General features: G+C 39.0%; 3 protein-coding genes across 3 annotated transcripts in view; 2 read left to right on the top strand and 1 right to left on the bottom strand.

Annotated features, from left to right (window-relative positions):
* and1 (actinodin1) overlaps positions 1-1,361 on the top strand; it is a 7,544-nt gene extending 6,183 nt beyond the window's left edge. The window contains exon 5 of the mRNA XM_041264870.1: positions 1-1,361. This exon is cut by the window's left edge and continues 428 nt beyond it. Within this exon, the coding sequence (XP_041120804.1) occupies positions 1-895 (895 nt within the window). The 3' untranslated portion in view covers positions 896-1,361.
* Positions 1,362-16,746: 15,385 nt separating this feature from the next.
* On the bottom strand, positions 16,747-20,962 carry LOC121323713 (adiponectin-like). Its single transcript, XM_041264927.1, has 3 exons — positions 20,868-20,962; positions 19,308-19,606; positions 16,747-18,343 (listed from the first exon to the last, which is right to left on the bottom strand). The coding sequence occupies exons 2-3, from the start codon at positions 19,579-19,581 to the stop codon at positions 17,805-17,807; spliced, it is 813 nt and encodes a 270-aa protein (XP_041120861.1). The 5' UTR covers positions 19,582-19,606; positions 20,868-20,962; the 3' UTR covers positions 16,747-17,804.
* Positions 20,963-37,504: 16,542 nt separating this feature from the next.
* On the top strand, positions 37,505-64,194 carry LOC121322737 (beta-galactoside alpha-2,6-sialyltransferase 1-like). Its single transcript, XM_041262990.1, has 6 exons — positions 37,505-38,158; positions 52,295-52,944; positions 55,804-55,901; positions 56,291-56,392; positions 57,152-57,326; positions 63,230-64,194. Exons 2-6 carry the CDS (start codon positions 52,341-52,343, stop codon positions 63,490-63,492), a joined length of 1,242 nt encoding a protein of 413 aa, XP_041118924.1. The 5' UTR covers positions 37,505-38,158; positions 52,295-52,340; the 3' UTR covers positions 63,493-64,194.
* The last annotated feature ends 7,895 nt before the right edge of the window (positions 64,195-72,089 follow it).

The raw sequence follows: 72,089 nt of genomic DNA, 5'->3' as shown, positions 1-72,089 counted from the left end.
TCCATCATATGCTTACCTAGGGTATGATCCTAACAAATCAGTGAAGAGGGAAGTCTACCACCGCTACCCAAATTGTGACCCAAAATACGACCCTTACTGTGTCCCAGAACCCTCCCAGAACCTAATGGCCGCCTCACCAAGCCGCTGTAACCCACTTTATGATAATAACTGCAACCCTCTTACCGCCTCTATGTTTTCCAGTCCCCCGAAACCCGAGTGCGACCCTTACTATGACCCCAGTTGCAGACAGGAATACAGGCCCAAGGATGAGCCAGCGTTAGACTCAGGCTGCGATCCTCGTTATGACCCCTACTGCCGCAGTCCTGGCCCTGCTTATGGTGAATCTAGAGCGGAGCCTGAGCGCTATCCCATGACCCGGGGTAAGACAAAGGAAGGCTATGACTGCTATGTGCATTATGATGAGGAGTGCTACCCTGTCCGAAGTTTAAACCCTTCCCATCAGAGCGCTGCAAGCACCTTGCAGGACTGTGACCCTTATGACCCAAGTTGCCCCCTCTATTACAGCGCTAACAACCCCATGAGGTCACCTCAGCCACAGAGCCCCTACCACAGTGCTAGTTCCCCTGAGGCTTACCACCCCCACGCTAACCCTGGTGGCTTCAGAGAGGGCATAATCGAGCCTGACTCTGACTGCGACCCAGAGTATGACCCCAACTGTCGTCTCCGCAGGTACGAGTCCAAACCCAACCCCCCTGCCCCAGAATCCCACCACGAGGAGCCCCAAGCCAGTCATGACAACAGGGGGGACGAGAGCCCCAACCATGACCAGCCCGACCAAGACCCCTACAGTAACTACGCAGGGTACGAGCAGCAGCAGGAACTGAGAGACGAGAAACCAGATCATAGATATGATGAGGACTATCAGAAAAAATAAAAACGTCACTATAAGCATGTGTTAAGCGACTATTAATGCTTCAGCAGTACAGGGTATTGATTTGGAAAGTACATTTGAGTAAGACCTTGTACTCACATAAGTGCGTTAAGATACGGTGAGGGAAAGGTGACACAGAAAATGAACAATTTAACATTTAAAGTTTTTATGCAAGTGTCCATGTGAAATTAGTTTGTAAAACGTCCATGCGCAAGTTAGCATATGGTTTCTGTAGTAAAAACCTGTGTAATCTGTGATTCTAGTGTACTTGAATATGGGTTACTGGCATAGCTAGACTGCAGTGTATTTGCTATTTGTCGATTTCCTATCAATTGTGACACTGTGTCTCTCAAAGAATATTTAAGAACATGTTTTCATAGTTTTGCTTAAATATGCATTCATGAACATCAAAACTGTTACGGTGTTAAGATTTTTTTTTAGAATGTTCCAATAAAAGCTTTGAATGAAACTCTAATTGCAATCTATTTCTTCCACTAAATAATTACCCCATTTAATTTGACATAGTGAGAGAAATTACAATGTGTGAGGCTTTCCATACAGTATGTACACAATATTATAAAAGGATTGTTTTGGGTTTTTTTTTTTTCTCAGGGAGGTACACTTAAAAGAAAAATGCAAACTCATAAAGGACACTTTTCCACTATAACCAGTGATAACGACATTACAAATAACAATTCAAACAGCATGCTGTAAATAAGGTCTACTTTCACACTCCACTATCCTCCACCTCTTGTCTGAAAGAGCAGAAGAGATGTCCAATTTAATGTCTAACCCACTAAACCTCTGATGAAATGATACACTCACAGTTTACAGCAAACTGTTTCTAACCTACTCATACTGCATATCCTCAATGGACTGCTTTTGTTCCTAATATTTCACATTACATGTGAAATATTGCATCCCTACACGGATGTGATTCCAAGCATACACACTTAGGTTGGCTATGATGTTTTGTGGTCATGACAGAATATAATTTGTGGCAGCAGCACCTTGTCCATTTTCGACAAGAATGTGAGGAATACAAAGAGGCTATTCAGTCAATGAAGACTCATACCTTCAGTGCACCATCTCCTCTGGGTAGGAGTTGGTAAAGTTTTTGCTTGTTGAATGGCCCCATTCTTTTAACCTAAATAGCTGTACCTCACCATAAAGACTATTTTACACATTTAATATTATAGGAAAATGTGACTGATGCCAGACTATTGAAGCTATAGTGGAATATAGAAACACTGACATGTATTGCTTATTAAGAGAAGTAAGCAATTAGTCTCTGTCTTATTATTTTGGTTCTGCAAATTAAAGGTCAAGAGTTCACAACACAGATTACAAGTAGACATAATACAGGAAGAGATATCTGAGCTTTAATTCATGTGTTTCAACCCTGCTCAGTATAACACCCCTGCCATTGTGTGTTGAGCTTCTGAAGAAATGACTTCTATAGAAACAGAAAACAAGGAAGCTAGACTGTGTAATTGGTTTGATTGTAACGATAACACTATGCATGCTTGAGGTACAAAATTATTTAGTGCTACAAAATCCACAGCGTGCCTATCCACGAATGGCTCATTGGGTCTTGCACAATCCTTTGATTACCTGCCTGTATCTTAAAACGCAATCTAATCTTTAAATATAATTGCCACTGAAATGCATTGACAATATCTCAGACACATTCACAGCCTTAATGGACAAGCTGTGTGTGGAAGTAAGCATTTTCTTCTGCGGTAACACTATAAGAAACTGTGTTGAACACACAGACACTTTGGCTGGTGTATTGACTTGCTGAATTGTTTATCTACCGGTACTTAGATTCTTGTAGTTTCACTTTACAATTCTGACTGAGCGTTTTGAAGTTCTGGATGATTTACATTAAGCCTTATCTTGTGCTAACGTTGGCTTTTAATCCTCACTGCTGATTACCAGGCTAACAGAGGGACCTGAAGTTCCAGACAGAATGGACTCCACAAGGAGCAAGACCTGCAACTATTTCAGATGCCACACACACACACACACACACACACACACACACACACACACACACACACACACACACTCCAGTCAGCAAATCCCAGCAAGTTATTTTAGCACAGAAGCAGGGCACTGTTTTATTCATCCACTACCTCAGATACAGATGTTACAGTTTCATTTAGTTCTGGTAAATGGCACAAAGAAATGTACAAGGTCAACGGGTGCTATAAATCAGATATCACTTTCAACCAGAACAGCTTTTCAAAAATTTAAGCAAGTTTTATTGAATCGCTCAAGGTGGTTTTCCTGCGTTTGCCCAAGCTGTTGTTTATTGGCTAATGTAAAAGGCACAGCTGTTTTTTTTTTTTTCGTATTTATTCTTGCACTGTATGTGTACAGCTATGCCCAAAAGTTTTGCATCACTTTATAAAATTAACTCATTTTGCTTCATAAAGTCCAATGAAACCTGTTAAATAATGTTACGTAAACATATTGAATTACCTTTCCATATACTTGACAAAAATGTTAAAATGTCACATTTCAAAATCTAACATGAAATGCTGTACTACTATTATGGCTTCCAGTAGACTTTTGCGATATCATTTTGTTCATATAGTTTTTTTTTTTTTAATTATGTGTCAATCCTAAAATTCAAAGTGATGCAAAACTTGTAGCTGTAATTGTATTGTATGTTCTACAGTATTTTTATTTCACCTCATTGATTTTTGTCAAAACTATTTAGTTTTCACTTTAATCACATATTTGACTGCACTGACCAGTCTATTTATTATTATTATTTTTTTTTTAATTCCTGGTACTGGTACAAAGTATACAGTGTCCATTTATCCCATGGACAGTGTTGAGAAGTTAGATTTAAAAAGCAATCTGTTTCAGTTGCAAGATAAGTAAACACAACTGTAACTAGCTACAGTTACAAATATTGACTCCCCAGGCACAGTTTACATTTTACAGAGATTCGTTTTTTTTGGTCAGGCTGCAGTCTTCATATACTTTGAAGAACCAGTTATCAAACCCCCTTGTTCCCTCCCCTGACATCAGTTTCTAGCAAGATGATATGAAAAGTGCCTTCATAAGACATATAAGGCTTGACCTGCTCTGCTGAAGTGCTTTATCATCTCCATGTTATGCATTACCTACAGTCCTTTGTTTTTTTTTTTTTTTTTTTTTTTTTTTTTATGTAACTAAAAGTAATTGCCGGTACTTTCTAGCTGACATGTTTCAGTCAGGTGATCATTACTGTTAGAAACTGTAAGAGTGTCCCATCCAAAACTGGTCACAGGAGTGCTAACCTGTTTACTCCAGCTCTATAAGCTGATTCATACTTTAGCCTTCACTGGACGACTTGTGTAACACAATCATTTAGAGTTGAGAAAAATTCAACCAGTCTCCCCTGAACCAGAGAGAGAGACTAGAAATCAACATCAGCACGACTGATGTAGGAACCTGACTTTTTTGTTTACCACTCATAAAACTGCCATATAAAAATATAGCAATGCATAATAAAGCATAATGAAAGCCAGGTGGTAAAGCACAGGTAAGCATTGTAAAACCCAGAGATGCATTGTAAACCATATTACAAAACATGACAAGTCACGGTAAACATGTATAGAATAACCAGGAAGTAACAGTAACATTACTTTTATAGGAGACAAATGTACCAGGCTGCATCCCTTGATCTACAGCATTGTAATACAATATGAGCACACCCTGAATTAACATGAAAAACAAACAAACACAAGAATATAAAACGGTGACCATTAATAATGCAAATAAAGTGGTTAGCCTTCCTTTAATTATGCAACATATCGTACTTGCAATGCTAATTAACTGGATAACCCTTAACATACACTGCTGCGCAAAAGTCTTAGACATGTTGCACTTTTCTACTCTGATGCATTATGAGTGTCAACAATTTCCTCAAAGCCTCCACTAGTGTTTTCTACTATTATAAAAACCTTGACTTGCAAAAAGAAGGAAAATCATTGTGTTAAATAACTCACATCACTCGATTTTCAAGGTGTGATATCCAAAGCATAATCAACAAGTACAGAAAAAACATCATCTGTAACTTACAAACCCTGGACTGGAAGACCCAAAAAAGCTGTCTAACAAGGATGAGAAATACTTGAAGATAATATCCTTAAGGAATAGAAAGAAAACAAGCGTTGAATTGACAGCAGAACTGACAGAAGGCACAGGTGTTGTTGTCCATCCATCAAAAGTCCAAAGCACCTTTGACCATTGTCCAATTTTTGTGTTCTTGTACATATTTTAGCCTTTTAGTCTTATTCCCCTTTCTTAACAGAGGTATTCTTACTGCAACACATCCTTTAAGTCCTGATTGCAAGAGTGACCTTCGTACTGTTGATTTGATGGAGAACGACACCTGTGCCTTCTGCCAGTTTTGTGCTTCATGCAAGTCAAGGTTGTTATAATAGTAGAAAACACTAGTGGAGGCTTTGAGTAAATTGTTGATGCTCATAATGCATCAGAGTAGAAAAACGCAACATGTCTAAGACTTTTGCACAGCAGTGTAAATAAAAGGACAAAACCCATTCTGTTATTCTGTTTTTGTCTATGCCTTCACATGATGGCAGTGGTTCTCCATTCCCAAACACTTTTATTTAAATGAATCCTATGTTCACTGCTCACTATGAGCTTCCCTTGACCATAAATTATTCCACTTGAATACGTCTTAAACATTTACAATGTAGTTGCAGCTGTCCCAACTATGTTTCTGTCAGCACCTGAAGCACTGTTACCAGCAAGGTGAGCTGTACCTGGAGTAGGTCAGGTGGGCAAATTATGGAGTATGAAATAGCCATATGCCTAGAGTCATAACGACTACCTTTACTGCATCAGAATCTTTGTACACATGTCAAAGCTTATGGGACTGTTTGGAAATTATAGGTAACATGACATCTTGCAGAGGAGCACATTCTTACAAGAAACATGATTTACACCTTTTGTGCTAATTCGTTTTATGTAAAATAATCTACAGTTCTTCATTTCCTACTTCATTGACTGAGATCTAACTTGTGACTTATTTAAGCTGTTCTGATCAATTAAATAAAAACATAATACAGATTAACTGTGTTGGTTTCTTCTCTGCATCTCCTCTTTTAGTTTCTTTTTTTTTAAATTTCACCTCACTACTTTATTGTGTTTATCATACTAGGGGTTCTGACTTCGCCTGGCTTCAAGCTTGTCTTAATTATTCTAAATGATGTGACTAAAGAGCCTTCTTCAATCCTGTCAAACTATGCAGTGACCATTCAACCCAGTCCCATCTACTAACAGTCTAAAGCGAGGTCAGGTAAAGGCAGCTGTTAAGAAAATATAATATAGTTGCAAGTACATGAATACTGAAGGGTACAGCTTGCCACTGCTCCCCATTGGATAGTCTGAGTGATATTCCAAACACATGTTTGCATATATCTAAAGAGCCACTTATCTAATTGTGATGAAACTTGGTTAGGACATTCTTTAGCACATGCCTCAGACTCTGGATATGGACATACATTTACGTATGCGTGTCACATTTGATTTTTACATCCAGAGATCTACGTTGTATGACAGTAATAGCTCCCATTTTGAATTTACAGCAATGGTAGGAGATGCATGTCAGTAACTTGTTTTGGTGATTTTTATGTTTATCTGATGTGGAGGTATAGAAAAAAAATACCAACATGGCTTTAATTTATTTATTCAGTTTAGGGTTATCTGATTAGTTAGTAGAATTTTCAGAATAATTCCACCATATAAATTAAATGTGTACGGAAGGTGTTGTGGTACAGATTCTGCTTTTAAGTTAAGTGAACGGGACCTTTAGTCAATGAATCCTTCCAGACCTACACTATAATTGGCCGTGAGACTGGGAGCCTGTAATCTTCTGGCTGGTAATCTCAAAATGCTATTTCAAGATGGGAAGAACACACATGCCAATATCGTGTTTACTGGACTGTAACCTCCAGGGGTCTTGGATTCAATCAAAACAAACATGGATTAGAATACAGTGGAGAACTATTCATTTGGAATTCAATAGGAAATATTATTTCTTGATGTCTTTCCATATGCATGCTCACAATAGATGAAAAGCAATGTATGTAGCAATGCAGGGGTGGACAACCCTTGTCCTGGGGAGCCGCAGGTTCTTTTGGCTTTCGTTCCACTTAATTAGTTAATTAAACCAATTATTTTCTTAATTGGTCAATACTAAAACATGTTCCATGTCTTTAGCCATTGGTGATTTAAAGATACCCAGAAAGCCTGCAGGATTGTGGCTCTCCAGGAGAAATTTGTAACCTCAGCTGTCTGCATCTTTTTTTATGGATGCTCAAAATGTAGTATGTAAGCTTTGAGTGCCCTCTGCTGAATAGAAAAAGAAGTACATGATGATTGTGAGTTTTTTACACGACTGCCTCCTAATTTTGCTATCTGACCTACTATACACATAACAAAAACTGCATTGGTGGAAGTTCATTATAGTGCATTTACAATTTACTGACAACATGGTGATAGTAACAGAATTTGTAAATGACTGAATCATGAAAAAACAAGGTAACATTACATTTTATTTAACATCTTCTATTTTTGTATAACACCTGACATATTGTACACAATTAAGTTTCCCTATAATATGTGGCACGTAAGATTTAAGCAACGTATCATATATTTAAGTAATGGTTGTTTTTGCACATAAATTTCTTTTTTTTAATTTTTTAAAACCTACTTAAAGGTTTTAATACTGTTAACTGATGTAATCTATCACTAAGTGCTGAAGCGTGTTTATCACTAATTGCTAATGTTATTGATTGTCTTAATTAATCTCGACTGGGGAAGGCTGGCTGAGTGATTAACCAGGTGGGTTATATACTGTAAAGAGGGACATGTTTGACTGTGGGGAGGTTGGTTCTGTCACAGACGGTTCTGGCACATCCCTTTAGTGCTAAAGGTCATTAGATCGTTTTGCATGGAAGGCTTCTGTTGCAAGGGTGTGCTGTTCTTTGATGGACCCAGATTCGGTTAAAATGTTTTTTCCCACTGACAATGGGAATGAGAATGCAGAGATGGGAGCCCTGCTAACAAGATTTAAGTTTTTGCAGGTATCAGGCTTTTAAAGACTGTCACCCACACCTGTGAGCAGAAACTGTCCCAGGCCTGTCACAGCTACGGGAAACAGGCTGATCTTTGGGATACAAGTTGCATATTTGTGAAACTGTAATAAATATTTTAACAACTGTAATGTGTTTTAGAAAATATTTTTAGCAGATCTGCACAAGCCTGTCGTGGTGTTCACAGAACCAGTCCAAGCTGAGCCTGGCGCAGAGTTCCGATCCTGCTGGGAACGTGCTGAGTTATTAAGACATGAATTGGATGAATTAAACTAGCCTGTACTGATTAAAATAATATGATATACTCTTTGTCAATAATTATAGTAATACTGGATATACTCATTTCAAATAGATCTGTTAAACCAGTAGAAAATATTATTAGCAGTCTATGAAAGCACCTGCTGGAAGGAGTCCAACTTGGCAGGCTCATATCGTAAGGTTAGTATATTCCAGTTTGATGAGAAAAAGCAGCCAGTTTCTTTCGTTACTTTACATTGATTATTTTCAGATAACAGAAGGTAGGAGTATCAGAAAATGCTTACTGTAGTGTCTCATACTAATCAATACCAAAAATAAATTGGCAAAAGGCCCAGATGTCTTAAAACCTACTTTAAATGGATTTTGTATGAACAGAGAAATTAATCAGACTTAATTCAGTAAAATAATATTACCATTTCTGTTATACTGAAGTAACTTAATTAGAAATATATATATAATATATATATATATATATATATATATATATATATATATATATATATATAATATATAAATTAAACTGTTATACAAATAACATTATTATTGTTCAAAGAACATATTATAGTTAAAAACGAAAGAAGTTCAGTACTAACTGACACTGTTAGAATATTGTAATAATTGTCCTGTGTTTTAAAGAATATAAAACCAGCATACATAATACTGCAGCAAATTATGAACAGGTTACAATGATTTGAACTAAGAAAACGGAACAGGAAAAAAAGCTTGTCTATGTGCCTTTGTTATTCATGCACACACACTCTTGGAAGCCAGTGAGACTATTGAGCGTGGAAGCCTGTAACCCTGAAAGCAGCAGGCATTGGGGGGAACTAAACACGGAGGCTAGGTATTGCAAATTAACAAAAACACAAGGGTAACCCTTTTTAGACAGAACAATATTTGAAACTAAAAATACCTATTTGATTGTGTTGTTACTAAGCAGGTTTCAAATAAAAAAAAAGTATTCTGATCTAATAAGAATTATATATTTAGAACTAAATATATAATAATCATATTTGCGTTACTTATTGAAGTACTAATGCTGTTAAACCTGTAAAGCACTGGATCACCCAGACTGCTTTTTACTTGGGATTTACGGTGGTCTGCGCAACCAACCAATCTCATTTTTAAAGCATTTAATAACCTGAGAAGAGCACTGCTACTGCTCTGACTCGAGACTAAAACTTCAAATTAAATGAGTCTGTGTGATTTTCTTGAATATTAAAAAGTTGTAGCCTGCCCAGTGCACGAACAAACCCACTTACAGGAGTTTTGAACATCTCTGTCCTGCTTAAACGTCTCCAAGTGTGTCTGGTTTTACTATTTATAGGTATGTGTTTGGGTAAAATGAATATTTTTGTTTTATTCTATAAACTACTGACAACATTTCTCCCAAATTCCAAATAAAAATATTGTCATTTAGAGCATTTATTTGCAGAAAATGACAACTGGTCAAAATAACAAAAAAGATGCAGTGTTGTCAGACCTCGAATAACGCAAAGAAAATAAGTTCAGATTCATTTTTAAACAACACAATACTAATGTTTTAACTTGGGAAGAGTTCAGAAATCAATATTTGGTGGAATAACCCTGATTTTCAAGCACAGCTTTCATGCGTCTTGGCATGCTCTCCACCAGTCTTTCATATTGATGTTGGGTGACTTTATGCCACTCCTGGCGCAAAAATTAAAGCAGCTAGGCTTTGTTTGATGGCTTGTGACCATCCGTCTTCCTCTTGATCACATTCCAGAGGTTTTCAATGGGGTTCAGGTCTGGAGATTGGACTGGCCATGACAGGGTCTTGATCTGGTGGTCCTCCATCCACACCTTGATTGACCTAGCTGTGTGGCACGGAGCATTGTCCTGCTGGAAAAACCAATCCTCGGAGTTGGGGAACATTATCAGAGCAGAAGGAAGCAAGCTTTCTTCCAGGACAACCTTGTATTTGGCTTGATTCATGCATCCTTCACAAAGATAAATCTACCCGATTCCAGCCTTGCTGAAGCACCCCCAGATCATCACCGATCGTCTACCACATTTCACAGTGGATGCGAGACACTGTGGCTTGTAGGCCTCTCCAGGTCTCCGTCTAACCATTAGACAACCAGGTGTTGGGCAAAGCTGAAAATTGGACTCATCTAGGGGTGCTTCAGCAAGGCTGGAATCGGGCAGATTTGTCTTTGTGAAGGGCGCATGAATCAAGCCAAGTCAAAAAAAATGCAATACCGCCAACTTGCTTTCCATTCCTGTTTAATGATGCTAAACTCTTTTGACATTGCAGGACAAGGAAATAACAGCACAATAAAATGCAAACAATCTTATCTACAAATATGTAAATCAATGTAATATAAGACACTGAAAAGCTTTACAGGTTTATTGGACTATATTAGAGCCAGTACCAGTGAATCCACCTGGATTACATCAACCACTTAGATTTAATAATGATCCTGAGACAGTCACAGACAGATAGCTTATGCAATCCAGTGGAATTCCCCAGTGCTGTAAAAAGAAAATTAGATTACATTATAGTCTATTTATTAACTCACTTAAATGTGAAGTGCCCCATTTACTTCAGAAATTAATTTTCTATATGTAAAAGTATATAGGGTTCAAAAATGGGTTTATTATCTTAACTACCTGTCATTTATTTGATTACCAATTTTGGCCTTTTTAATGTTTCGTATCCTCCTTAAAACGTACAAAGTAGTCTCACCGAGATTCTTAGCACTGTGGTTCACTATACATGAGAACAGACATTTAAGAAGTTTATTTTTTACCTCTTAATCACACATGGAAATGATCAGCTCTAAAGGTGCTACCTGTAAAATGTAATGAGAACAAAGACAGCATTGATAATACATGTTAATATTGCTGCTGTTTTCCAGACCTACATGTAAAACTGTAAGTGAAGACGACAAACATTTCAGCTAAGGCCTTTACCCCTGTTCTAGTTCCTGCTGCATTTAGTAACATGAGCATTCCTGTTTACTAGAGAGGCAGGAAGTGGTTCAAAGACACAGAACATAAAATGACAACAATATCATTTAATAATAAAATACTGCTTTAATATGTAATTCTGGTAATTAAGAAGCATTTGGGAAATTTTTAACATTTTAAATATACATTTGGATAAGTGAATATTTTAAGACGCACAAAACTGATTTCAACTCTCTCTTCTGGGAGTGGTGTTTGTTAGTGGCTGTAAGCAGACAGCATCAAACTGCATGGACATCCCTGGTGACCTCTGTGATTTGAAGAAAAATACCTTTTAAAAATGTGAGAAGTTCAACAACTGGTAACATGCAGTGCTGCCAGCTGGCTATCAAGTTAAGTAGTGAAGCTGTATTAAACCCGAGTGGATAGTGGACACAATTACATTTCTGTTCCAAATAAACCCATGGGCCATTGGAGCTCTGGATAATAACCCTCTGTTGCTCTCTCACAACATGCAAGTCTAGTGAACTGACTTCAGTCAAAGCAACAAGGCCACTTTGAGTGGATGGGCTGACAGGATGTCTATTGGTATACTACAGTGGCTTGCGAAAGTATTGACCCCTCTTGGCATTTTTCCTATTTTGTTGCCTTACAACCTGGAATTAAATTTATTTTTTTTTATTTGGATTTCATGTAATGGACACACACAAAATAGTCTAAATTGGTGAAGTGAAATGAAAAAAATAACTTGTTTAAAAAAATTCTAAAAAATAAATAATGGAAAAGTGGTGCGTGCATATGTATTCACCCCCTTTGCTATTAAGCCTCTAAATAAGATCTGGTGCAACCAGAAGTCACATAATTAGTTAAATAAAGTCCAACTGTGTGCAATCTAAGTGTCACATGATCTGTCGCATGATCTCAGTATATATACACCTGTTCTGAAAGGCTCCAGAGTCTGCAACACCACTAAGCAAGGGGCACCACCAAGCAAGCGGCACCATGAAGACCAAGGAGCTCTCCAAACAGGTCAGGGACAAGGTTGTGGAGAAGTACAGATCAGGGTTGGGTTATAAAATAATATCCGAAACTTTGAACATCTCACGGAGCACCATTAAAGCCATTATTAAAAAATGGAAAGAATATGGCACCACAACAAACCTGGCAAGAGAGGGCTGCCCACCAAAACTCACGGACCAGGCAAGGAGGGCATTAATCAGAGAGGCAACAAAGAGACCAAAGATAGCCCTGAAGGAGCTGCAAAGCTCCACAGCGGAGATTGGAGTATCTGTCCATAGGACCACTTTAAGCCGTACACTCCACAGAGCTGGGCTTTACGGAAGAGTGGCCAGAAAAAAAGCCATTGCTTAAAGAAAGAAATAAGCAAACACATTTGGTGTTCGCCAAAAGGCATGTGGGAGACTCCCCAAACATATGGAAGAAGGTACTCTGGTCAGATGAGACTAAAATTGAGCTTTTTGGCCATCAAGGAAAACGTTATGTCTGGCACAAACCCAACACCTCTCATCACCCCGAGAACACCAACCCCACAGTGAAGCATGGTGGTGGCAGCATCATGCTGTGGGGATGTTTTTCATCGGCAGGGACTGGGAAACTGGTCAGAATTGAAGGAATGATGGATGGTGCTAAATACAGGGAAATTCTTGAGGGAAACCTGTTTCAGTCTTCCAGAGATTTGAGACTGGGATGGAGGTTCACCTTCCAGCAGGACAATGACCCTAAGCATACTGCTAAAGCAACACTCGAGTGGTTTAAGGGGAAACATTTAAATGTCTTGGAATGGCCTAGTCAAAGCCCAGACCTCAATTCAATTGAGAATCTGTGGTATGACTTAAAGATTGCTGTACACCAGCGGAACCCATCCAACTTGAAGGAGCTAGAGCAGTTTTGCCTTGAAGAATGGGCAAAAATCCCAGTGGCTAGATGTGCCAAGCTTATAGATACATACCCCAAGAGACTTGCAGCTGTAATTGCTGCAAAAGGTGGCTCTACAAAGTATTGACTTTGGGGGGGTGAATACTTATGCACGTCAAGTTTTCTGTTTTTTTGTCTTATTTCTTGTTTGTTTCACCATAAAAAATATTTTGCATCTTCAAAGTGGTAGGCATGTTGTGCAAATCAAATGATACAAACCCCCCAAAAATCCATTTTAATTCCAGGTTGTAAGGAAACAAAATAGGAAAAATGCCAAGGGGGGTCAGTACTTTCGCAAGCCACTGTATACTGGGGGCAACTAGTAATTTATACTATTTGTACAGTATACTTCCTTTAAGGAAAAGGGCAACCATGACAGCTGGACTTTACTGTTGACAACAGTGTCATGAAGGTACTGGCCTTAAAGTTTATTGTAATGGGTGTGCAATGTGATTTATTATTTTTCCTTTTAAACATTGATAATGTGGTACTGCTCCTTTAAACCTCAAGAAAACTTTTGGGTTTCCATAGCAACTGCAGTGCTAACTCCTAATTGGGATTAGGTGTATAAAAACACTAGACTAATGTTGGACATCACCATGCACCTGCGCACTGCGACCACCCTGTCACAGCTCTTACTACAAGTAACATTCTATAAAGAGGTCAATGTGAAGCACCTGATGTTATCCTGAGCTTTTGTTACTACTGCTGAGGTTTGACATACAGGAAGGTAAAATCAGAAATCTGCATATCCTTCCACTGTAGTAACATGCTGTCACAAAGCTAGCTGTAGTGGATGACGTCAGACCAGAGACAGAGACCAACACAGGCAGAGACGTGGAGTTTTGTGAAGCCGAGTGCTTGGTTGAGCTTAGCATTTAATAATTAAACAGAACAGAAAATAAAAGGTTTGAAAGACAAACAAAACACAGGACACAGCACTGGTAGCCAAAATAAATAGACAAACAAATAAAACGTACTAACAGACTACATAAGTGGACGAACCCAACCAAGTATTGTGCAAGCCCTCCCGCACGAGTAGCATTTGTTTTTAAATCTCTCCTCTCCTCACCCGTTCTCCACTTGCATACACACAACCCTGAGTGTTGAAAACATGCTGCTTTTATGCAGCTGTACCAAGACTTGATTGCTAATCAATCATTCAGTTGGAGTCTCTGTACAACTGCATGTTAATTAATCTAGTGCAATTTCCTGTGCTCACATATTATTACATTTTACCTGCACGTGAAGTGCAATCCTCATGCCTAATTATAAATACACATTTTAAACACTCGTGCGCATAACCCATATTATATCCCGTGTACCAATTACAGTACACCAACATTAACACACAACATACAACACAGAAATACTCACAGGGGCGGGGCAACATTGCACACACATGCCAATAAACATTAAACCTTTAATTGTCTATGAGAAACAAAAAAGCTATATAACCTGTTGATAATTCACATAACAAAACTATAAAAAAATAAAATAAACTATAAATAACAAGAAATACATTTTTTGCCAAATAAAACAATTAAACCCTGGTTGAACAAACAGACAAAGGTTGAAAAGCATTCGTCAAGAATGTTTATTAACATGTTTATTATCGCTGTTCTGCTCCATGTCAAGCACGCCAGGATCTGTAAGAACTTGTATTTAAAATATTTGAACTCAAAGTTTGTGTTGAAAGAGTCATATTTCTAACACTAAAACAGTAAGGAGAAACACATACAAGCCTACTGCAATCTTGTTCCTGAGTCTTCCAATGAATGCTACAATGCGGCGTGTATTTTACTTGTCACTTTCATATGTGATCGTATTTTTCAAGTAATACAAAAACACAAACAGGATTATTTTACATCTCTATTGATAACAAATTTAATTTCCAATCAATACTCTGCAAACATAGTAAACCAGATGTTATGTATTTTGGTTCCGGTAATAAGTGAGCCCAGACAAGCATAACTGTACAAAATGAAACATAATTAATTCAGGCAGTTACACACAGAACACCCAACACAGAACCCCAAGAACCCCCTTTTATGCCCTCCTAACACGCTGCCCTACATGTGTTGAGATGCATTCAGCAAACAGGCAGCCTTACACATGCTGATATACACTGTAACAATTTCTCACGTGCTGTGCACGTGAACAACCCTCTGCACCTGCAGAGTAATATATAAAACCATATATATATATATATATATATATATATATATATATATATATATATATATATATATATATATATATATATATATTTTTTTTTAATGTATAGCTAGGAAAAAAATGTTTTAGCTCGTTTGCCAGATATCCATTATGTAATTAAGAAATAGAGATGGTTTAACAATACTAATTACAGCTTTAAAGGAAGTAGAGGAAAGCAATAAATGTCGAAAAACTTTTATATAGCTTACTAAAGTAGGTTATTTTGAAAAAAAAATTGCAGTTTCATTTCATACAAAACTGCACGCACGTATCTAAATATACGGATTACCACAGGCTTGTTTCTTAACAGTAAAACAAACGCGGTTATGCAAACCCCTACATGCTACTTTCTCTCTCTCACTGTTTAAATCTGAATCGACTAGTATTTGCTTCTCACCATAATGTAAATTCCAAACTAAATACTGTACAGGGTCAGTGAAAGCGATTGCCCAGACTGACCTGTGTTTTTCTTTGAGATTTGGGTTTTTTAATATTTATTTTGCTCTGTGAGCACTGGCTTTTTTGTTAAAATATTTTATTTATTTTTGTTTTTACAAATAAAAAAGGCACATCCCGCACCTTTTGCACGTAGTATTTTTCTTTTGTTTTTCTTCCTGCATCTGGCCTGACGTCACCACACAGCTACCCTGTCACATGTGCCCTTTTGATTTCCTTTCCCATAGCCATAGAAAGTGAGGTCTAATTTAAGTTAACCACCGTTTAAGAAAAAAAAAAACACACACACACAACACAACAGCGCCACGACGCTACACTGAGGACATAAAAACAAAACAAAACAAAATAGCAGCTTTATTTTTTCAGAATAAAAGTAAGGGGGCCAAACTATATACTCCCCCCCCCCGTCGGAAAAGTGCAGAGGTCATGGCCCCCCTGGTGGCAGTGCCCCTGATAGTAATAGACATTCCCTTGTGTATTGGCGTGTTTTACATTTGCAGAACTAGTGTTTTCTTTATTATTACTTAGTGTACTTATTGTCTATCCACCATATGTTTATTTGTATATGGTACATCAAACTCGGATTTTAGCAAAATGTACACTGATTAAATGGTGTCTACTGGAGTGCTTACAATTAAGCATTCAAAAGCTGTTATTCAAAAGCATATAAAGCTTTATTCGTCTTTGAATTGTGAAATTCACTCTTTTTGGTCTTCTTGCCTGTGGCTTTGGGATCTCCTTGGTTACCCTCTTTGAGGGTGGGGCGCTACCTTATTACAAGCTGACAGTGCAGATATGAATTCTTAGTGGGTCTTCACAGCATTTTAGGATTTCTAACCCTAATGGAGCACCTGGGCGGGGCACTCGTTCTTTTAGAGCAGAGTGGGATCAGTCAGGCAGAATACCAGAAGGAAATAAACTAAGACCATAACAATATGCAGGGCAATAAACATTGTTTTATTACAAACAGGTGGTTAACTATGTATTTGTCAAATAGGACAAATTTAGAATACACAGTGGGAGGCACAGTGGCCTGGTGGTTAGCGCTGCTGCCTCACAGCGCCAGGGTCCTTAGGCTCCAGCTCACCATGACCCTGTAAAGGATTAAGCAGATAATGGATGGATGGATATAATACACGGTCATGGCATGGGGTGTGCACTATTCAATAAATAGTTAATTACAGAACAAAGTGCAGTTCTGCTCAATACAATCGCGGAGACAAGGCTAACAAAAACTACAATAAAACCAATACTTTAAAGCTCCCCATCTCCAGCACTCCTGCAAACTCCCCAAAACCTTTTAAAAAATACTAAATCTAAAATGGTTAAAAACATACACACACGCAGAGGGAGACAGGAAGCACAGCCCAAAACAAACAAGTCTAATTCCTTCTCTGCTCTTGCTGGCTGTGCATCCAACCTCCATGCCAGACAAACCCGGGTTCACATCAACGACAAAATCCAATCTCTCAAATGGATGAAAGGTGTTCAGCTTCTTCAAATGATCCAATTGACACTTATGGGGGCTGAGAACAGGAGAGCATCAACGTGCCAGTGGGATATGGGCTTAAACTACAGAAGCAATGTGCAATACAAAATAAACGTGCTTTAAAACAAGGTGATAAAATCAAAACAAACTAACATTAAATCAAAGGTAATAAATCAAAACATGATTACTGTCATTTAAAATATTAATAAATAGTGCCTAAATAAAATGACGTGGGTCATCCTGTTACACTAATAACCCCCATGCATACATCCAAAAGCATCAACTAAGGCCAGAAAGACATTTTGGGAGCCCTAAAAACACTTGGAACACACACCTAATTAATGAAATCATTAAAACAACCAGCTTGTTGTGATGCTCTCTCTGTTGTTGTCCAAAGTGGGCATTTGATAGAACTTTAAGTATTGCAAACCTTAAAAGAATGATGTGATTGTAATAAGTATACACTGATAATGCCTTCAACGGCCCCTCCTGCACCAACATCCCTTTAGCGAGCTCCATTGGGTGTTTTCATATCAGGGTAGAGAAGGAATCCAGAAAATGTGGAATCATTGATGTTATCGGCATAGATTCCCGCATAGGCCTCTTCTCCGTACACCTGAAGCCAGACCTCCTCCCCTGTGTCCAGGTGCAGGATGATGGATCCGGAAGCCTGGTCGACGTTGTTTTCCTGGAACTGGTCGAAAGTGAACATGATGGTCTTGTCACTCTTGTACAGGCTGACCTTGACGTCTTTCAGGTAGACGGTGAGGTGGTAGGTGAAGTAGTACACTCCGGGGATGGAGCAGCGGAACTTGCCTGTGCTGTCATCGTAGTGCCTCTGGCCGTTGTAGAAGATCTTGTTGAACTTGATGGGCACATTGGGCATGGGGGTGCGGTCTGCCAGTCCCACACTGAAGGCAGAGCGGTAGAGGAGGGCACTCTCTCCTAGGTCGCCTTTCAGGCCTGGGGTGCCAGGGAAGCCACGGGGTCCCTCTGGACCAGTAAGTCCAGGCTCTCCAGTGTCACCCTTTTCTCCAGGTGCACCTGAGTTCAACAAAAGGGCATTTAAGTTCAAGAGAATTTTTACTTGGGGGTCATTCGCATTTATTATTTGAATGAAATCAAATTTTCTAGAGAGGGAAATATTTACTAGTAACAAGTACACACTCTCTAAACAATGCAGCCATCCCAGGATCTTGCATTATGGTATCTCTAGGCTACAGTGAAATTGCTAGAGAAGCTTTATTTTAAGTGATCTACTGAGTCTGTTTAAAAACAGAATATCTATTCCTTAAAAGTTTAAGAGTTAATAGAATGTTGAAGCAGTTTTTTTTTCCTCTGGCAGGATTGATAAAGACCTGTGTTTGGAAGCTTTATTATAATAGTGCAACAGAACAAGGGAGTGCCACTTTACACCCAGGAGCTCAGCAGAGTATACTGGCAAGGTAACAACTCCTGGAGGACAAGGGCCTGCCCTGAAGATGTCCACTTTGAGCTCACTGGGGTCAGCTGTAGCGTGGTGAGGATAAACAGACCCTAACGATTTTAAGCTGCGGAAGCACCAGAGCCAATGCAACATGCCCTGCTGAGTCAGCAAAGATTGGCAACTTCACACAGAACGGACCAAAACTTGAGCTCCCCTGACTGTATGACTCACCCTGCACACAACAAGGATGTGCATTTAACTTAGCCACTCAAGGAACCCGTATTCAGCTAAATCATTTTATGGGTTACTCATTACTAGGGTAAAAACATGTATGACCTTGGGGGTACCTCAGTGATCAATGGCATTCTAAGATTAATAATTAGTGTTACGTTGAAACTGAATAAAGTTGATTTTGTACCACCAATAGCTTCCAAAGTCTCACACATAAAAATGTTCTGTTTTGAGAAAATTGGAAACTAAAATAATCAGTAAAACTTGTAATAACACAGGCTGCCATGAGAAATGAGGAGACAATCATTAATTTGCATTTTAAAAAAGAAGCATTATCGTTTCTGTTTTTACCTGGTTCTCCTGTCTCTCCCTTTGCTCCATCTCGCCCGTCTCTGCCGTCTCTCCCTGAGGCTCCATTGTGTCCAGGGGTTCCTGGCACACCTCCCATCCAGCTGGCACATGGTTTCCTCTCGTCCACTACCACGCTGGGAGTGTCTGCCTCACCGCGTGGGCCTACTGCATGCTCTTGGAGGGCCTCTGCCTCCACCACTTCACCCTCATCCTGAGAGCAGGACAGCTTCACCACCAACACCAAGCAAAGGAGAAGGGTCCAAACCAGCTTCATTATGACAGGAGTCTGTCCTCAACTTCTGCAAGTTGGACAACATTTTAACATTATGGAAAGCAGCTACTGAGAAACATTTCAGTGATATAAAAAATACCAAAACACTCTGCAGTTTCAAGGAATGCTTTCTCAGCTGCAAAAACCTGCAAAAACCACATTGATCTTGCCACATTTTGAAATGTGGCCAGGTTATTACAGATCCAGCAAATATATAGTTTGCTATATCTTGCTAAAAAATGCAACCCTGAATTTGACTGAATATAGATGTATGACTTGTTATATTATATTCTGAAAGTATGTGCATAATCACAAAAATATTCCTACAGAACCATTATCCCTTATGAAGGTTTACCATGGTATTTTTGCAAAGTATTTTATGCAATTTTACCATGCTTTTCCCATGGTTGTATACTATGTATTGACCATACTGTACCCTAGTTTGGCATGTTTATTAACATGCTTTCCATACCTTGTTATTCTTTACAATGCTTACAGTAGTTACGCTTTAGAATGCTTTATTAAACTTTACTATGCTTTTACTATGGGAAACTTTCATAAAGGATTACCCATTCGGAAGCGTCATTTTAACCAAAGCATGGGCCACCTGTGACATTTCTAAAATAGTGTGACATGCAGAATAGCCTTTCCTAGGCAAGATCAAAAGCCTGTGCTGCCCCTTTAACACAACAAGAAGTTATTTTTAAACCAAGGACTGCTGCTGTCAGCTTGTGCATTGGATATTGAGCTCATGGGGTAAAAGTAGATGGTTAGTAAATGCCTTCACTGGATTGACTGATAACTCTGTCAGACGCTATATTTTGACATTTATCACAGAAAGATAATATGCTGACAGTCCACACATTTTTGTTATTGAAATAATAATATTATTTTGTGAAAAACTATCTTTCTATATATTTATACCTAAGTTCAGGTGATATTTGAATTGTTTTAGCAAAATCAATATGCTTTCAAGATATTACAGGAAACATTTTGCAAACTAAATGTAACAGTGAATAATGATTAACAAAGACAAGTAACTACTCATTAACCTGCAAAGTAAGACAGTCGAGTTTCAATACAGTACCAATAGTAACACAGGTAGTGTTTGGACTAGATTTCTGAAATCTGTACCACGTTCAAATGACCAATGACTGAGGGAATCTATTGTCATCCTCTCAATACAAAAACTAAAGCTGCACCAACAAACTGAGATTCCAAAACTCAAAACAAGGTACCAGACTGAAAACATATGCCAATTGTTAAAATGAATGGAAATTAACACTTACCAGCTGCTAGGTATTGACTGCCTGTTCACTGGGAGTGGCAGTGGAGAGAAGGGGTGAAGTCTTTGGTTCTCAATGTCATCGGGGTCCCAGTAACTGGCAGCAATGACTATCACCCTATATTTATCTCTGACAAAACGTATTTAAAGCATGCAGATTTAAAGGGACATGCTCCCCTTTCCTTGGCCGCCTTCATTCTCAGCCTATTACTAAATTGAAATTGTACTTTTTTTTACCATGATGCAATTGTGCTTTTGTGATCCACACTCTGAGGTTGGTTTATAATGATCTTAACAGTGTCTCTTAATACCGCAATCCAAAACTTTCCTAAACCTGCTCTTTTATAGAACTATTTTCTTTGTATCTTTGATCTATGTGGTAATGGGGAGAAAATACAAATCAGGATTAAGAGTCAAAGATGTAGAGCCAAATAAAATAGACCACACACACAAAAAAAAAAAAAAGGTGTTGGCATGGTTTATCATAGCGTTACCATGCTATGCACATATTTCCTTGTTTTGTACCTTACACTATTACCGCAGTAAGGTGAATCTAGCTCCGAAGAGATCATGGCGGCATTAAATTCCAATTATGTGCAGCTGATTATCAGTGTCACTTTGAGACCTTACGGAAGTGACCATATTAAAAGAAATGTGTCTAAAATATAAAATAAATTCTATAATATTTCAAATATAATACAATGCCAGTTTTACTTCCTTCACAAAAGGCCAGTGTCTTACACAGCATCCTACGTGTATATTATTGCTAAATAAGAATTCAACAATAACTTAATGTGACAGGAGTCAGAAAGTTGATCTGATAATGCCTCACACGCGGCCAACCTTAATTTCATGCACAAGCAGACACAAGACTGATGATTACAAACTACTGATGTACACCAGCTATGTACAGCTTAATTTTAAGAGTTTATTAAACCTGGGTTAATTCAGAGATTACATTAAATACATGAAAATCACACGATGTTTACAGTTTCAGTGATTTCTCACTGCTTTTACCATTTAAAAGGGAAACATAAGCAACGGGCTGTATAATGAAAAGGAACAAAAGTTGATGAAACAATAAAAGCTTGTGCAATATAACTGGAAAAACATAGTGTACACTGCCCTGCACAAAGTGTTTGTTTATCAAAAAAAAGCCTACGTGCTCCAATAATGTCATAAAACAAATGCACCATGATCCCCTATTCATATATTTGTCACTAGTAATTTGCTTAGGTAAAAGAAGTTCAGATATATTTAAAGTGTCTGCGTGAAGAGGTTTGTCAGTGTCTTCTACCAAAATACAAAGGGCAAAGTGTAATGCAATGCCCAAAGAAAAATATTTTGCCCTGGACTGGATTGCCAGACAATCCAGGGTTAGACGGTAGAAGGTCATCTAGAAAGGGAGCGCAGCTACGATACACTAAATCATCGAAAGGGAAATGACGTGGCAGCCTCAGATTGGAGGAGTGGTTGCACTAATTAACCAAGGGGTCATGATTGACGGTACAAAAGGGGCATAACTAAGTGATCTGTTCATTTTTTAGGTTAATAGCGAAGCCGGAAGTAGACCTGTATTGTAATCGTGAGTGTTTTGTTTGTTTGTCGTGTCTGAAAACTGTTTGTTTATTGTTATTTAGATGGCTAACACAATCTGGAGCTGTCACTAAAGGCCAGTACTAAACCCGGACAACACTGCACCTTGTTCACATATAACTGTACTTACACCACGAGCACTGACTTAATCACTGTGGACTTGTGTTTGTGTTTTGTGTTACATCTGGGTGTTTAGGAACAGGACTGTTATTATTTCGGGACCAACCTGTGAATTAAAAGAGCTCAATACACGTAGCTGTATTGCCTGTTAGCATTGTTATTGTTTCCTGTACTTGAGTCATCAGACCATTGGATTTACAAATAAAATATAATTTCACCTGGATTATCTGTGTCTGTTCATTGATCACTACTGCATTCCTGCACCTGCACACTGTTAACCACTTTGCCACAGACATTCACTGACAAGGCAGCACAGGAACAATCAGAAGCTTCTTTTTGTGGACTTTCTGGAACTGTAAAGAACAAAACCAAAAAAATAAACATATTTAAAGTTGATACCTAAAGTTTGTTTTAAAATGGTAAACGTGAATAATCTACCGCAGGTTATCATCTACTGAAAGAGGCTTCAGGAAAATCAACCTCTAGTTACTGCTGTATCTACACACAGCTTTACATTATTATTATTATTATTATTATTATTATTATTATTATTATTATTATTATTATTTCTTAGCAGACCCCCTTATCCAGGGCGACATACAATTGTTACAAAATATCACAATACAAAAAATCTAATTATAAATTATAACATTACAGATAAGAGTAGTTTTAGAGTACAATAAAATCAGTAGCAAATAAGATCAAATTCAAATAAAAGCAAACTAAAGAATTGTGGCAAAGTGGTTTGCAGTGAGCAGGTGTAGAGGTGATGCATTGCTCAAACAACGACAGCAGTGTCCACGGTCCAAACAGTTTCTTTCATTTGTTTTCACGGTTTGGCCCCATTAAATAATAGTGCTGGCAACTACACAGCAATGTGTAATTGCACAGCCAAACAATACAGGGTTTCAGTACCAAAATAATAACACACAGAAGCAATGTCCAGTCAAGGTTCTGCGTCCTTTCGCGGTGCTGTGGTGCTAGTGATGAATACACAGTTAAGAGTGACTGACGCAGTGTTTGTAATCCGGGTTGGATGCGGTGCTCCTGTGCTGGCGGTGAATACACAGTTAAGAGTGACTGACGCAGTGTTTGTAATCCGGGTTGGATGCGGTGCTCCTGTGCTGGCGGTGAATACACAGTTAAAAGTGACTGACGCAGTGTTTGTAATCCGGGTTGGATGCGGTGCTCCTGTGCTGGTGATGAATACACAGTTAAGAGTGACTGACGCAGTGTTTGTAATCCGGGTTGGATGCGGTGCTCCTGTGCTGGCGGTGAACACTATTTTTATGGACCTCTGACAGAAAATATGAATATGAAGCCCAAAGACCTTAAAACTAGCCTCAAAAAATATCATCACCCGCACAATACAATTTTTACCGGCACAGATGATAAAAAAAAAAAAAAATAATAAAAAAAACAACAACTAGCCCAATTGAGTGGGAACCAGCTCAATCTGGCAACACTGCGTTACTCTCGATTTTAGGGGACTTTGTTTGTGTATTGCTTCGATTTTCTGACAAGTGCTAAAACAAAATTTGTTCTGTAAAATATTTACCACAACTGAAATACCGACATTTTTTTGTATAAAAAAACACTATGCCGACTTCTTGAGACAGCCAATGTTGACTGTGACACAATTCAGTTTATATTATTACCCATAGTTTATTCCTTAAAAAAAAAAACACAAGGCAACTTCTTTGAATAATTTATTACACATACTAGTATTTTCTTGAAATTCATTGGCTCTTATTTATTTTCTATGGTAACCATGGTAATAACTCTCATCGCAGAATCGTCAAGGTGTAGTTTTGAAGTTTATTTTAGCCATGGGTTTCAACTCTACACAAAACTCTTACAGAAAAAAATACAACGCCAATCTTTATATTTCTTATCAACTGGACAGAATTTATTTCGACTAATTAATATCTACGTAGGATACTGAAACTGCACTGTAATATCTACTATTGACTGCACAAGAAAGAAGATTTAAAATACAATTTAAAAAACTTGGGTTGAAGTCGAAAGAAATGCTGTCCAGTACCGTGAAGAAAAAAAAAAAAAAGAATTACAGGAAATAAAGATCAAAACAATAATAAAAAACTTTGTATTTTTTTCTTCGTAAGTTTTGTGTAAAATAATAAAAATAAAAAAAACACGACTAGCTAAAATAAACTTAAAAACTGAATCTTTACCCTTCTTGCAGAGTCACACGCAAACGACACCCGTGTGTTTGAAACCCCCTTTGTTGTCGAGGTGAATAATGTTCCTGCTTCTCTTCTAATGGAATTTATTATTCCCTTTCAATTCGAATGACAACCTTTACCGAATGGGAAGAGCCTCTCTGACTGTCAAAATCTGAGCAAATATACAAAGGCTGCCCTATCAGGGCCCTGCTGTGAGGGGAAGTCCCGCCCACCTCCTGCTGAAGAGGGACGTCATCACAGTAGCACATTGCCATTTTCACGTTCATCTCTCTGAGACAGGTCATACATTGCTTTTGCATTTACCTACTGAATTTGTTGGATTTATCCGCAAATTAAATATTAATGCATGGTAAAATCGTGCTCAAGCGTATCTAAAAGAGTACCTTTGCTTTATTCTCGCATCAGTTTTCTGAATAGAGCTGGTTTCGACCCATCTGAAGAGATTAGTGATAGGCCATTGCTCTTTTCACTATGCATGACATTGTGTAGTTGTTAAGCCATGTGAGAGCTGTTGTGGTGCTGTAAGGAGACCCAGCGGGCTCGCGCGTCGTCCTCTACGGCGATTTAATCAGCCACAGCGACCAACCCGGTCCCGATTGACTCGGCACCGGTATAAACATCTTTGGTCAACAACCTTCCTACCGACTCGTCGTGGACTGTCTCGGCATCGACAGCACTTTCCTCGGCGCCGATCCCAGTACCAACTGATTCGACATCGGTGAATCGTATGTCGGCCCGAGCAGCAAATGCCATGGCCATACTGGTGCTCTTCCAGGATCAATTGGCAGAGAGACTGCAGGTGAGAGCTACACAGACAGACACAGGGGAGCTCCAGGCGGTGGCTAAGGCGATGACTGACCTAATAGGGGAGTTAGGTCAGGCATCAGGGAGGTCGCCGGCAGCGCTGATGGCCGCCCGCCGGAATTTGTGGGTGACAAAAGCAAAGGTCGAGAAGGTGGCGCTACTGGACTCCCCCATTACAGCGGGGCAGATTTTTGGGGCGATTTTGATGTGAGCCTTGAGAAGTCCCACAAGGCCATGGAGGTCGCCTCCAAGTTTTCACGTCCTTCCAACTTACCGTCAGCGTCCAAGATGGCATGGCCAGCCTGCCGGGGTGAAAGGGTCTGAACATCGCCCTCCACCCCAGAATAGACAAGCAGACAGAGGCAGAAGCAGGGCCAGCAGAAGGGGACCACCGCAGGCCAGGAGTAACCGGTTCTCTGGCTGGAGACCGAGGCCAGGGCCTAAGAAAGACCTGCCCCCTCCCAAGCCCAAGGGAGACCGCTCCTGAGGAGCCCCAGCTGCCACCAAACCCCCCACAACCGGACTGACCAACGGCAATGACCCATGGCAAGGCTGCACCCAGGACTCCTGGGTGCTATCGACAATGACATGGATATGCTTTACAATTCCGCATAGGTCCGACACCCTTCAAGGGTGTGCTTCCCACTGCCGTCGAACCAGCGAGGGCGATACTCCTCAACAGGAGATCGCCAATCTTCAAAGGAAGAACGCTGTATGCTTGGTAAGCCCAAGAGATGCCCTCAGCGGCTTTTACTCCAGGTACTTCCTGGTGGCCAAAAGGGACAGCAGTTTCAGACCAATTATGGACCTCAGGGTCCTCAACTTGTTCCTCAAACACAGGAAGTTCGACATGTTGGCAGCACAGTGTATCCTCCAGTCCGTCCAACCGGGCGACTGGTTCACATCGATTGACCTGCAAGACGCCTACTTTCACGTCCTGATCCGTCCCGCGCACAGAAAATATCTGTGCTTTGCCTTTCAAGACAACGCGTACAAATTCTGGCTCCACTCAGGCTGCGGGGTATTCAGATCCTGAATTATCTGGACGATTGGCTAGTCTGCGCGCATTCAAAAGCACGCACAGAGGCGCACACAAAACACGTCATAGCTCATGTGACGAAGTTAAGGCTCTCAATACATCAACAGAAGAGCAACTTCGTACCATCTCAGTCCACAGTGTTCCTGGGGATCAAATTGAACTCTGTGAGCAGGCTTGCCTCACTGTCGGAAGACAGGATTCGGTCGTTGGAGGCCACACTCTCCCTATTCAGAGAGGACGCTCTCCTACAGGTCAAACTATATCAAAGGTTGTTGGGGCCTTGAGAATCCTTCTACTCGGGCTGCTGAGAATGTGCCCGCTTCAAGCCTGGGTGAATATGCTCAAGGTGCACCCTGTCCGAGATCGGTACCGGCTGGTGCGAGTGTCCAGACAATGCCGGAAGACACTGGAGTGGTGGCTCTGTCCCAGCAATCTACGCCTCGGGTCTCCCCTCAGATCCCCTCACAGAAGGGAAGTGATCACTACAGACGCCTCCAGCCTGGGCTGGGGAGCGGTCTGGAACGGGAGAGGAATAAGAGGTCAATGGAAGGGACATTGGCAGCAAATGCACATAAATGCGCAAGAGCTGCAAGCAGTGAACCTGGCGTTATCTCATTTTCGCCAGCAGTTAGTGCACAAACATGTGCTGGTCCGGACAGACAATACCACAGTGGTAGCCTACATAAACCACCAAGGCGGCCAGTGCTCACCGGGCCATCACCACGCAACGCACAGACTCCTGTCCTGGACGCACAGAAACTTCAGGGTAGTTCACCTGCCCGGTGTGGACAACAAGGCAGCAGACTTCCTGTCCAGAAGAGCTCCAGACAGCTCGGAGTGGAGGCTGCATCCTCAAGTGGTGAAACAGATTTGGGAGAGGTTTCGACCTCATTGCCCCTATGGTTCTCCATGGAGAGAGACGGGCCCCCTGGGAGTAGACGCGCTAGCTCTCCCCTGGCCACAGGGGCTATTGTATGCATTTCCTCCGCTACCATTATTACTCCTGACACTAGAGAGGATCAGGGTAGAGAGAGCACAGGTTTAGCTGTTTGCACCCAGATGGCCGATGTTGTCGGATCAGCCGTGGCAGCTCCTGCTGCGCAAGGACCTCCTGAGCCAAGCGGAGGGGTTATTATGGCACCCGAACCAGCCCAGCTCCAACTCTGGGTCTGGATTTGAACTGAGCCATCTATCCAGACGAGGTTTGCCAGATGCAGTGGTAGAGACACTACAGTCTGCTAGGGCACCAAGCACTAGAGCCCAGTGTTCATATAAATGGAAGGTTTTCCAAGACTGGTGAATTGCTGAGGGTCACGATCCTGTGACCGAACAACTACTAGGCTAGGACACCCTGTATATAATGGACATTGAAAAGTTTGGTCCTGAACCAGGTGGTAGACAGCCAGAAAAGCTGCTGCATCCAGCTTGGACCGTCTACCTGGCAGCAATATCAGTGTGCCATGGCAAAACTGACTCGGTGTCCCCTGGGGCACACTTGCTGGCAGTGCAAAGGGGCTCGGAGGCTTCGTCCTCCCATGAAAATATGGTCCCCAAGTGGAATTGAACAGAACTGCGCCTGTTTCATTGAAAGTGGCATTTTTAATAGCCATTACATCTACCAGACGAGTAAGTGAGCTTCATGCACTGTCCATCGATGACACATGTATGGTTTTCACTGGAAGTGACTCGCGGGTAACATTAAGAACAAATCCATCTTTTTTGCCAGAGGTGGTATCCTCATTCTATATTAACCAATCATTGGTTTTGGAAACTTTCAGACCTCCATTACCCTTCGAGGTCGTGTCCCTAACTGACCTCTGATTTCGAAAGAAAATGGCGATGTGCTACAGTGTGCTTCTATATTTCTTCAAATGTCTGTGCTGAATTGTGAATTCTGTAATAATTTCTGTGATCGCCGAATTGGGGAATCCTGGTAGGGTTAGTGATTAAACCTGTTCGTTTATGATTAAAAAATAGTGTAGTGTTGGATGTAAAGATGTGCGCAAAATAAAATAAAGTAAGCGAGTAGAACACATTCTTATCACTTACTGTTTCATACACGTTAACATTCTGACAATTAAATATAGTTCAATATTGAACAATATTTGTTCAATTGTTAAATGAACGTTTGGGGAGGGAGGCCCATCTTCCTCTTCCTTTGTTTTTTAATGTGTTATTGGTAATGTATGGAGGATAATGTGTGCCAAAATTAAAATAAATAAATAAATAAATAAAATAAAACACGAACTAAAATTCGAAATAAATAATTAATTTAGTAAATAAATAAAGAAATAAATAAATAAGCAGAAATTTAAATGTATTTATTTCGTTTTTTATTTTTTTATTTCTTTTTATTTCGTCTTTTAATTTTGGCACAAGCTTTTCACCCTTGTATTTCGAGCTGGCGAGCGTCATCATTCTCGATGGGCGGGACAATAAGTGAATTGTAGTTAACACGCTTACGTTTCCATATAATATAACAAAAGCAGCAATCGTTAACTATTTGCGGTATGTAATGTATGTAAAAAAAAAAAAAAAAAAAAAAAAAAAGTGGCAAATTGCAAGCATTGTTGGGAATGGTCTTGATGTCAGCGTATTTAAAAAATATTGCGTAATACTCGGATTAATATAATGAACTCCGCTTTTTTGGAAACTGTTCGGTTTGTTTCCATTACAACAATACTGTGAGATGTACCACTGGATTTTGGAACAAGGTACGATGGTATCTGTGAAAGTACAGCTGTATTGTATAATATATGTATCCTGCACCATCAATGTACGATTCCCTGTGTTACAATAATGCAGTACAACCATAATAATAATAGTATAGCTCCACTATAGAACCGTGGTACATTTTTATAGGGGTATAGCTTCACACAATCTACATTTACTAAATCGTATCAGTTCAATTAAGAATAATGTGTGTCAATGTCAGCTTATTTACAATGTAAAATTGACATGCTTACATGCATGTACAAGTTAGCCTAGGTATACACAATAAAATATAGGAAGCTGAATTCAGGTAGTTTAGTCACTCATTTGCATCCCAGTTTTTTGTTCTGTCCTTTAAGCTGATATGTCAATTGATTTATCAAAGTTGACCTGCTTTTTGTCTGCGATTATCTCACAAGGATCATCCCTTCCACAAGTGTATGTAACCTGGCCCAACATGGATCTGTGTGGCACATATTGCAATGGAGTTTGTACGTCATAGCTAAATATCCCTGTGCCATGTATTTACATATCCTAAATCAAATACAAACTGAAATTAGAATTGCAATGTCGATGTAAAATAAAAAATACAGGCCTGCGTAAACCATTGTGCAATATATATATATATATATATATATATATATATATATATATATATATATATATATATATATATATATACACACACACACCCCTGCACATGTTCACATAGATATATCTGTTCCTATTAAAATTTGAAGTTTTTTTTTTATTACATACACACCATACACATAGGGTAGCAGTGTAGAGTAGTGGTTAGGGCTCTTGACTCCTGACCAGAGGGTCATGAGTTTAATCCCAGGAGGGGGACACTATTGCTGTACCCTTGAGCAAGGTACTTTACCTAGATTGCTCCAGTAAAAACCCAACTGTATGAATGGGTAATTGTATATAAAAAATAATGTGATATATTGTAACAATTCTAAGTTGCCCTGGATAAGTGCATCTGCAAAGAAATAATAATAGTACCAAGGAGGTCTGTAACCACTTGGGGTCTTAATTTATGATTTATCGTGTATATTAGGTTATAGTTTGTGGCACTGTGGTTAGCGCTGCTGCCTCACAGTTCCAGGGTCCCAGGCTTGATACCTATTTCAGGGGAGTTTAAATGTTAAATGTTCTCCTTGTGTTGGTTTTCACCAGTTTCCTGATTGATTGGTCACTCTAAATTGCCCTGTGTGCATGCTTGTGAGAGTTGGCCAGTGATGGACAGGTGTCCCATCCTGGGTGGAGCCTGCCTTGCACCGTGTCTGCTGGGTTAAGCACCAGCTCACCATGACCTTGTATTTCATCAATAAGTGGTTACTGATGATTGATGGATGGAATGTTAATATTTGTAATAATGCATTAATTGACATCCACATGTTCTCCGATTAATAAACATTTGGACTGAACGTGTTTAATTTTCTCACACATAAATTGTCAAAATCCCACATCAAGTATAATATATACATTTAGTGGAGCACAATTCTGCTCCTCTAGAGTCACATTCAGTCCAGCAGGTTTTTGTAGCTGTCTGTAAATCTTCAACTGCTTAATAGCAAATAAAAGGGTTACGCTTGTCCAATTAAGCAAATTAATTCAAATCAGGTAATGGCCTCAGGGGGATCAAAAATGAAAACCTTCTTGTCCTAGAGTTATGCACCCCTGACAAAGTAGATGTTAACAGTATTTCGTTCACAGTTGTCTGAAGGTTTTATTATTTCAAAGCACTTAATTATGTTTTGATTTCTGCTTTCCTGTCAAAAGTACTATGAAAACAAACAAGGAGATCAAAATTGCAAACAAAGAACTTTATTACAAGTATATATAATGCAGTTTGGATGTAGTATTTACTTTTGGTTTCAAGTTAAACCACTGAAACTATTTTTATTTTCAATGAACTATATTTGTCCCAGGTCTGTTGAGAGTCACCCTGGCTCTTTCCTTTATCTTCATACTGCATGCCACAGTCCTGTGAGCAGTACCCAAAGAAAAACTGGTCACTATAGAAGCCCCTGAGGATTCCTCTTTTACCACTGCCTACTGTAACAGATGTAGCAGGACGAGAATGTTTGTTTTATGGCAGGGACGGGGTTAAAAAGCCTCCCTGCCAAGCTAATTGTTTAATTGAATTCTTAATTAACACCTGCACCTGGCTGGTATTGATAATTAGAGCCAGATGCAGTGTTTAAAAAGAGTGCAGCCAGTCTGCTCTAGGCTGCTGCTGTGTGAAGAAGCCCAACTGAAGGTCGTAAAAGGTATTGTGAAAAAAAAAACCTACGTTTGGTTTTTGTGTGTAAAGTGTGTGGTATTGAATTACATGTTGTGAATCATTACCAACACATAGCCATTACCTAAACTGTGGTAATTCCCTAGTACACCTGTTAGACTCAAAACAAGCCTTGCTTAAACTCGCTAATACATAGTTGATTTTCCCTTTTAAACAACTTGTAAAAGAACAGACAGTTAATCATGGGCATCATAATAACTTAAGACATTAATGAATAGACCACGCAGCCCATCTGGCTTGCTCAGTTCCTATGGCTAAATTAAAGCAGCATAAAACATTCTACTAATATATTTTTACTCAATCCAAGTATTGAAAAGTATTATCAACCTAATCTTACTAAGAACATAAGAAAGTTTACAAACGAGAGGAGGCCATTCGGCCCATCTTGCTCGTTTGGTTGTTAGTAGCTTATTGATCCCAGAATCTCATCAAGCTGCTTCTTGAAGGATCCCAGGGTGTCAGCTTCCATTTGTGACACCTGGTCCTTGTTTCTTTTTTCAGGTTGAAAAAATCCCTTGGATCGACATTGTCAATACCTTACTGTCAAGCCATGCAAAGTGGCACAGTCTTTTAAACCGCTGTGTCCCTACAGTGCTCTGAAACTTTCACATATTAAGGACAGATTCAAATATGGAGGATCACCCTCCTCCAGCACCATCTCCATTAATATTTTTTCTAGAATTTCTTCCGGAAGCTGTCAAAAGAAACAATTTAAGACTTTTTTTAAACTTAAAATAAAAGCTTACTTATTTCTGAAAGAATTTTAAAAGTGATTAAACGCCATTATCAGTGTACCGATTTTAGTTATTTTACATTGTGAATTATGTTGTTATGGCTTTCAATAGGAAACTAATTTTAAAATGTCAACCATGTACCTGTAACAGATGCAAGTCAGCAAACACAGAACCTTGATTTGGGAGATAATCCTATTAAAAAAAGAAGTGATGCTACAGTTGTGGTTAAAGTGACTTTTCATGAAATTGTAAAAATGTATGAGCATCAGACTGTATACACTCACCTTTGTGGTACTGGTCTGGATTTCTTTTTCTAAAAAAAAACAAAGTGTACAGAAAAGAATAATGAAGTATTAGACTTAAATCTAAAATAAACAATCTTACTCCAGATCCTAGATTCCTATGTTATACTGACAAAAATAATATACAAGATACATTTTATATTTTCTGCAATGCATGAATTAACTGTGCATTTCTTTTTATGGACATCAACCAAAAGAATGTACCTGACTTGTCTCTCCACATGGGAAGTGTCCACCATGGAGGCCTGGTTTTCTTTGGTAACATGTACAATCTGCTCCGCCACCCCTAGCAACATTTCATTAGCATCGTCTGGCCAATGCACAAAACGTTTTCCATGTCTGTTAAATAAAAGTGCAAATATAGCCTCCATAACTCCAAACACAGGCACTCATTCACCTCCTATATATCATGCAATGGTATGCATATACTTTTTCCGTTATACACTGGAGAAAAAAAGGTAAACAATTACATATACAAACCTAACATTGTTTTTACTACATGTCCTGAAAAAAAATAAAAATTCAGAAGACTAAAATAAATCATCTGTTTGAAAAAAAAAAAGTAAAGTACTGTAATAATCATACTGTATGGGAGATGATACCCACTTAATTTTTTTTAAGGACACATTTGTTGATAGTAGGTCTCAAGACGAGCCAATTAAAACTGAGATACAGATCGAGGTTCTCAAAGTACACACAAAGCACCCCATGGAACTAAAGCCTTACCTCCCGAGACTGAAGTTTTCCACTAACAGCAAACACCACCACTTTCGTATGGTAGGCATGTCTTGCTAGAAAAATAAAATAACTCTACTGCAAGAATCCACATGATCCATTTCCAATTCTTCTTCTGGGGTAGGCAATTCTGTACTTTTCACAGTTCTGAAGAGTTGTTTTGGGGTTTGGAAAAGGTGCCATTTAGCAGCACACTTGTGTGGACAAGATGTGTGACTTTGCACAAGGTCAGTGCCAGGAATTGGTTTGGGAATCGTAGTTTACAAGAACTCTCCCCAACTGACTGTAATGCTTTACAGAAGGCTCGTGTATAGATAAATAGTATGTTGTTGTCTGGTCTCCAAGTTTCACGTGAACTTTGCCTTGCCAAACGATTTTCGATTAACAATTTCAATAAGAATATCTTCCTGTAGACATTCTGGGATTTGTTCAGAAGAGCAGAACTCTACAGATTTTAAGTGGCTGCACTGAAAGGATCATGATCCCCTTCGAAACTGGAACGACTGGATGTTCTGGCAACTTTTAAATGACTTGGCCACTGCAAATATGCCATTAACTGCATCTACACACTGGGAAGCAAGGTCTGAGGCACTTGTAATATCTCACACAATTTGTTTGTGTTTTCAACTGATGGGTCTTGCAAAGTTTGTCATTTATTGTCAGCTGACAATGTGGACATTGCACACTAACTATTGTTCTTTGAACTCTACCTGGGGCAACAAAAGAATTTCAAAACAGAAGCTGTCAAACAATTCACAACTGGTCTTCTTTAAATTAAAGACCTTTTGAAAATGCTAGCTGCTGTGGTTGTGGATATCAAGCACTTTTAATTGATGCTGGTGTGTACATGTGGTATGGTATAATTTTCCACAAATTATTCTTAGGATTCACATGTAAAACAGAGACTGAAACAATTCAAAATTGGTATTCTTTACACTAAAGTTGGTTTTAACGCTGTAGTTGCTGTGTTAGGGATATAAAACCTTTTTCATTGATGCACATGTAAAACAGAGGCTGTAAAACAATGCACAACTTGTCTTTAAATTAAAGGTGGTTTGAGCACTGTAGCTGCTTTGGTTGGAGAAATAAAGCCATTTTCATTCACGTGGGATTAGCGTGAGTCGAATATTAAACTAATATAAACGTCAAGCTAACTTTACCGCTGTAAATTATATACCCAATATTGATGGCTGGTTCCCTTTGGGGTAGAAACACTGACAAAGCCGTCGCCATCCGTATCAGGTTTGGAATTTGCGATTAGCAGGTTGGTCAAAATTTAGATTTGGTCTAGGTCCAAACTGGATAAAAAAAACAGCAACTGACTAACCTCGAAGTGCACCTACACTAGCCCCACTTTCATTTATATTTGAACGCAAAGGGGTTGAGGATGACGAAGTATTGCTATAAACAGGAGCAGGTCCTGCAAAAGAACTTCAACTAGGTTCCCGTTCAAAGATGTCCGCAGCTTCTCTCAAAAGTTGCGAATGGGTTTTGCCATTGTTGAGAATTAAACTGATCCTCTAATCTAAAAAAACTGTTTGGCTACCTGACTGCACACCTAGTCTCCGCACCACGATCAGGCAACATTAGATCACCGTTCCACTCATTGTCCCGCCCATCGAGAATGATTGACGCTAGCACGAAATACAAGGGTGAAAAGATTGTGCCAAAAATTAAAAGACGAAATAAAAAACGAAATTAGTAAATATATTTAAATTTCTATTTATTTCGTTTTTTTTTATTTTTTAAATGTTGGCACAAATTACACTATGTAACACAATTTTTGTTCCTGGGTAGTAAGTGTTATCGTAAATCTCGAAAAACTACTCACTTCTAAATCTTTTGTAGCCGTTTTTGTATTATTTTAGTATAAATACATGTTAATTTGGATTCATATGTTGTTTTTTTCTGACTTTATGTGAGCGAAAAGACACACATTTGCCCGTTTTTCCATTGGAAATAGCGATATTTTGAAATATCACTGTCCTGGTCATAAAAGCAAAGTTTGTGGAGAATAATAGCCATTTTCTATACTTTTGAGGCATAAGCAATTAGTAAATAACACTTACTACCCAGGAACACAAAAAATAAATAAATAAATGTTACACTGTGTTATCCTCCATGGTAATCGTGCTGTTTATTTGCTATTCTAAATTTAAATAGATCCAGTAAGGTTGCATTGTTAAATCAAAGTCCTATTGTAAGTGACTCTGCATATAATACACAGTTCACAGCCTACCTCTGTAAAGCGCGTTGTGATGGTGGTCCACTATGAAAGGCACTATATAAAAATAAAGATCTATTATTATTATTATTATTATTATTATTATTATTATTAATGAGGACAACTAGAAAGTAGACATTGCCAGACTGCGTTCAGATTGTGCGTACAATAAGAAGGGGCATTTTCTTTCATCAAGCGGGAAAAGTTAAATATAGGTCTGCGGGACGTTTTATTTATTTTTTTCCAAGCGGATTGATTTGGAACGGTGAATAAACAAAGTTTGAATATCAACATTCGGGCGGGCTAAATCGTGGTTTAAACCCGCCTGATTCACCAATCAGGTTACAGGAAATCTCCCAACTGTATTTTAATAATGCGTTAAGGGATTGTGTTAACGCGCGCCTTATTTCTACTTTTAAGAAAGTATTATGAGGCCGCCGTTAGTGTACATTGACAGACAACATTCAGAGGGCGTCTACAAGAACTGAGATTGTCTTTCATCAAGCAGAAAAAGGTAAAATACATGAGTACTGTATTTACCTATTTCTGGCAGATTAATTTGGAGCAGTGATTAAACATAACTTAAAAGATAACACTCAAGGTTACTTACCAGCAATTTTACCTGCAAGGTTACTCACCAGGAATTAACCAATCAAGTTAAAGGAAATTTCAGATCCATTTTCTAAAATATGGTATAGTTCCCTTAGGTAAACTTAATTTTAAGATATGTTTACTTTCATGTTATTCCCTTATTTTTTTATTTAATGGTTTAGTTGTTTGTTTGACATTTACTGTTGCTGACAATAACAAGTGTATGTAAACATATCTTAAAATTCAGTTTACATACACTTGTTATTGTCTGCAACAGTAAATGTCAAACAAACAACTAAAACATTATATATAAAAAAAAGGGAATAACACGAGTCACACAGATCCAGCTTTTCAACTCGCCTCTCTAATCCCAAGTTAATTGGTTTTATTGAACATGTAAGGCAAGGCGAGTGTGAACTGTCGCGAATGGCATGTTATTAAAAGTACACACCTGTCTGCGTTTCCATCAATCAGACCTAAACCTTGCTGATTTGCTGTATTTGTTTGAAAGGGCTTGTGAGTACAATATTCTCTCTATAGCCACGAAATTGCGCGATTTTAATAGCTACTGTTTATCATATAAAATGTCAAGCAATACGATTTAATACACGTTATGAATGATGCTCTCCCTTTAGAATCGCCAACACAATAAAACAATTAAACACATTGAAGCCGCTCACGCAATTCACACTCACTTTACTTATTGATTTAAAATAGATTATTGATTCAGAGGCGAGTTAAAAAAACCCCGCTCAAATTTTTTTGACTGAACCAGAATTTCAGGACCCTTAATATCCCGGTCAACGGTTCGATTATTATCTCAACTTTTTCGCAGCAATGTACGTCATCCATCTCTATCGAGACGAACTTCCTTCAAGACGAAAAATTTCAATATATTAATGTAGCTTTAATAATATATATATATATATATATATATATATATATATATATATATATATATATATATTATACTATATATATATATATATATATCTCATATATATACTCGGAAAAAGGTAATTACACTACTTTGACTCCCTACAGCCTTAATACAGCCCATTTTCATAATGTGATGAAACTGAGGAAAACAGGTTGTCCATACATGACACAACTCTATGTTTTTACTGCGTTGGCTGAAGAAGACTTGAAATGGTAGAAAAGTTGTTTGTTGACACTTGTTGCGCAAGACGATTTTCTCCTGTAATTTTTTTTACCTCTGTGCGCGCAGTCATATTCCTGGTACCTCTAGTTAAAAATCTTATAAAATGGTTTCTTTTTAATTTCTCAACACAGTTGTATCAAGTCTGCAAGTTCTGCCAAGTGTGTAGCCTACTCAAAATTATTTTACGATTTCAGCTTGAGTGCCTTTAAGGACGGTGACACTGGCTGCAACTCCAGTCGTGTTTTTTTTTATACACAAATAAGCTTACTTGCTTTGAAAAACGTAATGAACGATAGGCGCAACTTCTTACAATATTTGGTTTGATTAAATGAGTATTACATAAGCTGAACATTAATTTCAACAAAAAACAACAACAACTTTTGGTGGGTATTTTTTTTATCAGTGCTGTCTTTTGGTGCCCTCTGAATTCCTTTGCTTGTTGCGAAACCAACACGCGAATTCAGGTTATACAGGTTTATACTGTATTTGTATTTGATGTAAAATACGTAACTGCAAACATCTAACACCAGTATTTATAACTACTCTTTCAAATTAACGTGTTATGATTCTGAATGTGCCGTTCTTAAGGGCGGTATTATTGGCATTGCTTGCGCTCCAGCACCTCTTCTTTACTAGTTAAGCAATGTTTATTTGCAATGAAAAAAATACACTGCACAGGTACGACAGTACATTATGTAATCGACAGCAAACTAAGGATTACTGGAAGAAGACAACAGACGTACAGAAGAAAACGGATTGTGAGTATATAAAAAAGAACAACTTTATAACTGTTGGTTAATAAACTAAATTATCTGCAATTTGAAGTGGTATTCATGTTCTCCTGTGATTTTGATTCTTGCTGTCCTAGTCCTTGAACGTTTCTATGTGCAGTATGCTGCTGTCAATACTGTTAGATTGAAAACACGAGAAGCAGCACAGTAACATTGTTTTTGCCAGTTGTATAAAAACAGGCAATTCTGGTTCTAACCAGGGGGGTAGTTAGGAATGGACGGGTCTCTGACCATCAATCACTGAGTATATATAAAAAGCTTCCCTATCAGGGCCCCGGTTTTGTTGGTCGCAGCCTGATGGCAGAGGCACCCCTGGTTTGCTCTGCTCTCGAACATGTTGTTGGGCCAACCATGGCAGCTCCCACTCCACAACGACCTCCTGAGCCAAGCGGAGGGGTTATTATGGCACCCAAACAGCCCAGCTCCAACTCTGGGTCTGGATTTGAACTGAGCCATCTATCCAGACGAGGTTTGCCAGATGCAGTGGTAGAGACACTACAGTCTGCTAGGGTACCAAGCACTAGAGCCCAGTGTTCATATAAATAGAAGGTTTTCCAAAACTGGTGAATTGCTGAGGGTCACGATCCTGTGACCTGCCCTATTGAGACAATCCTAACCTTCTTTCAACACCTGTTTGGTGCAGGAAAATCTGCATCCACTCTGAAGGTCTACCTGGGAGCAATATCGGTGTGTCACGATAAAACTGACTTTGTGTCCACTTGGGCACACTTCCTGGCAGTGCAGTTTCTTAAAGGGGCCCGGAGGCTCCGTCCTCCGATGAAAAGCATGGCCCCTAAGTGGGATCTGGAGCTGATGCTGGGGGTCCTTACGGGTCCCCCATTTGAGTCCATGGCCTCAGCAGAGCTGCGCCCTGTTTCCCTCAAAGAGGCATTTTTAATAGCCATTATGTCTGCCAGAAGAGTAAGTGAGCTTCATACGCTGTCCATCGATGACATTTGAATGTCTTTCACTGGAAATGACTCGCGGGTAACATTAAGAACAAACCCAGCCTTTTTGCCAAAGGTGGTCTCATCATTCCATATTAACCAACCAGTGGTTTTGGAAACTTTCAGACCTCCCCCCCACACGAGTCAGAGGAGGACCGTAGACAGCATCCGTTTTTCCAGGACTGGGCTCTCCGCTGTTACCTGGATAGGACAGCGTCCTGGAGACAGTCCAACCAGATGTTTGTCTGCTATGGATCCCACTCTAGAGGTCAAGCCCTATCGAAGCAACGTCTAGTGCACTGGGTGGCAGATGACATACGCTTGGCGTATGAACAGACTGACTTCCCCCATGCCAGGGGACATTACGGCCCATTCTACCAGGGGCCAAGCGACTTCGTGGGCATCTCCTTGGATGAGCTTTGCAATGCTGCTACATGGACAGGTAGTCAGACATTTGGGTGTTTTTACCGCCTTGATGTTGCAAACTGAGCGAGGCCCTCTCTGGGCTCTAGGGTGTTGCAGGCGGCATGCCCTTAGGTGTCAAGTGGGCTCTGAGGCTATCGCCGTGAGGCTTTACTGTCGTTAATCTGGAGTCTCGACAGCTTTGGTACAGCTTCCCATTCAGTAATGGTTGTCATTCCGCTTGAAAGGGAACGTTTGGTACCTACTGGGCGCACAGTTGACGTTTACTATTATTTTTTTTTATAAATGTACTTAAACTTGACATTCACATAGGTGCAGATTTGGGTGGGCATATGTGCAAACTGGATGGGCGTGGCTACACCACTGGTCCTAACAACCATATTTATGACAGTAGCTTGATAAATAACTATATCTAGAATGTGGTCAATCTAAGTTATAGCATTCTTATAAATAAAATGTGATCACTTAAATATTTTTAACTAAATACTGTATATCATGTTCTGTCTCTATGCAGTACAGTACGTGTTTTCATAGCAGTATAAATATATTTTCATGTTGATAATGTGTGTCGGAATCTGAATGGAGTCCATTGTCATCTATATGCTGGTGATACAGTGCTTTATACTACTGGATACTCTAGAAGACATAATAAAAATAAAAAAAAAACTCCAAGAGGCTTTCAATAATGTATAATTTTTGGAATTTAAAGCTGGTTCCGAATGATCAGAGTGTAAATGTTTCTGATCCCAGATTGAATGTATCAAGTGTCTGTATTTTAGAGTGATGTTATTTTTTTTAATTACTGCTGTCTCTTTCTGGTCAACTTGCCAGGACAGTCATGTAAAAGAGGTCTCAGTTTCTCAGTTTTTATGAATACATAAATAAGTAAATAAATAAATATCATATAAATGTAGATTCATGGTTAATGGTTTTGCAACTTGTAAACATAGATTATGAAGAAGAAAAAAAAACATTTATAAGAAAATAATGTATTCTATATTTCAAAAAGAGCTGAAATACAGTTCAGGTGGAACATACACACTTAACAGATGCTAAAATATTGAAATTTGATTTGTTGTTGCAAAGAAGTTTTTGTTGTTGGTATTGTAAAAAAGGACTGGCGTTGGGTCTTTCTTATTGTGTGCGTGTCCTTGTGACAGAAATATAATGAGTTCTGGTTGTAAATCTCCCTCCTGACCTGGCGAAAGGGGAAGTCTTTGGACGGGTTAGCCTGACACTTCATTTCCTGGGTCGGGAAGTCGGTCAGCCTGGAAGAAGGCGAGACTCTGTTGCAGGAACGTATTGACCCACTAAACGAGGTAGCAGCTGCAGGCAACAGAGTCAGCTGCAATCGCTTACCAAGGGGTCATGCGTGATAGCATAAAGGGGCCGGACAATCATTATCTTTTCCTTCGCTCGGCTTGTGTTATAAACTGGAAGGACCATGTGAGACGCAGAGAAAAGCGTACGAGAAATATTTATGAGTGTTTTGTTTGTTTGTTTGTTCGTGTCTGTTTTTCTGTGTTTGTATATCATTAGACAGCTAAACACAAATCCAGAGCTGTCGCCACAGGCAAGCACAAAACCGTATCAACACTGCACTACAGTCACTGTTAAACTTGTTATCACGCACCACGAGCTCTACAGCACGCACCCCAATTTGGTGATCGTGTATTGTATATTGTGGATGTACTAACTGTGTTTATAACTGGGGCCTGCAACCTGTTATTATTAAACAGTGCAATACACTTGGCTGTGTATTGCCTGGGATTATTGTTTGAGGTCATCAGACCTGGATTTATAAAAAAAAGCACCCCCTTTTATAAACTGGATTACAATTGTCTGCCTGTGATTATTCCTGCACTGCATCACCTCTGCACCTGTTCATTGTTAGCAGCCACTTTGCCACAGTCCTTGAAACTGAACTGTATTGTACTGCCTTGCCTTGCCGACCTGTGCAGAACTGATCTTCTGCACAATGCTACACCTGTGCTTTCCCACGCACGGGGATTGCAGCCCCACTCCCCATTCTGGACTATGATTGGCCGTGCTCCGGGTTTGCTGGCTTCAGATCTGGATTGGCTCCAGTGGTTCAGCTCCATCTTCACGCTGGCTCCAGAGCTGACAGAGACCTCTTGCTCCAGCCCCAGACTGGCTCCAGCAGCCTCTGCTCCAGCTCCGGAGCCACAAATACCTATGTATGACTATCATAGTATCATATTATTTATGATTTAAATGTTTTTTTGTTTGTGTTTCTCAGTAAAAGAGACACGCATGAGTCTGGTTTTAACATTTTATTCGGTTTAGACACACGTTAAATTCGGATGTGTTTTCGGATCCAGTGTGCAAAGGCCTTAAGAGCTCAGCTAAAAAAATACAAAACACAAGGGTACAGTTGAAAACCCATGCCCTATATTATACATTTTCTCGTTTTGTTGAGATTTTGCCCCTTTTTTTATTTTGCGTTATGCCAAGGAAATTCCTGCAAAATCTAATTTATTTTGAGTCCTGGCTCAGAGATAAATTTCAGTTCAGAAATATGATTTGTTCAACATTTGTGGAACTTAGCAATGTTCTTTGGTCAGTAAGTAAATCCCCTGCTTTGGAGAACAGTCTTTCACTCTCCACTGATGTTGCAGCCACACAAAAGAATGTGACAGTTGTGCTAATAAAGGCAAGGAATCTTTGCGATTCCTCCAGTAATCCAAAGAGCTTGAGTCCAAAGGCTCTCTCTTCTCAGCTGCATACACCTTCAACTCATTGTCTAATGCAGATCATGCAAAGTCATCATGATCATCTGTGCTACTGTCAGAAAGCTGATAGATGCTCTTACTGCCACATGGATGTGCTCTCTTGGTTGGAACTGGATCCCTTTCAGGAGGTTCATATGCAACAAACAAACCTTTTATAATAGCTTTTTGCTGAAGGTCATTCTGAAGCTTGATAGCCTTGTTGAGATCTGACTTTAATCCAGGTTCAGACTTCACACCAATCTTGCCAAGTGCTCTGCAAATTCCACTGTGGGCACAATGAGAGATGCTGTAGGATATTTTGCCCCAGAAAGACTTGTGGTCGCTTCCTGAAATGGCTTCAGCATCTCATTCACTTCTTCCAGAAGCATTTTATCCTCGTTTAGTGCTAGGTTCTTCAATTTCAAGGCTGCAATTTCTAACTGCTCCGCTTGTTGGATCACCTTTTCAATCTTTTGCAAGCTTGAGCTCCATCTTGTAATGCAGTCTCTCAGAATCTTCACTGGTTCAGATGCAGTCTCAGCCAGGTACACCTTTTGAATAGGCATTCCAAGCACTAGGTGACCTTTTTAAAAAGTGTGGCTATGGATCGATATCTTTCAATCACTGCAGATATTTCCTCTAGTAACACTTAGTTTCCTTGCCTGGGGAAAAAAATTAGCTCCTGCAGACAGAGGTGCAATGTATGAGCTAAACAAGGGTGCCTTTTCAACTTAAGAAGTTGGCAGCACGTACAACATTGGCACCACTATCAGTAACGACACATACAACTTCCTTTAAATCATAGGAGTCAAACGTTTTGCACTGAGGAGGCAATGTTCTCCCCAGTATGGGCTTCATCAGCAGGAATGAAGGCAATGCATTTTGAAATCAAAATTCCACTTCTGGTCAACAAAGTGGCATGTTACTGCTAGAAATTGCTTCTGATTTTTGGTACGTGTCCACAGATCAAATGTAATGGCAACATGGGATGTAGACAGTAGTTCTTGCTTTAAAGTAGCTGCAATACCTGAGTATGTATTTCTCAACAGTCTTCCTGAAACTGTCTTTCTTGATGGGGTTGTGTGGCAGTGTTCCCTGCCCATGTGTGGATATTGTGTTATGTGTTGCATGTGGTGTGTTAATGTTGGTGTATAGGTATTGGTGCACGAGACATAAATGGGTCTGTGTAGCACAAGTGATTTAAAATATATAGTTGTGTTTAGGCACAGGGATTGTATAATTAGGGCTAGGAGTTTGTCACGGAAAATTTGGACTGAATCACAGAGCAGTCATTTGTTCAAAATCACGGAGAAAACGACAGAGGGAGAATAAAGTCACGGGGATAAAAAATGTAATAAAATAACTCTTTAATAAAAGCATATTGCAGAGTTGGTGCTCACAGGTTCAGCAAAGAAGGACAAGACAAGCAAACGGAATTTCAATTTGTTGCTTTTTTATTTGCTCTGCAACGGTGACTACTAACTAACAGTAGCATTTATAAGCGCTGAACTAAGCAGAGAATAAAGACGCAAACGGGAAAGGGTAAGAAATGACAAGTGTAACACACTGGGGGCGAGAAATACACACGAGGATCACAGAAAAGGGGGTGGGCTGATAAGAGACATGTTCAATGTATGTGCCGCAGCGAATACTGACAGTATAGTATGCACACACACTGAATTTATTGAACTGTTAAAATAACTTTCAAAAAGCATTTAATCAAAGAGCTTAGTTTGATTCAGAATTTTTTTCTTCTCTAAAAAATAAAAAAAGGACAGCAAGTATGGTGTTGGAGTTCAAAATATGTAATTATTCGAATTAATAAACGATAAATGCATTTTTTTTTAATGTGAAATTTAATGTTAATGAGAAACACTTTCCAATAAAATCACATACAGATTGAACACAATTTATTAACATCCCCGCAAGTCACGCACATCAGCAAACATCGTGGACACTAGCAGAAGACACGGAATCCGTGACACCCGCAACCACCGTGACTAAATCCCAGCGCTATTCATAATCACTTCACTTGCAGATAAAGTATGTAATAGTATGCAAGCACGGAGTTGCACAAATTAGTTCACGTGCTGGGATTCAAGTGAATAATTCATTAGTAATAGAATCCCGGCACAACAGTACGTATAGATGCACAATTTTACTTACTCCTGGTTGTGTTTTTGGTGAGTGGAGAACGGGTGTGGAGAGGAGAGAATTCAAAAGTAAAAGAAAGAGAGTAAATATAACAGTTGCTTTGACTCACCGTGTTTGTTTCACTGTTCGTCCACTGTCTGTTTTGTTTGTCAATTTATTTTGGCCTTAAGTGCCCTATGCTGTTTTTTGTTTAAATCTTTTATTTGTTTCACTGAATTAAACGTACTGAGCGCCGCAACGTCTCAATTTCACCTGCCAGTACTGTCTGTGTGTGTTTCTTTCTGGTCTGACGTCACCCTTACAGCCAGCCTGTTCACAGGTTGGTAAAGGAGTTCAGGATCTTTCTGAAAAGATTAAAGGTTATCAGTGACTGTTTAAAAAATGTTTTATGCACTATTACTGCTAGACAAACGGTGCCATCCTTTTTGAATTATCACTACCTAGCTCTATTAAACAATCAGTGCACTCTGTTAAAGTTCTCCCTCATAACTCACAGATTACTGATTTATTTCTGAAAGCACTGCCTACTCAAGCGCCCATCCAGGCAGAATCAGTGGATATGCTGGTGGTTACTATAATACCACTTTGAGCACTATTTTTGATACTATTGCCCCTATTGAAAAAAAAAAGAATTACTGTTACAAGATTTTCTCCATGGTTCAATGAAATTACACATGCTCTTAAACGTGCATGCAGAAAACTAGAATGCAAATGGAAAGATACCAAACTGCAAGTCTTTATTCTCGCTTGGAGAGTATTCTGAAATATAAGGCAGCCAATATTTACAGTCTAATCGTAAATCTCGAAAAACTACTCACTTCTAAATCTTTTGTAGTCATCTTTGTATTACTTTAGTATAAATACATGTTAATTTGGATTCATAGGTTGTTTTTTTCTGACTTTATGTGAACGAAAAGACACACATTTGCCCGTTTTCCCATTGGAAATAGTGATATTTTGAAATATCACTGTCCTGGTCACAAAAGCAAAGCTTGTGGGGAATAGTAGCCATTTTCTATACTTTTGAGGCATAAGCAATTAGGAAATAACACTTACTACCCGGGAACAAAAATTGTGTTACATAGTGTTATAGACTATGCTTTTTCTTAAGGCAGTTTGTTCAATTCCTTTAGGCATATTCACAGTTCATATTAGTTTAATAGCAAAACAAGTTTATTCATAAATGATAAACAGCATGCTTACACGTTTGACACTTGTCATTTGATGAAATTACATCGCTAAAAAAAACAGCCTAGAAAGGGTCAAAATGCGATCGTAATACATTACATTACTTAGTTTATAAACTGTAAACTGTACCATACAGCTTAATTGGCTGTGGTCCAATACCATTGGTAGCTAAAAGTGCTTCTCCTATCATTATTTGAGCCAACAAGAAATAAAAGGTTTCAATTTCCCAGTGAATATTTGTGTTCTGTCTACTGCATGTGTTTTCTACCTAAATATGTAATGAGTATTAGATACAATTTGATCATGTAAATTAAGCACATTATACTATGAAGGTGACATTCGTACCTAGTTTCTCTATTTTACTTACCCCTAGTAAAAAATGAAATGATGGTACTACCTCCCAGCTGAGGGAGATATTTATTTTCCTTCATTTCAGTGCATTCAAACTTTGGCTTTTTATTTTCAGGAACTCTGAGGAGGAGTCCCTCAGCCCCTTATTTTTACACAATGTTTTAACAAGTAAATTTGTAAACCAAGAAAACATCCTTCACAAATTATTCTTTGCAAAGAAAAGGCTTAACATCTGCGTAAAGTATGTGGTTGTTTTTTTTTTCTTCAGATATGTATATATTTTTTATAGGTAGGTAAAGAATGAGAAGTAGGCGTCTGCAGTAATCGCCAGGCTGTCCGGCCGGGCAAATGGTTTATCACACTGGACCAAAAGAACGCGGATTCCACGTTCCTATGCGTCCGGTGCACAGGAAGTATTTCTGCTTCGCCTTACAAAGGAGCATCATGAGTTTTCCGTGCTGTGATTCGGCCTCTCCTTAGCCCCCCGCACGTTTTCAAAGTGCGTGGATGCCATCCTAGCTCCCTTGCTGCTGCAAGTGGTCATGAATTACCTGGACGACTGGTTGATCTGCCCAGTAGCAGGAAGGAGCAGTGGCCCACACAGCGATTTGTGATGAAGCATCTGTTTGAGGCTGGGTCTCAACCTCAACGATGCCAGAACCAATTAATACCATAGTAAAGTACGGTCTACTTGAGTCTCCAGCTGGATTCCCTTGCGATGCAAGCCTACCTGTCAGACGACAGAGTAGCTGCCATTTACAACTGTCTGGCCCTGTTCAACAGGGGTTCACAGTACAACTGGTGTTGTGTTAAAAACTGTTGGGTCTGATGGCCACGGCTTTAATCACCCAGCCAACTAGGGTTACTCCACAATGTGCCCGATCCAAGTGTGGCTCCATGCCTTCGGCTGCACCCCAAGCGCGACAGACACCATCAGCTGACCGTGTCTCGCCTATGCTGGGAATCTCAAAACTGGTGGAGGCAAGCCTCTCACCTGAGCGAAGGCGCAAGGATAGGAGTGATACACAACTGTCAATTGGTGATGACAGATGCACCCAACTCTGGTTGCGGGGATGGTCTGGGCTAGGAGACAGCTGGCTCAAAGCGTTTTTGTACGCTTTCCCGCCTATACCACTGCTCCCGGCTTTTCTCGGTTAGAGAAAGCGTCAGTTCTCCTAGTGGACCCCAAGTGGCCCAGGAGAGTATGGTTTTCGACCCTGTGCCAGCTGTTGCATGGCCAGCCCTGGGAGATTCCACTTTGTTGGATCTCCTCAGTCAGGCGAAAGGCTCTTTTTGGCACCCAGAACCGGGCAGGTTCCGGCTGTGGGTCTGGCCCGTGAAAGTGACCACTGGCTAGCCCTAAAGCTATTGGATGTGGTTGTGGGAGCGATGCAGAGCGTTTTCTCTACTTGCCATGCCCCCCTAGATTCAACGTTTCCGGGTACGCATCTGTTTTCTTAAAGGCGCTCGGCAATTACGCCCTCCTAGGAGGACTGTTCTCCCTGAATGGAGCCTTAATATTGTACTAGAGGCTCTCATGAAGGTCCCGTTTGAGCCCATACACTCCATAGAGTTGAAGTACTTGTCTATGAAGACAGCCTTCCTCTTGGCTATCACCTCCGCTAAACGGATCAGTGAGCTGCAGGCGCTGTCTGTGTACAGCTCCTGCATGTTTATTTGGGAGGATGGCAGCAGGGTGTCTCTGTGCACAACCCTGCTTTCCTCCCCAAGGTGATCACAGCCTTCCACAATAATCAGTCTGTGGAACTGGAGTCCATTTTTCCACCTCCGTTTGCTTCAACAGAGGATGAGAGATTGAATTTCCTCAGCCCAGTGCAGGCATTGAGATACTACATGCATAGGACAAGAGCTCTGCGTCAGTCTGACCAGCTCTTTGTCTTTCACGGGACACGGACCCTGGGACAGCCCCTCTTTAAGCAGGGTCTGTCACGCTGGATTGTGGACACAGTCTCGACTGCTTATAATGGTGCTGGCTTGCCCCCACCTGGTAGGGTAGCCGCAAAGTCCACTAGAAGGTTGGCTACATCTTGGGCCCTTTTCAAAGGTGCCTCGATGTCTGACATTTGTACTGTGGCTAGCTGGGCTATGGCGCATACTTTCTCCAGGTTCTACCGTATTAATGTGATAGACACTGCCTTGCCTTCTGTAGGCACAAGGGTCCGTGAGGGTGTAAGTTCACACTGCTAACCTCTGGGTTAGACAGTGTCCCTCATATGCTGCCGTTCCTTCTCCCTCGCGATGGCTTTGGTATACTTTATCCCATACCTAATGCAGTGGTGGTCGTCTTTGAATTGAAAGGGAAGGTTAGGTTACTTACCGTAACCCTGGTTCCCTGAAAGAGAAGACGACCACCACCCTCACGGGTTCGATGGAAAAAGAGATGGATCTTCCTGCGACTGACGGTTTTATTCCCTCAGTAGGCGGGACTGAGTGTGTCATTCCAGGAAGGGGCCTTTCGGCAGCTCTGGTATAGAGAGCTCAGCAGTACCTACCCGAAGGGCAGGAATATCCCATACCCAATGTAGCGGTGGTCGTCTTCTCTTTCAGGGAACCTGCGTTACGGTAAGTAACCTAACGTTTTGTTGCATGTTCAATATGATAAAGGGGTTTCGCTAAATGAGTCGTTTTTCAATTGGATAAAAAGTTGTTTTTTTTTAAGCATAAAGGTCGATTTCACACAATCTCTGCTTTTAAAAAAAATAAAGATCGAAAAAACTGGTAAATTCTTTGTAAAATAAATGTCAGTATTAATCGTCGATTTGGCAAAAAAAAAATCGAATAGTAGCAAGCTTACATATAAATAACAAGCAATGGATCCATCCTGTAACGTGTAAGCGCAGTACAAGTGAACAAGTGTCTTAGCCAGCAGCTCTGTGTGACAGATAAATGACATTCTACATGCCCTGTGCTAAGAACTCCTCAACAATTATTTATCATAATTGCATTGGCGATTCTCTTCTGATACTGGCTGGACAATCTATATAACAGCGCAGGATACAGCGGGCTTGCACATTTCTTAAACAGGTTGTACCTTATTTTAAACATTTTGTCTTTTTTGAACAGACACGCTTCTCTGTTTAAAACCAGCCTGTGTCGCTTTACTTCAGTATAGGTCTATTTAGATATGTACAGCATCTGATCCATGTTAATTTTAAAACACTGGCTTTTTTGAACATATACACTTCTCTATTTTAAATGTTTTTCATTTTTAAATACCTGCATTGCAGCCTTATTTTTACCGTTTACTGCAACGATTCGACACTGGTTCTATCACGTGTCCCATTTCATACCTTTGGACAAACGTACCAGCAACGATGTTAGCCAGTGCTAGGGTCCCTCATTTCCTATTTTCGAGCAATAACCTTAGCTCCTGCGAAGTTCAGTTTAGTGTACAACAGTATTGTCTTTGCCTCAGACCCGGACAAACTCGGACACATTTAAAGTTTGTAGTATTTTATTTAAGAAGTGTTTTTTGTTTTTTTTTCTTTAAGCAAATACGTTCTAACAAAGTTGGAAATTGTCTGAAATACAACTGCTGATAGTCAAGGTTTGTATTCTTTTTTATTTGGCTTTTTAATATTTGAAACTCAAGACACTGTATGGACTTTCTGAGAAGCGCTGTGTGTTGCCGTTACCCGTGCTTGGGTCTCTAGCTGTGTAAAATAAATAATGCAATAAGGCTTTTTAAAATGTTAACAGTGTTTATAGGGGCTCACATTTTATTTTGTTTATGTGTTTGTTTATTTATTTATTTATTTATTTATTTATTGGTTAAGTGTTTTAAAGTGTTCATCACGTTTTTAGTATTTTTTTCAACAAACACACTTCACGTTTTAACAATTCACATTTCTCCGCTTTTAAACTGTTTTTTTTTTTTTAACTGCACGCATTGTAACCGTGTTTTTAACATTTTACTGCTCGTTTTATTTTCAAAACTTATTTTTCAACTCCATACATTTTAACAAACTTAACATTAGCTTATTTTAATTTTTAACAATATTTGTATCATTAAAAGGTGCATCTAAAACGTGGACATACGTCCATTGGATCTTAAGTTATTTTTTAAATAACCTTGCTTTAACACTTTCAAGCTTATTTTGTTTATTTATTTTTGCAACACTATCTTTAATTTTCCCATTTTATTTATTTATTTCTGAAATAAAGAATTTAACAAACTCTATGTCCATGTTTTCAAGCTTATTTTATTTTTATAAAAGCTTATTTTATTTTCTGAAATAACACATATAACAAAACAATGTTTACCCATGTGGCAGGGCAAAAGCCCTGCACGTGTAAATAATGTATTGTTTATATGTGTATTTTAAATAAAATATTGAATGCCAGGGTGTACTAGATATGGCGGGTTTTTGCAGTTGTATATAAAGATAAAGTTTTGAATTCAAGTTTGGCAGGGATGCGGTTAAATCCAACTCTGCCAAATTCGTGTGCAGAATGTGGCTGGGGCTTAATCGACTAATTGATGATCAATTAAGCTCTGCCACATGGTATAAAAAGGATCTGGAAAGCCAGTTCTGTTGGTCTAGTTTCAGCAAGCGTGCAGCCTCACTACTGTGTGGATAGCCAGGGTAAGTGAATTGTGTAGGGATTAGTGATGGGAAAAATTAGGCTTTTCAAAGCAATGAGCTACTTGAAGCAATTGCTTCAAAATTGGTTCACTGATTGGAAGCAATTGGGGCTTCGCTCTCAACAGTGACATCTGGTGGCAGGTAGAAGTATGGTAATTCATACAAGCAGCTCAGAAACCAAGCAAACCGCTATCTGCCTACTTTGGGGTTTTACATGAATCTTGTGTTTCATTTCAGCTAGGGCAAACCAATCACAGGTGTCAGCACCATTTCACGAAGGCAACTTAGTTTTGTTTGCTTCATTCAAAGCTGAAATGAATATATATATATATATATATATATATATATATATATATATATATATATATATATATATATATATATAATATTTATTTTAATTTATTTTTTTCAGGGTGACACAGCAGTGCTTTAATACTTGTTTTTCAGTGCACGTCAGTTCAGACGGTAATATAGCTGTCATTAAACACCAGATGGAGTTGCATAAGAACATTGTTTCAACAGTGGTTTTCATAGTAATCCAAATGAACAGGTATCGTCTTCCAAACTCTGGTGCGATGTTACGCATATGGGACAGGACAAGCGAAAAGCATGATGACGTGGGAATTTAGGTTTAGACAAGGCTTCGACCCTTTGCTTCAAAACCCTTTGCTTTGATAGGTCCGATAAGGATTCGAACCTTCTGATCCCTTCCTGCCATTCCTAGTAGGGATTAATTTAGGGGATTTTATCCCACAACAGTTTATTTTAGTGTGTCACAGAGTAGGTTCTGGAGCGGGACCTCCCTTTTAGTGGGAGCAGCGCTAAGCCAGTGTTTGGCAAACTTTTGTTTTTAGCTGTTTTCTCACTGTGCTTTTGTTTTGGAGTTATTTTGATTACACTTGTCTGTGTATGTCCTCCTGCTCTAGGGCTATCATTGCTGCTACCCTAGTGGCAGCCACCTGTTTTTTATTTGAAATAAAACTTGGATGTCTGAGTGGTGTTGTCAGCTGCATCCCTGTCTCTCTCTCATCACTCAGCGGACACCCACAACAAAAGTAGCAGTTACCAAGACCCCCTGTTACAACCCATTTTACTCTTTAAATACAATTAAATTAAAAAGTAATACCCCAAACCTTTGTTTAATTCACCATTTTAATAAGATAATCTACAATCATGGAACATGGTTTCCATAAGTGTCTTAAAGATTATATACACATTACAAGCTGGAAGGTGGGATTTCCATATTCGCATTAAAACTACAAACACTTAACAGGGTGGCACTTCTGCAATTGCTTAAAGACTAAAAACATGACAGAAACTGGGAGCCAGGTCGATCCTCAGTGGCTAAGGGCACTTGTCAAAACCAAATGCTGCATTCTCATTGGTTAAAAATTAACATGGTGATATCTGGTATAGTGTATAAATACTAACATATAGTGCAACATTTGACATAATGTCAATTTTGACAAATGGCCACGTTCACTTTGACTTGTGGCCTAATATGGCTACCATATTGGGGTCATGCAACTCTTTGGTTTCTGGATGATAAAGTCCTAATGCTTTGAGATATTGGCCTCATACTGCTGTCTGTAATTCACTCACTGTTGGCCACTTACAGTTTTGCTTAATAACTAGCCAGGTAGCTACTTGAAGCATTTTAATTTCATTTCTTTCTCTCTTTTTTTTTTTTTTCTTTTTTAGACTTCCACTGAAGTTTTGAAAACCTACCCTGACCTGTGGATGAAAAATGGTTAAAAACATTTATTACAAAGTTTTACTTCTGGTCTGTGTTTTAGCTTTTTTCCCATGTGCAATCAAATACAGCAGAATACATGAAACCAAAAGATATCCTGAATCACAGATGGAGAGTGGATTGATTCATGTGAGTAAAAAACAAGTTCAGAAAAAAAATATATTAATTCCTTTGAATAAAAAAAAAGTTCATAATGTTAAATTGACAACTGTGAAGCAAAAAGTAACCAGAAATAACATTGCCCAAAATGCTATGACTGTAAGATCCTGGCCAGTATGGAAGGAAAACACCTCTACTGATGATCTTTTCGCTTGGCTGAAGGATCTTAAGAACAATTACAGGGCACAGAACAAATACAATGTGACATATATCTGGAAAAATGTGTCTGCAAAGCTGAGCCAGCAGGAGCTCCTGTGCGAGCTCAAAACTCGCGTACCACTTGTGATGATCAAAGCTGGTGATGGCCCCTTCAAAAGAGAGGATTGGCAGAAATACTTTCCCACAGAAGACTTGAATAAGAGGTTTGAAAACCTCAAGCGGTGTGCTGTAGTGTCTTCAGCAGGTTCTTTAAAAAATGCAAAACTGGGAGCTGAAATAGGTATTGTATTTGTTTATTTGTACTGTCTTAACGTACATGATTATAAAACACCACTTTTACCAGCTATTCGGTAAAACTATACAGAATGAAAAAGTAGCCAAAACGTTTGACTATTTGACTGCTTCTTATACAGTAGTTTAACCTTAGAATTCTGATTGAGCATTAGAGGTTATGTACAAGTGTTGTGAGAAAGGGACTCTGCTGGCGTGTTCATGGTGCTGCAGGAAGAGGGCAGCAGTCGTCCAACAACCGCCTGTGAGTTATGGCAGTGACACAGGGAGGTGGGAAAGTGGGTGTGTGGACTTTCCCCATCTCTGAATGGCTGAGAGGCAGGTCTTGGGGAGATTGTTAGCTCTATAAGTTAACGCTCTGTTGTTTCCTCAGGTTTTTAAACACGCCGAGAGTGCGGAAGCGCTGGTCCACGACCGAGAACCAGTCGGAAAGAACGGAACGGAGGTTCAGAGCGAGACAGTGAGGGCGGGGAACCCTTGGGCAGACCCCTTAAAAGTATAGCTGAGCAGGCTAGTTAGCTGGCAGTGTAGGACGGTGATCCGGGTCGCACGGGCAGCGGCGACCGGGATATTGCTGCAGAGTGCAGCACCTTTTCTTTATAGTTTTGCTACTGTTTTATTTTTCCTGTTTCTTTGTGCCTTCTGTTTTGAATTATTGTTTCGAAGCACCTGCAAGAGCGTCGGTATTGTGTACCCTCGCTTGGTATGCCCGTGGTTCTGTTTACCATCATTGGTAAATCAGACCACGGACCCACAGCGCCATCTGCGGGCTAAAAAGAAATAAGGCACCCTTCAAAATAAAACTGGGCACCTGTGCGGTGTTTTCAAGTACACCTGTCTGTCTCCTGGTCAGTGAATTACCCACAACCCTTCCACACCCCCCCCAGAAAAAATTGCCCCACCTGCCTTTATTCCATATTTAATGTGTTATGCTATGACGGGTGTCTCGATTTTGTAGTACAGATTTATATAGGAAATAAACTAAGTGGAAACCAGAACTGAGATCTCTCACATGGGAAAACCTTTAACTTGACAGCAAAGCATGTGAGCGGAGCAGAGCGGGACCATGTTGCTAGGAGCGTGGAGTGCCTGAACGGAATGTAAGCGTGAAAAGCCTCTGGAACTGCATAGACGATATGATCCATAAACGATACAGCTTTCGCGATGCTGTGACAATATATAGTGCAATCTATGAAATCGCCCTGTGTAATTAAAGTTAACACAATAATTAATAATATCCAATTTGCACAGTAAGAATTTTATTACAGTAGCGAAAGCCATTGTGTGCTTGTGTATAAACCATGTTAATTGCAAATTTCATAACGCTTACAGATTAAAAAAATCTTTAACTACGTGGTATGTGCAAAACGGTCAGTGTATGTTAGGATCCCAAGCCAAAATATGACCCCATCGGCTTGGGGTTAAATTACTTTGTTAGATAGCTGAAGTCATGTAGTGTTTAACTTGGGGTTGTCTTGTGAATGTTCCCATTGAGGTGCAGAAGATTCACTTTACCCAATGTGTTTTCATCACTTCATGTAACTTATTCTCCAGGGAAATAAGCAAAGAATACAATAACCATAAGAAACCCTTGAGAGACAAGTAATGAAAAAAATGTGAATATAGCTTGGCTGGTCAGGAACAACAGGTGTGAATAATGTAGAGAGGTGAAGATAACCTGTATTAACGCTGTGCTAAGGTGTCAGCGTTTTACAATTAGATGTAATAATTGGAACAGCTCTTATTTTTAGACCCATTGTGGAAGGGTGGTGGATAATTTACTGACACAGGAGACAGACAGGTGGATTTGGCAACACCACACAGGTGCCCAGTTTTATTTCAGGGTGCTCTTTTTCTTTTCGCCCGCAGATGGCGCTGTGGGGCCCTGGTCCGTTACCAACGATGGTAAACAGCCACGGGAATACCAAGTGATGGTACACAATACCGGCGCCCTTGCAGGTGCTTTGAAACAATAATTCAAAACAGAAGGCACAAAGAAACAGGGAAAATAAAACAGTAACAAAACTACAAAGAAAAAAGGTGCTGCACTTGACAGCTATATCCCAGTCGCCGCTATCCGTGCGACCCGGATCACTGTCCTACACTGCCGGCTAACTAGCCTGCTCTTTTACAATGCTTCGGGGTCTGCCCAAGGGTTCCCCGCTCTCACTGTCTCGCTGTGAAACTCTTTCTTTTTCTCCCGGCTGATTTCCGGTCCTGAATCAGAGCTTCCGCACTCTCGGCACGTCTAAGTGGGCAGACCTGAGGAAACAGCAGAGCATTATTTTATAAGGCTAACAATCTCCCAAGACTCGCCTCTCAGCCATTCAAAGAGGGGGAAAGTCCACACACCCACTTTCCCACCTCCCCGTGTCACTGCCATGACTCACAGGCGGTTATTGGACGACTGCCGCCCTCTTCCTGCAGCCCTGTGAACACGGCAGCAGAGTCAGCACAGATCTCCCCCTGCTACACCCATATATACAATAAGAAAAAATTTAGATAAAATAAGCTAAACATTTATTTAAAAGATAAAACTCAATGCAACAAGCAAATAAAGGGTACCTGTGGCCTTACACATCTTATATTTGCAAATGGAAACACTTCTGTTTCAAAACCTACATGATTCTACGTGATTTCTTTTACATTTTTGAGTTTTATACAGTAAGTCATCAAGATGTGTTGACTGAAACGGAGTGACATACAAATCTAGACAATAGATTAGTTACGGTAACCCTTATATTCCACACCCGTGCCAAGTTTCTCTTTAACAGTTTGAGCCGTGTGTATTACTAAGCCAGCAAGAACATAATGCAAATTAATCTAAGCTTTTCTATTGCACTTTAAGATGACCACGATGCTGTCATCAGATTCAATGGCGCTCCGACTGATGGCTATAGCATTGATGTGGGGAACAAAACTTCCATTCGAATAGTAAATTCACAGGTAATGACATATGTATGCTATAACATGTTTTTAATTATTCGTGTTGTTTCAGTAAAACATAAAAAGCTTTTTACACATTAAAAAACAAATCACTTTAACAAAAAATGTAGTACCTTTAATTTTGTAGTTCCCCCAGGTGCCTGGTACTTAACTTGTGCTTGGCATTGCTTCAGGACAGTTACTGTTTCCACGAGTAATGGCCAGGCTGTTGAATCCTGGAAGCAATGGCCCAGCCTGGGAACTAAGCACGATGAAACATGATGAGGTTTTCCTCTGTATATGTTACATCTCTGTCCCAGTTTAACAACAACACAAGATACAATACCTCTGCTATCTGATTTAAAGAAGTTATTATTAATACTGTTTAATATTTCTGCCTTATTTTACAGCTTGTGTATGATAAACAGCACAATTTTTTAACCAATCCTCTTTATCAGACCGGAGTGTTAATCTTGTGGGATCCTGCACCATATAAACAAGATCTTCAACATGTGAGCATAGCTACTGTCCTCATTCTGGAAGCAGTAAAGACATGCATCTGACTGCTTAGCAAATGGAGCACAGATGGTAGATGACATTGGTTTTAAGTTAATTCCTTACCTACAGTGCCGAGAAAAAGTTTGTGAACCCCAATGATAATTATGGAAATACCATAGTTTTACCATGATAGCCTTCTTGAATCAAAACCAGTCTTTTCTTAAATATCCAATAGGCTTTATATTAACCAGTTCCATGTCTTTTGAAACAAAATGATGTCTGAATTAGACAAACAATGAGTAATGTAAGATTCAGGGTATGTGAAAAAGTAAGTGAACCCCTGGTTTTATCAGCTCAGTTAAGAGGATAATTTAATTAGGTAGATCTTCAGGGGTGAGTTTGGGAGGCCCCACCCTATATAAAGATCAGCAACTTGATAATATACTTGGTTAATGTGTTCTGTTTTTTTGTCAGCACATGCAGTTGACCTTTTAAATGCAGAAGTTTAAAGTACCCCTGGTGTAGAGTGTAATCATTAACCTGTCCCTCTGCAACACTATCATGTACCAGCCATTATTGTGTACCAGCTGAGCCTAGGGGGATATGTTTGAGAACCCTTTTGAGGCCACCCACCAAACAGCTGGGTTTCAAAAAGAAAAGATACTGTACAAAGTAAATTTAAACAAGAATAATAATAATAATAAATTAGGTAAAATAAGCACAAATTTATTTTTAATTGATTGTAGAATTTTGTCCTGTGTTCATGTTCATAGTGGTACAGCAATCCAGACTATCCGTTCTTTGAGAGGTATAGGGAATACCGTAAGAAACATCCTGAGCAGCTCTTTTACATCACAAACCCGGTGATGCAGTGGAACTTGTGGGACATTATTCAGGAGAATTCACTGGAGGAGATCCAACCCAACCCCCCTTCCTCCGGCATGCAGGGTAATGGAACTAGCTTTTAACCTGAGTTTCCTGTTTCAGTGTTCATACAAGGTTAAAGTACAAATAGTTTCAGTAGATTTTACCTGATCTGTATTACCATCAAGTCATAGATCTCACATTTTCCGTTATTAAAGACATTTTCCATTATCAATCAACAACATCCAGAACTTTTTCTGGTGGTTGTTTTGTATTGGTATTTTCTGGAACTTATTAGTGAACAAAAGAGAAAAAGAGGTCACACAATGATCATATGGACATTGAAAACAGGTGAGCCATTGGAACAGCATTGATTTTTTAATGAGAACTTCCTTGTAGGAGTTAAAAGAACTCCCAGAAGTCTCTCTTTCAGGGGACCCAGGGAAAAAGTGGGCAGGAATGGAGTTAAGAATGTAAGTGCAAAAGTCGACCAGTTGCTAATTGCTTTATTGATTATCAATTAGGCCTGGCCACAAGAATAAACAAGGTGCTGGAGTATGGTGTATATCCTGTGAAAAATGATCTCACCAAAAGCACCTGCACAATATGAAAAAACAGTTGGCCATGTTAAACAAGGCACTGTCTGGAAGGACTTTGTAGTTTATGAATGGGCAGGATCAAGTTACAGTAGCATTATAAATTGGTGACCTCTAATGGGAGAACCTTTGCATTGCACCCTAAACATACAGAGGCAACATCACCGTATGTGTCATGCTGTAGTTTTGTTTAGCATGTTCTTAAATAGCTTTTTTCGACATTATGGTCCCGATTTTGGAAAGGGGTTTAATTTTTGGTGTGAACGGCAAAATTTGGATTTGATCGCATTTCATACATAATTTATGGTATTATATGGTATAATCTGCCAAAAAAAAAAAAAAAAAAAACTATTCAAATATGTTAGCAATGTTACTTAAGCACAACTGAAACCTGTCCCAAAACACCAGAAAAAAAAAAAAAAGATTTACACACACACACACACACACACACACACACACACAGTACCAGTCAAAAGTTTGCGTACACTTGCTGGAAACTAGGTTTTTTTCATAATTGACAATGTTTTACGTCGTATAAGTTTCTGTAAATACTTGAAAATGAAAACACATGTTACAATATACAAAACATAAGGAGTATCAAAGCAATGTTCAAGAAAATTGAAAATTGTCTCTAAATCTTGGATTCCTCAAAATAGCCACCCTTTGCCATAATTACAGCCTCACAAACACGAGGCATTCGGTTAACAAGTTTCAGCAGGAAATCACCCGACATGTCTTCCCAGCTCTTCTGCAGCAATTCCCAGAGATGTAGGGCACTTGTGGGTAGCTTTGCTTTGACTCTTCTGTCCAGTTTGTCCCATAGTTCTATGGGATTGAGGTCTGGAGACTGGGCAGGCCAGGTCATTAGATTGAGTTGTCCTTCACTTTCCTTCTTCGCCAGATAGTTCTTGCACAACTTTGAGGTGTGTTTCGGGTCATTGTCTTGCTGAAGAATGAAGGCCTGCCCAACTAGCCGTAATCCTGATGGAATGGCATGCCTCTGAAGTATGCTATGATAGCCATGCTGGTTGAGCTTGCCATGGACTTGGTAAAGATCACCAACTCTGTTATCAGCAAAGCAACCCTAGACCATGACACTGCCTCCGCCATTCTTGACAGTAGGAACCACAAATGCAGAACTCATGTGCTCACCCTCTCTGCAACTTACAAATAGTCAGCGGTTGGACCCAAATATTTCAAATTTTGAGTCATCTGTCCATAAGGCCGACTTCCACTCCTTAGACATCCAGTTTCTGTGTTTTTTGTCCCAGGCAAGTCTCTTCCTCTTATTTTGCACTCTTAACAATGGTTTCTTTGCAAGCAATTCTTCCAGTTAGGCCAGCTTCACGCAATTTCCTCTGAACAGTTGATGTAGCATTCTGGTAGCATTTAGCTGAGCTTGTATTTCAGGGGCAGTTAATCGCCGGTTTCGCAGACTTGTGACTCGAATGAACTTGTTCTCTGATTCTGAGGTCACCCTTGGCCTGCTTGATCTTGTTCGGTCCTCATGAGTGCCCGTTTCTTCAAATTGTTTGATGATCTTGGCCACAGCAGTTACAGACACTTGCAAAGTTCTTGTGTCTTAGAGATTGACCTTCATTTCATAAAGTGATTACAGACTTTGCTTAACTGAACATATTTTGCCATTTTCTGCTCCCTTACATTCAGGAATGACAAACTTATGCCTATGCTACCTATATTTATAGTAATCGTGACCCTCACCTGTTAACAGTAATTGGTGACAAAAGGTTAATTAGGTAACATGCTAGTTAACTCAGAGAACATCTAACAAAGACACTTTTATACTTAGGCCAGTGTTCTAACACTGTGTTATACACATTTCAGACTTTTAACTGACTTCAGACTGAAATCCCCTTGCTTTGGGTGATCATTTCATTGAAATTGACAAGATTTACATTTTCATTTAAAAATTAAATTTTTGAATGCAATTCACTTATGATTATCAGCTTATATAAGTACACATATCATATAATGAAATATTAAGTGTTTATAGACAAGTTTATACAGTTAAAACTGGTTCCAAAGTTCGTTCGTCATGAGTTTGAAAACTGACCATGACTGGTACTGTTTAATACATTATATATATATATAATAATATATAATATATATATATATATATATATATATATATATATATATATATATATTTTATTATATATATATATATATATATATATATATATATATATATATATATATATATATATATATATATATATATATATATATAATATATATATATGTGTGTGTGTGTGTTTGTAGGCTACACTGTTAAGAACATCTTGTAAAATAGTACAATAATGCAACAGTGTAATATAAACAAATTGTAGTAAATGTTAATTGTCACATAATATAATGTATAAGGTGTACTGACATTTACCAATAGTAATGTGTGTGTGTGTGCATATACAAATGATCATTGCTGTTCATTACTCTGGCAGCCAGAAGCAATATCGCTACGTATTTTTGTGATTTATTTTTAATTTTTTTTTTATTATTATTATTATTATTATTATTATTATTATTATTATTTATTATTATTATTATTATTATTATTATTATCTATAAGTGGTTCCTGAAACAGTAGACTCTTCTTTGTTCAAATCACCTGGGACCAGACCTCGTCCAACTGTGGTTTGTTCGTAACCTACCATACCAAAAATTCCCGGTCTAGACTTTGTTTTATGTTTTTGATACTTAAATGTAATCAAAAATCAGTAATCATCCTTTGAATAAAAAATACAAAGACAACTTTACAGAAAGACTACCCTGGAGTACTTTTCCAAAAGACTAACTTAACAAATTAAAACGTGTAGATATAATATAGATTGTATTAGTTTACTGTTTTAGTGGAGTTATCCTTCCCATACTTCCGGAGATAGTAGCAATAAATGTGTATGGCCAGCAGATGGCACCATTGATCCTAAAACACAAATGACTAGTCCTCTGTCTACAAAGCCACTTACTGCAAGGCTTTTATCACAGTGGAAGTAACCAATGAGTAGTTAAAGATCTGATTTAAAAAAAAAAATGTACATAACATCTCAGCCACAGTGAACCAGGAAAAAATGTATTAGTTTAGTGACTGTACGAGTAATTCTTTAGCAAACACAGCAGCTACTTGTGCTTTAACCTGTGGAGTGAAGTATGAAGCATTGTGCACTGGAGACTTTGGATATAACTTGAAAAAAGACCCCAATATCCAGTTTCCATGATATCATCAGATTTTAAAAACTGAATATGCTGCCTGAGTATTAAACATTTGTAAGAATCCTTCTGACTGCGCCAGTTTCATTCTGATTTGCCGAACGCTCATTCTCCAGCCTCAGAGCACTTCAGAACTATCTTCTGTCATCAATGGGATAGACAAGGCTGAATCATGTTGCTGTCTTTAACGTTAAAAAAACTGGTTGGGTGGTCCTGCCCACGAAGAGTGGGTTTTTCATCTTTATATTGTAAATAGTATTGTGTAAAAATGGTGTATGTTTATTGTGTAATTATTGTAAATAATTAATGAAGTACCTGACGCTCCTGGGAGAGCTTGCCTGCTGTGTGTGATTGCCAGCTTTGGAATCTAATCAGCAGGTAGGTGTGTTCCAGCGGGGCGTCAGGTATAAAGAGGTCCCATGTATTCAACTCAGGGCTGCTGCAAAGTCAAAGCCAACAGGCTAAACATCATCCATGCTACCCGGACAAAGGGATGTAAACATCTTGCTGAAAGCCTCAGATCGCTGTGAGATTAACCCAAGACTGGAGCCTAAAGAAGAGACCGAAACCGTCCATGGCCGAGTCCGGAGTCAGGGTTTGTTTAGGATTGAGCATTGAAGATTAGTTCAGGGATTGTAGATTCCCTTAGGTATAGTGTGCAAGGTGTATAAAGTGGGATCTCCATGTATTAGGGAGTAGTGCACACCATTTTCACAGACATATTTATAGTTTTTGAATGGTGTTTTATTTTGCTTTACTTACATTCCCCTGTATGTCCTCAGTGCGCTACCATTGTTGGTAGTGTCACATGAGCTGTTTTCACTGAATATGTAAGTAAAACCAATGCGTCTGCGGGGCGTGTCAATTTAACCTCTGTCTTGATCTCTTGCCTGTCACTCTGCAGCGAATGCAGGCACCCACACGCCAAAAGCCTGTCACAGGTGGGTTATTAAAAATGATGCTATTGAAGAGAAAGGTTGTGTCAAGATTAACAACTATCAATATGAGTGTAAAGATTAAGTTCCATAAGAGGGTAATACTACCACAACCCCCACCCTACACCCACCGTTTGAAGGACAGTTGCAGAAGAGTGAAGGAATCATCCTACAGATCTAGAACAGCAGTCACAGCTGTGGTGGTGTCTGCGGCGGCTGATTTTCGAAAAACATGTCTTACAGTCTCCTTGTACGAGGAATATCAAAGCTGAAGTGTCTTTTTGAACACGTCTGTATCATTGTCTTAAAATGCAGATGCCCTCCTTCCCAGCATATCATCAAAAACACCTTCTGCGGCCCCAGACTCTTTACACCAGGTGACACATTCAGATATCACTTCCTGTCAAAGGATGACCTGACCCTGGCACATTTCTGTTTTTCACTTTGAAGCGATACACATTTAACAGTTCTAATTAAAAGTGAAGGTCTGATGTTCAACAACTATTAACAAGCTGGTCTAGTATGTAAGCCTCTGGGAATTTTTTTAACACAATACCTAGCCAAACAACCTGCTGTTGTTCTTCATGTGTTTTAGCCTTGCGGGTTATTTCTTTATTGACTCCCAGGGGTACAAAGTTGATAGAAGAGACAGAGTCTATTTGTTAGCTATGTTTCACTGGCCTGTGGTGTCACTGTCTGTGGAGGTCTGTCATAGCTGTCTCAAAGTTTGTTGAGACAGCTATGATGATGGTTTGCCTTTGCTCTGTAAAAGAAAGGGTTGCTAAGTGATTTTTAAATGATTGTTAAGGATTTCTTAAGGCATATGACGAATATATTGTGTCTAGATATATAATGTACCAACCAGGATTCGTCTTCCCCATTATGTTCCAGGGAACAGGCATTTGTTATGCAAACTGGGAAGGTTATATTATCTTCCCAATGTTACAGAAGTAACTCAGGGAGCTGGGGGAGTTTTACTTTAATGTTAAGTGTGCAATCCTGCATTTAAGTTTTTTTTAAATGAAAAATAACAAAGCAACTATATTCTCAGACTTGAAAAAAATTGTTCGTTCAACAGTTTGGAAGGTACGATTTTTATTTTTCCAAAATAGTTCTGTTTGTCAAATAAAGAAAATGTGATAAACTTAATTGGCTTCCCTTAGTGCAGACATATTTTAAAAAGGAGTGGTGTCATAAACAATAAACCCTTTTTTCTCTGTTTTCTCAGGCATCGTATTAATGATGAGCCTCTGTGATGTGGTGAATGTGTACGAATTCCTGCCTTCAAAGAGACAGACTGACGTTTGTTATTATTACCGGCAGGTCTATAACAAAGCCTGCACAATGGGTGCCTACCATCCTTTAATGTATGAGAAGAACCTGGTTAAGAAGATGAACCAGGGAACTGATCATGACATCTTCCACTATGGGAGAGTGACCTTACCAGGGTTCAGGAATGTTCACTGTTCAGCAAAGGCAATGCAGACTTAAACTGGTACAGCAGGGCTTAATAATAATAATAATAATAATAATAATAATAATACACTGGGATGGGAAATCCATGCTAAATGTGTCATGACATTTACCTAATATTGCTGCAATATTTATGTCATTACAGCTGTATTCAGACGGGATACTTTGAGGTATTTACCTTATGTAATTAATACAGACTCAAAGTTTTATTTCAGGTGAACAGAAACCGAAAGTTTCAGTGCCACATGGCACATCAAGTGACGCCTACCAAAAATGTGTGATTCAGACTGTGTTGCCTTACTTTTTAATATTCGTAGTTTGACACTTTATGGTGTAGCAAAAGTTCAACTTTGTAAAAAGTCGTTTAATCTTTCAAATGGAACCATCTGCAATAGTGTTACTGCCTCTTGCCTCTAATGCTGTACAGTACCCTTTTATTGGCTTTCGATGAGAACCAAATTCTAATGGGTTTTGAAACTTAACTTCCCAGTTACAACTACTGCAATGAGATTATTGATTTATTTGGTATATATACTATATGACTTTGTTAAGGCTTTTATGTTCTTGTGATTGTTTCAAATTTGTTTACAGTGTGTATGTTCTAAACTTGATGTTGAATATAAGTACTGAAGCATTTGTTAGTATTATCCCTTTCTGCTCCCTGATAAAAAAAAAAGAAAACACTTTTTATTTTACTTAATTACTTCCTTACATATAAAAGCAAAATATATGCACTTGCTAAGTTTGTGTGCTTGGGTTTTTGTTTTTTTTTGTTTTTTATACCAGACCCTATAAAATTACTAAAAAGGGGCTGGTGCAATCCAGGGGTTTTCCTCTAATAACATTCGGTGGGAACTGATCCTGGTGGGGTCTTGGTTGATTAAATTGATAAGTTAGAGTTAACTATGAAAAATGTTTGGTGCCACTGAATATATATACAGCCAGGACCCACAATAGTCAGCTTTAGGGAAAAAAGAAACGTAGTCACCACTTACACAATCAGTTACATAAGGCTTTCACTGTCTACTGCAATGATCACTCCACTGGTGACTTCTGCTCAATGTGGTTTTATAAAATCCTGATTGAGGAGGGGAGAGTGAATACAGTATGACAGTTCCCAACTGTGAATAAGACAAACATCCTACAATTGTGTTGAGATTATGAAGGAGTGAGATAGGTCAAGAGTACTGGGTTGCAGTTTGTCACAGCTCTTACAAGCAATTACCTTTCTTTATGCAGTGGGGAGCTTTCGACTGATTGTGTTAAAATTGAAAAGTTCAGTTTACAGACCCTGGGCCCAAGCAAATAAAAGATACATGTGCAAGATTAGTATCTTTGGGAATCAATTTCTCATAGGGTCCAACTTCAATTATAGTGAAAGTATAGATCCATGCAAGCAAATGTGGAGCAAGATCCATTTAGTATGATTAATCCATGAACATACAGGACCAAAACATTAGTTGGGCCCATTGAATGCATTTATTTTAAACAGTGTTGCCTTCGGTAAGTAGCTTACACCAATTATTCAGCTAAAACTCATCACACTGAAAGGAAATGTTCCCTCATTACACAGATAAACTGATCGTACTGATTACATTGGGCTTCTTTACTGGAGTTCAGTTTATTTAGATATAATCATATAGGCTTAATTGCAAGAAATAAAGTAACTCTAAATAATGTAGTTACTTGTAAATGATATTCTCGGATGATATACTGATAACGATAATTTACAGGTTCTAGTAGTTTATGCTCTGAACCTACGTTCCTTCTGTAGTCTTGCAAGCTGAACATGTAAATCAAAGCAATCAAATGGGAATTCTACAGCACACTGCAACTTGCAATTATAGTGCTTGGACAGGAACCTTTAGGAATGCAGTTATATTAAACAAATGTTTTTATATAATTATACAGATAATCTTTCAGCCTATCGGAGTGTAAATTTTGTCTTCTGTATTCCAAGACACATCACAGGAATCCATTCATGAATTCAACTTTCAGCTTTTACCGTGTTCTCCATATGAGCATGATTCATGTCACCTGCTTTAAAAAAATCATACCTGAGGCACCTCTCGGAATTCCATTCAACTCCAAAGTCCATTCAAATCAGTGACATCACAATTGGTTGCGTACCTCAGACGCTTAGTGGTATTCTCATCAAACTGTTCCCTCTTCAATGAAATTAACAATGGAGTAAGTAAAGTGATCATGATTAGAAAATATAGATTGATTCTTGTGTACTAATAATAAAGAAGTATATAGTAGTTATACAGTAGTTCAGTAAATGCATTGGGTTACAGTAAAAAAAAAAATTCTGGAACTGCCTGAGGAATTATAAATGCTTGCATTTACTCAATTCCTCAGAAATTTTGAATAAAATAATTATGAAGACATAATTAGGGAGAGCACATCTACAGAGGCACTACATTTCACCTTAGTCTGTGTATATGTGTGTAATTTGCTGATGCTGTTTGCATTTGAATTCCTGGCAATCGCTTCCTTTGTGATGGAGGAAACACTGCTGGTTGCTGGAGGGGATTGTTTACCCACTGCAGAAATAGAATAGCAAAAAGCAGGCTCATGACATTTAGCGCTAAAATCTATTTGCAATCAATCTGTTAGTGTTTGTGGTTCCTTCAGACATAGACACTTGTTTTCAAGTACAATAAAAACAAATACCAATGCTTTTGCTGAAGCAGAAATGTTGGATACTTACTGTATGTGAATATCGGTTAAATATGAGATAAAAAGTAAATAAATACTGGTACATCAAGAAAAAATAAATAAAGTTGCTCCTGGCTAAATGAAATGAATCTGGATCTGGTAGCAATATTATTACATACTTTAAAAAGGTTAAGCAGCGATAATAGGAAATCATGTTCTTTTTATTGTTGGCTATTCAAATTATTATTATTTTTTTTATTATAGTAACCATAATGTATGACTTTCAGATTTCTAAAAATAACCTATTCTAAATGCTTTAAAAATCAGTTTCAGAAACTTAAAAATGATTGTGGAGAAGCATATTACTGTTACACTGTGCACAGAAGCCCATAGATGAAGCATTTGAAACTTGTGAAAGTTGTAATATTGAAATGCTTCCCCACCTCAGTTCCCAATGGTCAGCTATTTTACAGAAGCAATTTTTTCTGGAACAGCTAGTAAACATGGCAAATAATGCCCTAGCAAAAACGACAATAGAGAAACATACAAAGCATGCGTGATATTGAACAGGTAAAAAATAAAGAGATACATACAGGGTTAGATTTAATTCATTTTATTGTATGCTTTTCACCAAAAATCATTTTAAAAAGCTGACACTGAACATTTTACTTGGAATAATCTTTTCATGTCTGTGATGCCTAACTGACATGATTTTCACAGCAAAAACAAGGCCGTAGGATACTTGCAACCTTAACATCAGTGGGCAGGATCACAAACCAGATGCAGCACAGTAATCAAAAGAGCTCTACTGTAAAGACATGGTAAAACCAAACGTTTCAGGCAGCTGCATTCTCAGGTTGTGACACCTGGTCTAAAGATTTGTTTCACACAGTTCAAAATCAATGTTTCAAAACACATGTGGTGGTTACTTTCCTTGCATATCTCAAGTGATTATTTTCTGTTTCCCAGACTTGTTACAGATTTGAAACATTTTTTAATGTTATAATTTTAGGACTAAACCCCTGCCAAACCAAGTTCATATTGTGTAGTGATTCTCACTTGCTTGTTTGCATGGAGTTTATCTATGGGTGGGTGGCGTATAAGGCCATTGTTGGCAAATATCACAGGCATAGTCTTTGTTTGCATTTCAATTTTTTTTTTCTTCGCCTTTTAAAAAATCCACACGCATTGATCTATTCATGTCTCTTGATAAGAGTGCCAGCTGGCTATAGACTCTGCTCCTAATTCATCACTTTGCTAACAACAAACCTGTCTCTCTTAGTCTCACTGCCGTGTGTTAAATAATCATTCTTTGTAATCATGAGGTCTTCCATTAGTAATCAGTAATCAGTATTTGTTTCCATCTCAAACATGGTAAGTAGTAAGGGTGCACTGATACTTGTACAGTATTTTCTGGAAAAAAAAATTGCCTTTGAGAAATATTTGTCAGCATGTATTAAATAAACCAAAACAACAATTTATGATTATGTTGATTTAAGAACCCGAAGAGCATGACCTTCCCTCACTTTTACAAAGTATTTATTAACTTTCGCATAGAGTGTTTTAAAAGCTGATTGAAAGCTAATTTTCCTCTATAAGGGGTACTGGTATGTTTACTGCTGTACCAAGGCCTAAAACTGACAATGAAAATATGTTACAAGACTAGCAAAAACAACTGATTCATCACATAAACGTGACCTTCCGCTAACTTGAGCTACCGTTGTGGAGTCTGGGATCTGCATGTTTTTGAAATAATCAGAGGTAATATCAGGACTACAATCCCACAATTCACTACAGAGATGATTTAAATCTACCACAAAGCTTTGTCCGCTGGATCTGTCTTTAATCCTCACCTGCAACGAGGCATCGCTCCCACCGAGCCAGGTACGTCCAACGTTTTGAAGACCTATCCAGCCCATTACAAACTCTATTTTAATCAGAGGCAGCTCATGATAGTGACTGGATACATGACAAGTTCCAACGACACTGCTGTACTGCAACTTGTCCAACAGCGCCTCACAGGCCATGGTTACCAGGGCAAGGCTCTAATCAAGTGACTACTGGGAGTGGTAAATTGCCATGGTGACCAGGCAGCTTCATCAGGCACTTCGAGCCCTGTGCTCAGCATTGCAATCTTCTGGCTTCCTGCTGCTGCCCTTTCACAACTGGTGAGAGCGAGTCCAACTCCTCAAATTGTGACATCTAAGTACTGCAGACTCGTCTTTTAGACCTACGTTAACTTATTGGTCATGAAGCCATGCGCTTATCGGTTTTCTGACCTTCCCGACTAATAATGTCAAACCATGCAAAAACTGTTATGTGTCTCCCCATTGTCAGATGATTTTATTCATATACACATTGCTTTTGCTTGACAGGTTTCTTCTGTACTCTTGAGAAGCTGCTGTAATAAAGGCAATATTTACTGTACAGTCCTTCTATTACCTTGTTCTCCTTCAGGGATGGCAATTTTCACACATCGGTTATCATGATAAATTATTTGTGAAGTTCTTGCATAAAGATTCCATCAATGCCTCCAGCACAAAAAAAGAGCCACCGTCATAAACATATATCCGTAGCTGCTTTATACTGGCCGCACACACGCACACACACACACACAGAGGGGGGAAACACAGGACTACACCTCCCCAAAGGACACGGGCTGAAGAGCCCTAATTGGTAAATTATTTTATTAGTTAATTATAATGTGTTTTGTTAATTATCACTCGCATCATTATTGTAAATTAGTGCCAGGTGCAGGTTTTAAAAGGTGTGCAGCCAGTCTGTTCAGGGCTACTGTGTGTGCGTGCGTGCGTGCGTGCGTGCGTGCGAGCGAGCGAGCGAGAGAGAGAGGGAGGGAGGGTGTGAGTGAGAGAGAGAGAGAGAGAGAGAGAGAGGGTGAGAGGGTGAGAGGGTGTGTGTATGTATATATACACAGCCGTAGAAAGGTAGTGTAAAACCTTTTATAAATTGTGAAAAACTGTGTTTTTTTTTGTTTGTTTGTTTTGTTTAACAGGTAAACAGCTTTGCTGTCCTGTTTCATAGTTTAAGTTCCTGTTCCTGTGTTTTAGTTATTGCTTGAGTAGAGCTAGGTGTTTGTTTTTGTTTATTGTTATTTTGTATTATTAAACATACCACCTAAGTGCTTTGGAAATTCTGTTTCTCTGTGTGCTGGGTCTGTTTGAAAGGGGCAATGAACATGAGTGAAGTAGCTAAATTTATATATATATATATATCTATATAATATATATTATATACGCTTACTAAGAAACAAAAAAAAAATATATATATATATATATACACACACACACACACACACACACACACACACACACACATATAAAAATGGATACATGGATGAAGGCTATATTTGCATCCTGAGCCATTTGAAAAAAAGGCATAATACTGCAGTAGTGATGTCAAAATGACATATTCCTTGAAGATTATACTTGACCAATGACCCATATTTGACTCCTGTGCACCCAGAGACCACTTACAAACACAAAATCGTTTTCAATCACTCGACAAAACCCAGAAAGAAGATTTACAATCATCCTTCACCAACAGAAGCAGTAAACAAGCGAGCGACACAAATAATCTTTGTCTGACCTCAACTAAGAAAAAAAAAAAAACTCCATTGAAACACCTTTTTAAAAATACATTCTTTTTCGCAGTTCATCATCTACCCAATTTAATTCTCCGTTCCTGAATTATCAAAAAGAAAATTATATTTAAGATTCTTTAATATTGACTTAAGTATTATTTTTATTCATTTAATTCACTTGCAATTTGAACCCCCTCATGTATTTATTGTCTTTTTTTTATTACAGATACTAATATCCATGTATAATAAAATGTAATAGATGGGCTTCAGTGAGTTAAGGGAAAATAATTATTCTCCTGTAATGTAACTCACTGAAGCCCCCAACCCCCCAGGTAAACATAATATTAAGCACATGGCTTAGAGAATTAACTAACCTGTTGTTAATGCTGTTTTGAATGTTGACTAGTAATGAGTTTCACTGCTCCCACACAAATGTTTAGTTCTATCCAATTTAGAATGTCCAAGTGTTTTCCCTCACGGCAGCTCAAGTGAACTGAAGGTCAGTAGGCATCCTCCAATCCCATAACCAAGCCAAAGGCCTCTTTATACCTAGGAACTCAAGAGCAGATGATGGCAAGCTACTGGCCTCTGGTGGACAAAGACCAGCCCTGCAGGTGTCCACATGAGCTCACCACACACCTGGCCAGTGGGGTCCACTGTAGTGGGATGAGAAGAACAGTCCCTGCCTGATTTGACTCCCTACTCAAGGAAGCACGAGAGCCAATGCGATGATTCCTCTGGAATCCCCAGTGAAGACCTGCGACTTCACACAGCCAGGACTTAAACCTGCGCAACCCTTGCTGTATGACTAACCCTGCACACCACACAGCTGTGCTTTTTAGGGTCTCTTAGCAGAGCTGATAAAGACCTGGAATATTTGCCTTCAACTGCATTACACCGCAGGGGTCAAGCTTGTGCTCATTGCTTCTTGCAGCCCAACTAAATGTTGTTCTCACCTAGGTTCACTGCTCAATCTGGCAGTGTGGCAATTTGTATGTTGTTCCAATAAAGTTCGCAGTAAAGGAAATTAATATCCACCCCTACACAATCAAATTCAATAACAAATTAGACTTTCTCTCTTGTGTGTTTATAAAAAGCAATTTAAAATGAGGTGCATTAGTAAAACTGTTAGACACATAAAAAAATAAATAGATACATAAAAAAAAATTCATCATGTATCGCTGCCAATTAGAAAAGAAAATGATTTTGGGCGCAGATGTCTTGGTGCCTTTAGCTGTTAATGGAGAAAATGAACTTTTATCCTGTTCGTGTGTTTTAATGTACAGCTTAAGCCAGCAGCCTGTCTGTTTGCAGTTCATATTAAACAGAAAGATGTAACACATACTTAAAGCAACAGCAACTTGTATTCATGTACTGCTTTGTTTTTCTCAATATAATTATTATATGTTACTTTAGATGGTTGCTTATTGTGCCATGTGCTGTATTCAATCATTTTAGTGTTTGTTCTTCATTGCTGCATGAGATCAGAACTTCAAAGCCCTGCTCTTTCAATCAATGTCTTGCTCATTTTAAATCATAACATGACTGGACACCTCACCTGTAAAAATTAAAGATCCATTAAGTTCAACCAGATGAGGTATTGATCATCATGCATACTTTCATCCCATCTTATTGAGTAAGGAATTCCAACTCAGCAAGGTGTAAATCATGGAATATTATGTAACTTTTCAATGTTATATATCTAAAGCACTGAGCTAAGACAGTGGGGTCTTCATTCTTCCTAAGAAACAAGACAACATTAATAAAATCCAGCTTCCTCTCGTTTCGGCATTTTGCTGTTCCAGTTATTATATCAATGACCAAAGCTGGCTTTGCATAACTGGTTTTAAAACATTGTTACATCAAGAAACTTGAATTAGAATATATGTTTGGTAGAACAAAGGGTAACACATAATCTACTTAATTATAAGTGGGGATAAGTGTCCCTATACCATCACATGGTTAACGTAGACTGGTCTATAAGTCATTGTACTGGTGCTACAGTTTCTACAGTTGGCATTCCATCATTAAAAGTTCACTGTATCACTTAAGGAGGCAGATAACGACCAACTTCATTGCAAAATATTATACAAACATTTTATTTTATACAGACAAGTCGGTATTGGACTGAGCCGAAATTATATAAGCTATTTTGTGTGAATTCTGCTTACCAATTCAGCCAGAATTTAGAACAGAATATGTTTAGTTTTTGTTTTGTGTCCTTTGTGACATATACCTCAAAGCATATATTGAATCCTGGCCTGGAACTAGGAGTACATTGATTGCTGCATGTGTGTGAATTATGATGTGAGCTTTGGAATAATTGTACTGCATTGATGCATTCTGTGATGTT

This window comes from Polyodon spathula, chromosome 11 (assembly GCF_017654505.1).
Source record: "Polyodon spathula isolate WHYD16114869_AA chromosome 11, ASM1765450v1, whole genome shotgun sequence".
NCBI classification, from domain to species: Eukaryota; Metazoa; Chordata; class Actinopteri; order Acipenseriformes; family Polyodontidae; genus Polyodon; species Polyodon spathula.
Note: the sequence above shows the minus strand (reverse complement) of the source record. Positions and strands in the feature narration are given on the sequence as shown.

Bases quoted from the DNA above. Each gene is read 5' to 3' on its own strand.
- LOC121323713 (XM_041264927.1), bottom strand. From the start codon at position 19,581: ATGAAGCTGGTTTGGACCCTTCTCCTTTGCTTGGTGTTGGTGGTGAAG. The intron at 18,344-19,307 runs GTAAAAACAGAA...TGTTGAACTCAG, and splicing joins GGGAGAGACAGGAGAACCAG to GTGCACCTGGAGAAAAGGGT.
- LOC121322737 (XM_041262990.1), top strand. From the start codon at position 52,341: ATGGTTAAAAACATTTATTACAAAGTTTTACTTCTGGTCTGTGTTTTA. The intron at 56,393-57,151 runs GTGAGCATAGCT...TCATGTTCATAG, and splicing joins ATAAACAAGATCTTCAACAT to TGGTACAGCAATCCAGACTA. The intron at 57,327-63,229 runs GTAATGGAACTA...CTGTTTTCTCAG, and splicing joins CCCTTCCTCCGGCATGCAGG to GCATCGTATTAATGATGAGC.